At 37.4% G+C, this 72,089-nt stretch overlaps 2 protein-coding genes across 3 annotated transcripts in view; both read right to left on the bottom strand.

Moving 5' to 3' along the window:
- Nucleotides 1–19,756: 19,756 nt before the first annotated feature.
- crispld2 (cysteine-rich secretory protein LCCL domain containing 2) lies at nt 19,757–54,026 on the bottom strand. The gene is given in 15 exon segments (NM_001032328.1): nt 19,757–22,532; nt 24,781–24,914; nt 27,728–27,803; nt 28,294–28,366; nt 29,113–29,156; nt 29,243–29,373; nt 29,955–30,021; nt 31,985–32,045; nt 34,049–34,183; nt 36,219–36,319; nt 36,972–37,087; nt 37,406–37,538; nt 37,687–37,805; nt 45,318–45,633; nt 53,909–54,026. Coding segments are annotated over 14 exon segments (1,488 nt in total). The 5' UTR covers nt 45,561–45,633; nt 53,909–54,026; the 3' UTR covers nt 19,757–22,477.
- A 16,119-nt stretch (nt 54,027–70,145) lies between these two features.
- The window catches only part of usp10 (ubiquitin specific peptidase 10), a 32,011-nt gene continuing 30,067 nt past the window's right edge, over nt 70,146–72,089 (bottom strand). The window contains exons 13-14 of one of the 2 annotated variants that reach the window (XM_012960855.3): nt 72,079–72,089; nt 70,146–71,643 (exon numbers count right to left, since the gene is read on the bottom strand). The exon at nt 72,079–72,089 is cut by the window's right edge and continues 55 nt beyond it. In XM_012960855.3, coding sequence (XP_012816309.2) covers nt 71,456–71,643; nt 72,079–72,089 — 199 coding nt within the window. In that variant the 3' untranslated portion in view covers nt 70,146–71,455. 2 annotated transcript variants of the gene reach the window in all.

The following is a 72,089-nucleotide window of genomic DNA, read 5'->3' on the forward strand; positions in this document are numbered from 1 at the left end:
AGTGCTGCAGGAAACATTAGACAGTATAAAAAAAATATTGAATTCTTTTAAGTGAGATACAAGGGTACTGAAGTTAGCTCCAGTTAATGTTAATCTTCCACAATTATTTGATGTCTGGTTTTGACATTCTTGAATTGTGGTGCCTTACTCAAAAAGGGTAGGATGGCTCTTGGAGGAGAAGTAAGGGATATTAGAATATACAGTATTTCAGATCATAATAATATAGGGTTGTGCCATACAAATATAATTGCCTTCACTAAGAATACAAGTGTAAGCTCAAATGCTACTATGCAAAATTGATCCTACATCGATGCTGAGACATACTTGCATGCATACTGTACATGCTCCTTTACAACCTGCACCAATGCACCCTATCACTCTGCTCTGGTGAATTAAGCACCACTACACAAGTGTCAATGGTAATTGCAGGGTATTCTTAGGGTTTCCTTGCAAAGGAACATTACATTTATTCAGTGCAATAAGATTTCTTTTTAACATAGTCCTGTTTAAAACCCAGAAGTTAAAGGCCACTGCAAGCGCTTTAAATAACAGCCAAGTTATTAGGTTACAGCTAGCAGGGAGGTCCATATTATAAAATGCCTGTTAATACTTAAAAAATATTTCAGATAGCAATGCTATGTCATGTAGAGAGAAGTTACTCTTCATATAAAATGCTAAAAGACTTAGTATAAGTGATCCAGAATGTGCCTACAAATAATGAGGTCCAAGCACTAACAATTACCAAAGAAACAAGGTGAATCAATAACAGCTGTTTTTCATTGAATGCACTTATCCCCAGTTGGAGGGGGTGTGTTTATAGACATGCCAGTTTCATTGTGTAAAGATAAAATACTTATTCATTTTTACAAGCAAAAATGTTTAAATGTATGTCAATGTGTTCAGCCATCACAAAATCAGTCAAAATAATTTGGTAAAAGAAGGCTATGTGCAAGGAATGGCATACTGCCGCTGGGCAAACCTTTGTACAGAAAACAGGTCCATGCAAAGAAAGCAGCTGTTTGTTATAAATAGATCAACCTCCATATATATATACAGTATATATTCTTTTTATATATATATATATATATATATACCATCCAACTGAGCCACACTCCCGAATTGTAAAACATAGCTTTTATTAAAGCATGGTTAAAAATATGCCAGCAAAGTCCAAAACAGTAAAAAAGTCAATACTTATCAATCCAATGCGCCACATAAACGCGACATTTCGGGGGCATCCCACCCCCTTTCTCAAGCGTGTCTCGTGGCAATCACAAACAGTGATACGCATGCACATCAGTTCCTTGTATAGCTCAGAAGCGGAAGTGACGCGGCGGGTAACTATGGAGACGGTGTACACAATCAGTGTCCACCATATTCACGGAAGCCGACATGTCAATCACGCTATCAATGTTTGACTCGGCAGAATAACATTGATAGCGTCCTCCCCAGTGTCACATCGTTATCGCTCAGTCCCACAGTTCTCGCAATTCAGCCAGTACAGATACGCCAGGGCAGCCTGAGGCAAGGAACAGCAGCATTTTGGCGCCAATTTGCGTTTGTACTCACACTGTGTTAGTCTCCCTGACGAAAGTTCCAGTAAGGAACTGACACGTTGGATCAATAAAAAAACTTGCAAGGAAACCTTTTGTCACTATTGACTTTTTTGAGCTATTATCATGTAAAGTCCTGTGAGTGCCGGCATTTTTGTTGCATTTATATATATATATCCCTGTTTATTATATTAAAAAATATACAAAATACAATGTTTTACTTTTAAAAAATAAAAAAGATTAAATAACTGATGTATACTACCTTTAAAATGCCTGGTATGCATATGTGGAATCTAATATTCTGTTCATATTTCTGTTGAGGTACTATTGTATGTATAGTGAATAAAGTATACCCTATTATAAAATATAGGGATATTATAAGTCATCAAGGAGTTCCATGACCATATAAAAGCACAAGGCCGAAGGCCCCATGGAACTCCGAGGTGACATCTAATATCCTCATATTTTACACCAGGGGGTACTTTTTACATCACTAAGTTGTGATTATAATCACAAAACTGTGACCAAACTGTATATTATAAGGATATTATTATTTAATAATATATGTAATTTTATAATAATATAGATATTTTTAATAATATATATATATAATTATCATAGGTTTGTATAGAAAGCAAAAGTATGCTGTCCTGTCGTTATAATATTGTTGCCAAAGCGTTTAAATAATGAATGAATCTACTTAAGATGTATTTTGTATTATTGTATTATAATATAGATAGTGAGTCTATTATCCAGAACTCTCGGGACATGATGTTTTCCAGATAAGGGATCTTTCTGTAATTTGGATCACCATACCTTAGCTCTACTAAAATAACAATTTAAACATTATATAAACCCAATAGAATTGTTTTGCCTCCAATAAGGATTAATTATATCTTAGTTGGGATCAAGTACAATGTACTGTTTTATTATGACAAAGAAAAAGGTTAAGTATTTGCTGACAGTGCAGTCAATTACGCAGGCTTCCTTACCTTAGCTCTTTTCCCCCACCCCCGGTACCTCAGAGACAATAATGACGTCCAGGATGGGATATAACAGGCCACAGCTTTATTAACAGAAAATATGTAAATATATAAATACAAAATAATTTATAAAATGATCAACATTTTAACAATAACCATCCATGTTATGCCCATTGGAATGCTTGCCCACTCCAAACCACCAACCATGGCTGCTTGCCATGCCAGCCACCTTCTGCAGCAGCTTCAGGTGGGCAAGTGAGAGCAGGCAACCAGAATCCACTACTCTCCTGGGACCCTTGTCCGAGAAGGTTACCATCCACCTTTTGACACCCATGTTGCCAAAACTGGGGCTTAGCCCCCACCTTCCAGCAAGCATTCCTACCGCAAGCTGTGACAGCATAAACGAACCCCTCCCCAACCCAATCCACCTTGCTTGTATTCAAGGGTGGGTGGGACAATGCTCCTTGACTCTCCACAAGGTGATAGTACTGCCTCTTTCTCTGCTGTTAGTTTCCTTATCCTGGTCTCTCCTCTTACTTACAAGCCCTCCTTCCCCCCAGTCTTAGCCTCTATTAATTAACCTCTTCCACTCCCCCTGCCGTTCCTAGCACTGTCAAGGCTCCTGCTACCTTATAGGTATGGAGCACCCTTCTAATGGAGTCTATGGGAGGTGATCTTTCTGTAATTCAGAGCTTTATGGATAATGGGTTTCTGGATAACGGATCCCATACCAGTATATGGGATATGAAGACTTCTACAGAGTTAGGTTCATTGGTCACATAATTTACGTTAAGATCACCTTTCTAGGATTTTTTGTTTTACTATATATTTATGTTTAAATAGTGCTCAGTGTTTTTGGAGACTTCAGAGGGCCCGCCTTTTGCCCTGGAATTCATTTCCTGAATATTGACGTTTACTGCTGTAGCACCAGTGATGTTTTTATCTCTTGAATTAGATTTATGAAGATATATTTGACCATTGAGAAGCTAGCAGCTGGCTAAGTTGTTTACATTGTAATTTATATATTTTAAAATGTAGAAAGAGTATGAATCTTACACTGGTTCCCTGGAACATCTGGTGGCATCTTTTCTGTTAGGATGTGTAGCATTATTCACTGCACAGGTCAGTAATGTATCTGGCAATGTTTAAAAGGATGAAAAGTCTCTGTATATTTGCTAAAATCTGAAGAGTCTGCCATATGATTTTGTGTTCATGATATGCATAAATAGGAGATGAAAAGTTAAGTAGGATTTACAACATATGTTGTATACATAAGACTCTTATCTACATTTAGGTCTTTAGCTCCCAGCATACAATAAACCTGTGTGGTATGGCAAAATAATGGTTTTGGCTCTATGGGAAATAGCATTCCTGTATTTTAAAGCTTTCTTTATATGTTCATCCAGATGACAGACCCAACACCTGGATTAGATGTGGTATTAAACTATCTAAAGAAAGGTTTTTTCTCTAGCCCTTTATAAAAACGGTAAATAGGCTGATAGAAGTAGGTCTCTCTGGTTGTGGTGTAGAGCCCATAAATTCAAAATATGGTGTTTTATTACTATCTACATGAAAGAAAGTGTTTTATGTCATGCAAGACCATGATGATATAGGTATGAGATCAGTTAAAACAATCCTATTATGTTTATTTAATGTTAACAGTACAGAAACATTCCTTAACCAGAAACTCCCAGTCCTGAGCATTCTAGATTACAGGTCCCATACCTATATCCTAATATCCACACATAAGAAAGTCACGTTACATATAGATATACTGTATATGATTTTAAATGTAAACTTATAGATTGAAATGCGGTACCTGTATTTATCATCTGCATCTATAATTTTATTCAATGTACTCTAAGTTTTCTATATAAATTATTATTCTGATTTGCAGAACACTCAACTATAATTGAGATTATCCTTACTCTTTTTTAATTCCCAAAAAATCTTATTTCTGTTAAACATGAATTGGTGTGTTTTCCCTGGAGCCATGCCTCCCACAGTGCACAGCTTCAATAGGCTGAGTTTTATTTGGAAATAGATAATGCTATTCATAAAAATTATCCAGCGATGTTCTGGAATACTTCCAGTGCTGTCCTGAGGGGACAGATAATCTCAGAATTTCCATTCCATAGCAAACAACCAGAAAAGCAATATAAAGTCATCTACACATCACTAAGCAAGAGCTATGCAATATGTAAACAATATTGTACATCTTCATATAAAGGGGTTTAAACCAAAGTTTCCCAGTAACTGTATGATAATCCTCTGTTCATCTTGGCCCTATAATATTTCAAGCATATATATATACAGTATACAGAAGATGTAGCTTTCGAAACAGAGGGATTCAGCTTCATAAAAAAATGTTGTGGTAGAAATAAAAAACACATTTTATTCCTTAGATCTCTGGTTGAGTAACTACTCTACTATTGGTCAGAGAGGATAACGTGGTTGGCAATAAATTTTTTAAGACTTGAGGTTGCGAGGCTCTTAATGTTACCTAATGGATTTTGCTACTATGATGTACTGTATGGTCAAAACAGTGATCTCTTTACACATGTATTATCTAATAACACAGCTTCACTATTAGGTAACACCGCATTACCTGTGTCTAAACACTTTGTGAATGCAGGATACATGGATAGGGGTCTTAGGTATATGATTTTGGAGTGTGTACCCACTTCTAGACAGTGGGGGAGACCAAGAAATGCTGCTTCAAAAATGGGGTATGGTGAATTCATCAGTTGAACAAACTGGCACCTAATTAATTGAGAAAAGATTATGATTTATAGTTTTCCATTGGAATATCATTAATGGTTTCTCATAATTTTGTTTCTTTGTCTATTTTAGCTTTGAGGGTGGCATCAAATACTAATATGGAATTCTAATGGGTATTTTGTACTTGGAATTGTTTGGACTAAAAAGGGGTTTAATGATATGGGTTCTATGGAGGATGATGTCATGTCCTTTTTGTAAATTACTATTTCACCATTTGAAATACCTACACCTGTATATGCTGAGTAGATGTTTTAGATTAGAGGAACGGAGCTTCCATTTGAAGCAGCGTAGGAGTTTTTTCACAGTGAGGGCAGTGAGGTTGGGGAATGCCCTTCATAGTGATGTTGTAATGGCAGATTCTGTTAATGCCTTTAAGAGGGGCATGGATGAGTTCTTGAACAAGCATAGTATACAAGGCTATTGTAATACTAATATTTACAGTTAGTATTAATGTTTGTATACATAGTTTATATATGTGAGTGTATAGATAGGTAAGTATAGGTTTGTGTGTGCTGGGTTTACTTGGAAGGGTTAAACATTAAAGGTCAGGGTAGGACTGGGGGGTACAGGGCCCAACAGGGCTGTCGCCCCAGAGGCCCTGCAGGTGCCCCTGCCGGCCGCATCCCCCTAACCCCCCGCAGGGTCCCCCGCTGAGCCTACCTTACTCCCAGCAGGGGCCCTGCTGAGCCTCCCTAACCCCCCGCAGGGTCCCCCACCCAACGTCCTCCCCTGAGCGCACATAAGTTTAACGCGTCAGGGGAGAAGCAGTCGGTAAGGGTTGAGTCTGGCCCTCCAGGGCCCATTAGGGCCGGGGCCCACAGGGTTTTTTCCCAGTGTCTCAACAGCCCAGTCCGACCCTGTTAAAGGTGCCAAACAAAATAAAGAAATTCCATATCTGATGATCCTGACTATTAAGCTCTGCTGATATTTCAAATGCTGGCATCTCACTAGCTGGTAAAAGTCCTATTTTCAAAGCTCTGCCATTTATTATAAAAGATCTACAAGGCCTATAATTAGGCCTATAGACCTAATTTTAAAGAATTGTGCAATGATCCTGCCACAACATGGACTACCCTTAGATAAGTCCACTTCACTGTAAAAGAGTTATTAGACCACACAAAGTTATTTTGAGCATCATAAAAGTACTACCAATGTTTCCTAGAAAACCTCCAGCAACAAAGGTATAGTATATATATATAATGGAATGCAAAAGTTTGGGCCCTTGCCAAATGATATATATATATATATAGATACAAGTGAAAAGTAGGAAACAACATTCAATTTTATTTCACCAACCTTATAACACAGGAGCAAAGAAAATAGTAATTGTAGCATGTTTAAAAGTTTCCACACCCTTCCACTTTTGCAGTGATAAGCACTGCTTTGCAAGGTCTCTGGCCATAAATACCTCATTTGGCTTTAATAGCAACTTGAGCTGTCACATGCTGACAATTGCAGAGCTTAATAAAATCTCTGACACCACAAAACCTGGGCTGTCACTCAGTAAGCATGGATTTGATAATGAAGCTAATTGATGCCTACACCAGGGGGATGCTATTAAAAGATTGTAAAATGCTTCGAACTTACAATGTCCTCTGTCCATAATGTCATCAAGAAATGGCAGTTAAGGGGAAATGTGGAAGCCAAGACAAAATTTTTTTTTTTAAAGAGAACTACTTGTATACTGGCCAGAAAGGTGAACTCTCATATGACTGCAAAGGACCTGCAGAAAGGTTTGGCTCACATAGGAGTGGTTTTGCTCTGTTCCACAGTGTAGCTTTACTAGCATAAACATCATCTGCAAGAAAGAGTCATCAGAAGGAAACCTTAACAGTGACCTCATCACAAATGTCATTAGGTATGCAAGACAGCATAGGCATTTTGGAAACGGTTGCTATGAACTGATGAAGTAAAAATGTAACTCTTTAGCTACAATTATCCATGGTTTGTTTAGAGAAAAAAGGATTTGCTGATAAAAACATCTTGCCAGCTCTTAAACATGGTAATGGATTCATTACGCTTTGGGGTTGTATGGCAGCCAGCGACACAGAAAATGGAAGAATGGATTCAAATAAATATCAGCAAATTTTGGATGCCAATGTGAAACAGTCAGCCAAGAAGCTTGAACTGAAAAGAAGATGACTATTTAAAAAACAATAATCCTTAATAAACCTCAAAAGCCACCTTGAGCTACTTGAAGAAAAATAAGTTAAAGATTTTGGAATTTCCCTGACTTAAACATCATTGAACATTTGTGGGTAAATCTTAAAAATGCAAGATGTGCCAAAGATCTCTGAATTACATGTGACCTACAAGAAAGTGTTGGCAAAAATCCCTACACTATATAATTCTAGCTATCTGCATTCTACTTTGGGTACTTTTCGTAGAAATATCCATTTAGGTCCAGTTTTTTGCTTTTCATCTACAGGTCGAAGCATAAACATTGTGGCAGAATGAGGAGCAATAGTGGGAAAAAAGCATATAGGGGAGAGGAGAACCTCTTCTTTGTGTATAATAATATGAATTAAGTTCTTTATCATTTCAGCTCATGGCTGGCATTATGAGAGATTCACTTACAGTGGGAAATCTTCTGACAGACTTTTATTTGTAGCTTGGCAGCTCAATGGGTTAAAATATTTATTTTCATGGCAGGGTGCCTTCTAATATGGGAAAATATTTGAGGACCCTGAATATTTACAGCACTGGAAAAATGTTGCTCTATGAAGTTTACTCTCCCAGGGGGAAGTTAGAGCAATGCATAAAAGATTCTTCTCCAAGATAATTACACTATTTAAGCACAATAGAGAGGTGAAGCTATTCTGAGCCAAATATATCAATCTGAATATCACCCATTAAATTCCTCATGATTGATCTTTTAGCCTTTGGCCAGCCAATAAGAACTGTGTAACAAAGACTTGTTTAAGCAGATAGGATTAGAGGAGCAATGAGTCCATAAATACAACCTGACAAGTATATTCAGTTAAAGCATTTTCCAGGAAATCTATGTAGATTCTGTAGGCCAGTCTGCCTCTTTCTCATGCATTTTTCTCCTTTCAGAATTAAATAGGAGAGTTAATGAGCTGGCAGCCAATTTATGAGTTGCTTTTGGAGGTAACCAGGCACTGGACAAAGCAGCTTCTGGCAAATGTCCCTTTGGTTAAATGGTCATGATGGCTGTTCCCAAGTGTAAGGTTTAATTGTACCCTGTACATAATCTAAGGTTTGTAATGTATTACTTACATTTTTTGCTTATTGAAAGTTCTTTTTTATGTATGTGTAAGATATTTAAAATCCATATGCTGGTATCTGTTATGCAAAATACCTGGGGCTTTGGCTCTTATTTGCCTCTTGATAAAATATTATAAGCTCCACTGGGGCAAGGAATGATATACAGTTTTTGTAAAGCACTATGGACTATGTTGGCACTATATAAATAAAGGATAGTAATAAAAGTTTGTTTCTTGAATTTGGAGCACCATGTCTAAATTTTACTAAACACATTAAATTACAATTTAGTACATTTAATAAATTTTACTAAACACGTTAAATGACACAATAAGAGATTAAAAAAAATAAATAAACACTGATGTATACTTGGTTGTTCTTATCAAGAAAACATTGCAAAATGCAGATCATACAAGAATGAATTACACATTTCGTGATTTAATTCTCCAACATGGAGAATGTTATTGCCAGTTTTGCCGGTATCCATCATTCTGGATAGTGGGTTTACAGATCAAAGCTCCCATACTTGTTTCCCTTCCCTAGAAAAAAAAATGTTTGTAAGTTGTTGTAAGTTAATGCTACAGGGTACAATAAATCCCTAGCTTCTAGACACTATCAGTGTGGCACTCACTGGGATCATTTACTTATGCAAGTGGAATCTGGGATACAATTTGCCATGTTTTTTACTGACAGGGGAGTGTTTTTTCATAATTATGGGGTCACAGGAGAAGATGTGCCTGATCCTAGGGCACATTCACTTACCCAGACGAAGTGTGCAAAGTGCAATGTTGAGCACAATAGCCATGTATTTCCCCACAATGCCCTGTTTTCTGGAATCATTGTGGATATGCAAACAGAAGAGTCTCTTGACAATTGTGCTGAGCCTACTTCAGTTGTGTCTGATTTGCTAAAATGGATGCAACTGTGCATGTGCATTGTTGCAAATCAGGTTCTGTTGCACTGAATATTTTCTACCTTGCATCATTTTTGGTGCTCGGCTTGCCAATGACATTTGTGCCCAATTCTGCAGGCATAAGTGGGCTGCTCCTATTGACTCAGGGTACTCAGGGAACCCTAGAACTACTGGTCAGAAGGTGGCAGTAGATCTAGGGTTCTCCTGCATCAATAGGTGCAACAGTGCCTGTTTCCGGACTTGAAGCAGGAAGGACTGAGTGGCTCCAAGTGTAACTGAATGGAAGTACACAGTGTGCATTTTGACACAAGTAAGTTTAATGAAAGTGGTTTTAGGCATAACTCACTGCAGGGATAAGTTGCCCACTGTGCTTGTGGACATGCTTGCGGGACATAAGAGCATCGAATGCAAGTACGCAAAAGTGCAAGGAGTGACTTTTAACTAATGAATGGTGCACATTAGTTTAGGGGGAAGTTATGCAGGAGCCTTCTTATTGGAAAGGCATCCTCATAGGCAAACTTTGATTTCTGCTGGATCTGTCAAAAAGTCTTTATAAACTCCTTTACTCAAAAACTGTTGCAATTGTAAATTGTTTAGAAAATCACTTTATATATGTTTAATTTTCAGAGAGGCACTTATTAAAGGCAAACTAAGCTCTGGCAATTTTTCTTTCTCTTTGTGTATAAATAATAGCTTTTTATCATTTCTAGCAGCTGGTCAACTCCAGAATGTGGAATGGCACAATAGTGTTTCTAGCAGCTGGTCAATGCTACAGCGTGGGTTAGACCGAGCGCTGGCGATTTCTTTCTGTGTTTTGTGTTCAAATTGTAGCCAAATATTGCTTCTAGCTGCTATGTAGCCTTTAAACTAATGAACTACTTTCATGTGTATGTTAATGAGCTGGGGCTTAAAAGCTCCCTGCTTTCTCACTAGAGCCTTTAAGCCAGTGTTCCCCAACCAGTGGCTCGTGAGCAACATGTTGCTCTCCGACTCCTTGGATGTTGCTTCCAGTGGCCTCAAAGCAGGTGCTTATTTTTGAATTTTTGGTAAGGAGATCCGTTTTGGTGCCATAAAAACCCAGTATAATGCCAACCAGACTCTTCTATAGGCTGCCAGTTCACATAGGGGCTATTAAGTAGCCAATTATAGCTCTTAGTGTCACCCCAGGAACATTTTTCATGCTTGTGTTGCTCCCCAACACTTTTTCCATTTGAATGTGGCTCATGGGTATAAAAAGTTGGGGATCCCTGCTTTAAGCTAAAGGTAGGTGCAACAGGGTCTTACTACTCAGTCACATTGTTTGCTGGGGGACTTTATTTTAATTTCATCACAGACTCAATGTCAATAGGCAGTGTAGGACTCACGTACAATGAGGGGCCTTGACGTGGCACGTCAGCTTACATATTTTGGCCAAAGTGTGGTACTAACACCTCATTTTTTGTAAAAATTACCTTTAAAGGCAAACTAAGCACTGCAATTTTTCTTTCTCTTTTTATTAAGGTGATACTGACACTAAAAAACATTAATGTACATAAAAAGTTCCCTATAGGTCACGCTGATCATTTTTTGTTGATAACATCTGCTTTTGTAAGTCATTGTTACTTGAAGGTCCTAAACCTGACTGTTTTGCCAACCTGACTGTCAATTCTCAACCTGCCAGTTATAGCTTCTAATGCTAACGGACTCCTGCTCTACAAATATGGCAGCCCCCTTATAGGGGAACATGGGGGATCAGATAGGGAATATAAAAGCATTGGGCAAATACTTTTATGGCAAAAATATATATAGAATTGATATACAATGTTATGATAGATATAAAAAAGGTTTAATTTCTGGTGCCAGTATCTCTTTAAACATTTAAGTTTGTTTCTTACACTTGGGGGAAGATTGATCAAAATCTGAGTTTAGAGCTTAATAAATAAAAACTCATCCACGTTCTATTGATTCCTATGGGACTTTTAGAAGCGTATTTATCAACGGGTGAATGTTAGAGTTCACTTTTTACAAACATACTTCTAAAATTCTCATAGGAATGAATAGACTGAGGGTGAGTTTCTATATATTAAATCTGCCCCTCTGTGTGCATTGGCCATGCACAATCTTTTATCTGACCATAAAACTGAAGGTGACGGGAATCATGAGAGTAAAAACTCAAGTAAAACAGTAGCTTTCTATGAGGTGTGTGGAATGTATGTAACATGATTACTGTTTCTTGTACAGTTCCAGTATTTATATTTATTTTCACAGTGAGATGTTATAGAGAATAACTGAAAGTCTTTCAGGGGATTTGAATGCATTACTGTCATATTGCCCCTCATCATTACTGTTATAAAATGCACTCATAGGGGCTGATTTACTTACCCACGAACGGGTCGAATGGAGTCCGATTGCGTTTTTTTCGTAATGATCGGTACTTTGCGATTTTTTCGTATGTTTTGCGATTTTTTCGGATTCTTTACGAATTTTTCGGATCCAATACGATTTTTGCGTAAAAACGCGAGTTTTCCTATCCATTACGAAAGTTGCGTAAAAAGTTGCGCATTTTGCGTAGCGTTAAAACTTACGCGAAAAGTTGCGCATTTTTCGCGTAAGTTTTAACGCTACGCAAAATGCGCAACTTTTTACGCAACTTTCGTAATGGATACGAAAAACTCGCGTTTTTACGCAAAAATCGTATTGGATCCGAAAAATTCGTACAGAATCCGAAAAAATCGCAAAACATACGAAAAAGTCGCAAAATATTCGTTTTCAAGTCGGAACTTTTCCAATTCGGGTCGGATTCGTGGGTTAGTAAATCAGCCCCATACTGTTGTGGATATTTAATAAAATTCACAGTCAGGTTTTATTATTTGCTTAGAATATTTAATGATTTATTAGTGCACTCGTTCAACCAACATTTTCTTAAAGTGCAAACTATTCAGTCACATGGTGCTAACAATTGGACTCTCCATATCACTGACGTGCTAGAATCAGGCAATAAGATATGGAAATTGCTTCCTGTCACATAATCTGACTGTCCTGTGCTATATGCTGCTGAGGATGGGAGACTTCAAATAACCTTAGCAACCAGGGAGTAATTTGAATGAGAGACTGATATATTTATAGCAGAGGAAAAATTAACAATAACAATACCATTGGCTGCTGGGGTCAGTGACCCCCATTTGAAACTTGGAAAGAGGCAGAAGAGGAGGGCAAATAATTAAAAACTTCACACAAAAAATAATGAAGACCAATTGAAAAGTTGCTTAGCACTGGCCATATTATAACAGATTAAAAGTTAATTTAAATATAAACCACAAGTGACTCTATCAAGGGTTACCAAATGAGGAAACCTCTGCAAATCTCCCTCTTATAAAGAGTTGGGAGTCTCTAATAGATATTGGGTTCCAGCCTTGAAACCTGCTTCCATTCACCTGTAGGGACCAGTGCAGATTTCATTCTCTGCCTCCCAAAATGCCTTATTAAAGGATACAATGAAAGGGGCTACAAAGGAGTAAGTCATCTGGGTCCATAACTGCTGTACCGAACCTTTGGGGATCAGAGGAAGATAAAAGTGTTTCGCAAATGAATACATAAGGTACATAAACATTAGTGAATAATGAAACAGCTGTACATCAGATTGTATAGAATTTAAATATTGTGCTCCTTTCAATGTATTGTGTGTAGTTGTGTGGGTGTATGTGTGGGTGTTTGTGTTAGACCCTTGATGTTGTTACTTATATGAGCACACAAAATCCTTTTCACCCATCTGTGCTGAACAGCAAACAAATCAATTAACTATATAATATAAGCAGGAACAAATGCTTACAATTGTAAAACTATTACAACACACCAGTTCTCAACATAACAGAATAAAAAAGTTGGCACCAGTTCACTGATTTCTTTGATCCCTACATGTTGATATATTTCGAAGTCTTTCTTAGGAACCCTCGGTCTTCAGGCATTTCCTTAACACCATGGAAAGACTACATATAAAATATGCTCAGAAGATTTATTAAGCAATATTTTGCCGTAAGACACCATCTGGCACGGAAGCAAGCCCTTGCACTCTGCACATAAAACAAAAGTTGAAATTGTGAATTGAACCCAGTGTTACAAAATAACTGAAATAGATCACAATGACAAAAAATGGGTACATAGCAACAAAAAAATTAGAAGAATACTATAAAATGCAGATTAACCAGGCAGATTGAGGGAGATTTATTTCTTTGGATATCATAATTAAAAATCTAAAATAATTTGGCATAATAATCCACATATACCATGCAGTATGAGAAATAATCCATCCTCTACATGTGAAAAGTGCACAGCAGGGGAGGTATTTGTTTTATATAGGCACCAATGGTGTGTCTGAAGATGGACACTTTTGCCTAAATCTGGCAACAGAGCTGAGAGGGGTGGGGTTACCCCTCTTTTCCACAACTGTCACATTTGAAAACTGTTCTTTGAAGGTCTGGTGCCAAGGGCAGCACGGGAACTTAATATAGCCCTGGAGAAATAACTTTGCCCCACAGAAAGTTCTCTAAAAGCTATGATCCAGCCAGTGAGTCAAAGTAGGAGAAGAAGGAAGTTACGTCAGACCAAGCTAAAATGGCAGCTGCTATCTTAAACAAACAGAGAGAGTTTACAGGGCTGTTTACTCAGGTATGGTAAAGCATTGTGCAGAATAAATATGGTGTGTGTTACAATTCTTAATGAAGAATATTATATTCCAAAATACATTTTTTTTAAAGCCCTCTATGAGATTTTCCTACTAGAGACTAAACTGGTAATGGAAAAGAATAGCACTACCTTCAAATAGGTCTGAAAAATGCCAAATGCCTAATTAAAATTCTAAATGTAATAAACTATCTACAGAACCTTATTACATTGCAAAATGCTATTTTTAATTCTTGTTTTTGCTAAAGTTTATTCCATAAAACTTATTTTATTACATACCCCCCATAGATTGAATTGCTTCTGTAAAATGTTCCTATGTCTTGTTTTGTTGTGCTTAAGTCTGCTGTGTCAAACAAGCACTTTAAGCAGTATCATGGATAGTTAAATATACTGCAAGCTGCCTGCCAAAATGACAGTGTCCCTGTAGTTTTCTGCTGTTTTTGTTAAGAACATAGGCAATATATACATTTAGCACAACACATGATCTTTGTAATCGGGGCTTCTCTGGCCATGATGTACTGGGGAGATCTAGGAGGCAGAAGAAAAAAACATAGAAATATAAATGGCTAGGTTGTTTTGAAGAGCAAATAACCAAACAAGAGTCAAATAGTTCCATAACGCAATGAGGTTGAGAACACAATTGGGTCTTTACATACTAATGCCATAACCCCTTTCCCATAAGACTGCATGGCTAAATGCAAAAGAGAATCAAGTTTTCCATTATCCAAACTGTGTGTTCAGCAGGATTAAGACTGGCTTCAAAGCCTTCTGCAGGCTGGACCTGTAAATGATGCTTTAGACCTATAAATGCCCAAGTGGGCTGAGGTAATAGCAGGTTGGAGAGCCACTGTATGCACAGAGCACACATCCTTACTGCCCTGCCAGTGTTCTCTCAGCGCTGTCTATGCACAAATGTTTTTATTAGAACTCACACTGCGTCTCTTTCCTACTACTTGGAAGATATCCCAGTGTCAAACAGAAGCCATCTGTGCAGGTGAAAAGGAGCTTCTACTTCTGGGAAAGACACCATTACCTGCCCTATTATTACAAAGTTTGCACTTGGTCTAGAAATCCATAAAATCCATAGCAACCAAATAGCTTTAGTCATCTGATTAATTAATGTGGGTTATTACTCATGCAAAATTGGAGACTTCATGGCATTTACCCTTAGGCTCTGTAAAACTGGTTTTATTTGTACTGTTTTTTTATTGATCTTACATTATAAATGCTCTGTTAGTTCACCTTATGAATTGCACACTAATGCAGTTTCTGCTGGTAAAGGCCTCTGCTTGGCATTACAAACATTTGCATTCATTTTGGCTACAGTGTCCACATTTGTAAATAATTCACAAATTACAAAAACAAATTGCACGCTGTTAAGAACTTAGTATAGGTGTCCTCTTGTCTGTTTATAGATTACATATATTTACACATATGTACGGTAAAAACCTAAAGAAGTAGGGCAGAAATGTTATACATTATGTTTTGGGGTTTTGTACCAGCCCAAGGCATTTACAGCCATTAAGCAGGGAAGATCTGTGCCTCCAAAGGTGCCATCAGTAGTTCCGCTGATAAATCCTGGATCATTGCTGCTATTGAGATGCTGAAACTTTAGGCTGGTGCAGTATATAAAATATGGCATTTTTAGCCATCTTCAATTTTAGTGTGTAGTTCTCCTTTATTGAACAAGCAGTAAGGCAGGTTATATATAGGCATTAAGGTTAAACTTGATGAGCGTGTGTCTTTTTATAACCTAACTTACTATGTTAGTAACTTAAGCAGCTTAAATAGGAAGGTGGAAACACAGGACTTTTTTTTTAAATCTGAGCCTTAGTCTGCCCTACTGCAACTGCATCTGAATGCTTACTGATGCTGCTCATCAGTACTAATTATCTTCATTTGCTACAGAAATTAATGAAAAATGTCCTGCAGTCTTCACATCCCCCAAATTGAAGCAATGGAGACAGCAATGTCACTGTAAGACTCCAAGAAACAGTTGCTTCCAATCAATGTAGACCAGTGGTTTTGTTGTACTAAAATAAAATATAAAAACATTTTTAAGACCAGAAAGAAAATGTGGGGGATAGACTATAACATCTTAGTTCATAACAACATCAGAATAGATTCTAGAGCAATCTTAGATGGAAAGTAGTGATGTGACTTTTCTGACGCAAATGCAATTTTTTTCCCGCAACCCGCTTCTTTTTTTATGCAAATATTTTGCGGTGGTGAAATACTGAATTTCGCAGCAAGTCCACGCCTGGAGAAAAAATTTGCTCATCACTAATGAAAGGTGTTACAGACCTCATGCCAACTAGATATCCAGTATTAGTTTTTAATTAATAAACAGTTTAGAAATTAGAACCAGAGGGACCTATTCACAGATTTGTATGGCTGCTGTGCAAACATTAGCTTGGAAGTCAACCACGTCAAGCGTCCAATGGCTGAAACTAAAGCTAGACAAATTATGATCATGGAGAACTCCGAGTGCTTCTTCTAAACACATTAAACCTTTTTTCAAAAGTTAGTTTTTTTCTTTTAAACTCAAGCTCCCATGACTCTTCTCTCCCACCCATTTACCTTCAACAGAAACAAGTAGATTTGTATATATGAATATCACAGCACCCCAACCATCATCTGTTGTTTTCTGTTTTACATTTTATGGCTGACAATACTACATCATACTACATTATAATACATCATGCTACTGCTCCTGTAGCAGTGTTATTTAACCAAGGTTTGACTATAGATTATCATTTCCCAACTTATTAACAAGGGTAGGGGCTCTAATTCAGAAATCCTGAGAGAATGGATCCTTAAAGAAACATTACTCCTTAAATTCTTTCCTATCAGTCTTTATAAAATAGAATGAGAGGGCACTGCCAGAAAACCCTTAGACCTTAGGCCCACTCTCCCCTTCTCTGTTCACTCACTTTCTTTAATCTCTTAATTACTTTTTTACATACTGTCCATACTGTACTATCCTTTTTTCCATTTCTTCAGTTTCTTCTCATATAGAATTGAGTAATGGCTATGGTATAGGCATATAGGTAAATGGTTGGGTGAGCAGGAGGGCCCACTGACACCTGGGCCCACTGGGAGTTTTCCTGGTATCTTGGTGGGCCAGTCCGACACTGAACCTGATCCTGACTTTCACTCCTACAGTAAGCTTTTATAGAATCTTTTCTGACACTTACTGCTCTTAAAGAGAAGCACCTCCACTTCAGACATAATGACCTATGGCATGACATAACATGGGCAGGCGCTTGAAGGATATTTACTGGAGAACCCTTCTCTTATTCTTTTTATAACAGTGCGCAGAATCTTTGCAACTATGAGAAATAAATAATAAATAGTTTCATAATTTAGGTGCTTTTTTTACAGCTATGACAGGTCCCTTTTTTAATGTCTAATATGGAAATATTTTATTAATCTGCAATTGTAGTACTGATCACTAAGGATATGAGTATGTTGCCAGGAAGTACATTTGCTAGCTGCTAACCATATTCTGCTTTATTTTTCACAGCCACTCACTTCTTGGCATCCCCTAGTAAACACTAACAATGCCTGACACAGTCACATAACTATGAGTTACCCATAAATCAGTTATTGCACTAAATATTAGGACTGACTTTCATCTTCACATTGGAAGACAGAGCAGTGACTGTGTATTTGTTTTAATTCGTTCTGCTGGGGTTCCCTGATTCACTCGTTAATTTTAATGTATAAGACATGACTGACTTTCAAAATAAAAACAAGTTTTAATTTCACTCTGTAAATAATAATTGCCTGTTTTTTTAACTAGGGCATATTCCCTTTTTAAATGGAAAGCAGATGATTTCTTTGTTACACGAAACAGAATTTGTACAATAGTAGACTTGCTGCATACAAATTTGGTTCCATTTGTGCAAAAGCAAATATTTTGCTGATTCCTTTGGGCCTCTGGACCTGGTGCAATTGTTGTACCTATTATTTTATAACCCAAAAAGGGTCAGGTAAACTATCATTTTGTTTTCCATAGTTTTAACCAATTTGTTGTTGTTTATGTTTCCTCAATTCTCATAACGCCTCTCTATAAAGACACAAGGTCAGGAAGGGAATGCAACGCTTTAATACCAGATGTGGAATTATATTGGGCAAGGAGAGTATTTAAGTCTGACATCTCTTTCATGTCCCTAAAGACACACTCTTTTTCCAGATTGTCTGTTTACAAAAATGCAGATCTCTTTCATGTCCCTAAAGACACACTCTTTTTCCAGATTGTCTATTTACAAATATGCATTAAAATCTTGCTGTGTTATCTAGAACGACAAACAGATCGTTTTAATGTTGTCAAACATCATCCACATGTCCCCAGATTAGAAGAAAGCTCAAGTACTGTTTCCCACACTAATGTCTTAATCCATTTGCGAATTATTGGATTAAAGCTGGTCAACATGCAGGAAATTCCATGTCTGCAAAGAATGTCTCTATTTAAAGGGGATCTAAACCAAAACAAAATAAATGGGATCTAAACCTAAAAAAAATAATGTATGCTTCTCCATGCGCTTTTGCAATTTACATTCATTTTCTATTTTAAGCCAAGCCTGTCTAGCTGCAATAAGCTGTTTAAAGTTGGGAATATGTCTGAAACCACTTAAAATAGTAAATTCATGTAAATTGCAACGGCACTCAGAGCACCACTCTGTAAATGTTTATACCAATCATTTTTTTTTATTTAGATCACCAAGCCTCTAGCAGACTTCTGACATTGTCATTAATGACATTTGTGACAGTCTGTCCCTTCATTTTTCAGTCAATACCATTACAAATGCCAAGACCTTAACCAGTTTCTCCATTGTTCGTCTGGATTTAATAATCCCACCATTATTAACAAAACATAACAAAAGCAGAAATGATCTATTCGTGGGAGGATTTATTTTTTAATTGCAGTGGGCTTGGGACATTTGGGCACTATATTCTGCTTTAGTCTCCTTAATTTGAAATGATTAAGGTACCTCTTATAAAGGGGCCTTTATACACCTATGATGACTTTTGCATTCAGAATGACTGGTGGTTGCCACGAGTGCTGATGTTTGATATTTTAACTTTGAAGGATTTCATTTGGATATTAGTGCACAGATCACAAATAGCATTTGATACACATGCATCTTTGAAGCATGCATAAGGAGGTGAAAAAAAGATTTATATTAAATCTAAATAGTTAAGGCTATAATTATTTCGGCCAGCAGGTGGCATTAACCCTTAAGGTTGGCCTATAGGGACGTTGCCACTACAGGAGCTTATAAAAGGAAGTGTCTTAGCTGAAGTCTTCCTGTTTTTGGTCTAAGGACTTCTGATGCCGGTACAGGCAACTGGGCCAGTCCAAAGGAAAACTGGGCTGCATTTAACTAGTACTAGGGTGAGTAGGAGTTCAGTGTACTACAATCACCTTAGGGGTAATTAGGTAGCTGTTTTGTAGCTAAAAGGCACATGGAAGAAATCAACATAAAAGAAGGCATAATAATTCTGATCTGCATTTGTTTCATATTTTCTATGGACTAGGCTGATTTGGCTGCAAACAAAATCCCATTTCTAGGAAATCATATGCCAGAGACAGTCATAAATTTGCACAATTGTTTCTTTAAAGGAACCAGAGAGAATTTCTTTGAAATCATCTTTATTTTGCCATTGTTGACACAAAGCTACATATACTTCAGTCATACAATGTATGATATATTAGAACTAAAGATTCATGCAAAGAAAAATATACATTTTTGACACATTTAATAGACAAAGCAAACATCTAAAAACAGAAACTTCAGGCTGAGGTAGCCAACATGATTGCTGATACAACAGAGCGTGGCATTTGCAATAAACTGAAGGCTAATTGTAAGATTTGTATGGCAGGACTTCAATATCATGGAGAGGGAGGGCAGTTCATGTTTCACTGCTTGTTTCTAAAAGGGAAATCAAAACATAGACTGCTTTCTGTGCAGCTAATTTATATCCTAACTTTAACATAGGTGCAAGAGCAAAAACCCAAATTAGTGGCCATGCCATAGAATGGTTGTCCAAGGAATAGAAGGCTTAGGTTGGGCTAGTTTAAACCACTGAGATTTAGGGTAATGTAATAACAGGAGCAAAATGTGCTCCATGTCTATTATTTTATAGGGATGCACTGAATCCAGGATTCAGCCCGGGATTAGACAAAGATTCTGCCTTTTTCAGCAGGATTTGGATTATGCCAAATCCAAGCATCAGGCTGAACCGAATCCAAGTCCTGAAAATCACGTGACTTTTGGTTACATGAACATGAAAGTAAAATAAATAATGGATTGGGTGCATCCCTAATATTTAAGAAGCCAAGCACAGAGGAGTATTTACTAGTCAAAACAGATCTGATTGGCTATGGGTTTCTAGACCTGAGTTATAAGAGATTATATATAAGAAATGAAGGAGTTAATTAATGAAGAACAGGGCAAATAAAAAAAATCATACATTATACCTTTTTACTATTATATAGTATACTGGCAGCATTTTTATAATTTTCTTGAACAGGGGTGTGAAGAATCCCTATATGAGCAGTCCATGCCCTGTAAACACAGCAACTCATGGTGACTCTGGGAAATAACTACCATGGTATTCCTTACAGTATGTCAGTTATTAAGCATCTGCAATTAATTGTTCAGTTTAAGGAACTGGTAACAGTATTTATTTTTATTTCCTTATGGATAACATCTTACTATTGACTAGAAACTACAGCCATTTATTTCCTATTTGTTAATCTTCCCACATATACTCTGTACTACAGTTCAACAGTGAATATAATTTGTACAGTACCAATCAGCTTCAAAAATGATGTTTAATGAATATATTAATATTAAACATTAAACAATAAACTTGGCCTTTACTTCCTGTAGAGTTTCTATAGAGAGCACAACAAATTGTAACAACTGCCTGGGTCTCACAGAGCTGCAAATGAAAGTAGGAAGAACAAAACATAGCAGGTAAAACATATCTAGATAGAGATAAGAGGGCAAGAAGGCAACATTAAACATTAATATTTGGTTAATGCATTAATTAGTAAATGTTACCAAACTGTGGCCAATTAGTTTTTCTTGAAGTGCAACTTTCAGCACACATTGATAGAAGCATTTTGTTTTGAAGAACAGGCTATAGCTTTATATAAATACAACATAGTTGGTCTCCTCAAAGTCCCTTTTACCACCCTGCCATTAACGTAGAAAGTATATTTCTTACATGTTACCAACAGTCTAGTGATGTCACCAAACGGACCTGACCATGTCTAGCAGCCAATAGCAGCCAACTATATCTGTGTATTTAATGCTATCTGTAAATTGGTTTCTGTGGTTTATTAGACTTGGTGCAAACTTTGTGACATTGCTTACATATCCAGTTGTTGGCCAATGCCTTTTATACACACAGCAAATACTGAATGGGTAGAAGTTGCTGATAAATTAAAGCATCAATGCTTTTTAAAAGTAAATATTATATATTTTTAATCTATTTAAACAAGCCTTCAGTTTGCTGATCACAATGAAAAAGTGTATTTTTTCACTAGCAATGCGCTTTGTTTATTGTGCGAATTATTTACATTTATTTGTTAAATTTTGCATGCCCCCCTTCTGTATGCCAAACAAACACTAATGTACAAAAATATATAAACAAAGGTAAGTTAAAAATGAAACCCCTAAATATTAAAATATAGATATTACTGATAAACCAGCTCAGCTGTATATTTTTAAACTGTTCAAAATAATAATAATAATAATAATAATAACAATAGTAACAATTAAAAAAAGTACAAAACTTTAAAAAAAAGTCATTTATATACAAAATTGGAAAAAAAAGAGTCCAGCAGAAATATCAACATTTCTTTTAACAAAGAAAATCTTAGTGTTTTGCCAACAAAACAATCTGGAATTGCATGAGAATAATTGCCCATATTACTTAATAGTGTTTTGGAAGGAACGCAGACCCATGTTATTACATAATACTGCTGATTTATGAGTAGGAAATGTTCCTGCCTGCATTTGGCTGTATGCACTAGCCAGCAGTCTTGTCCCACTTTTAGTTAACATGGCGTTAAATGACACCTTTTTACTTGCCAATGCCTGAGGGCATAAATAACAATAGAGTTTTTTTTCTGATAAAAGCAAAAATGGCTGAAAAAGTCTGAATAGTCTGTGTCCCTAAAAGTTTCTCTAGTGGACATAAGAATCCATGGTGAAGAGGAAAAGAGTTGTTGCTGGTGGTTCTCTGTTCCATGAAGAGCCTGAATTTTCAGACATGTATTACTCATGGTTTCTTTCTATCCTTCTGAGACGTTATGTTCAACTGATATTATTCAACCCCATTTGTTACTGCTTTACTGCAAAGATCCGGAAAGCTTGACCTTCCTTGTGGTTTTGGATGCTGTAATAAGAAGGCAGGTAAAACATTAGTGTTAATTATGCTCTGTATGCCACTTATTCTCCTAGCTTACCAGACAAACCAAGAAGAAAATTCCCTAACCTATAATAAGTTTGCTGTCTTACTTTAAAGGGTAGCTAATGTCCCAAAAAGGTTTAGGATGGGCAGGCATTGAGTATGCTTATAAAACATTTTAGAAGACCAAAGGGTAATAAGAATGGGCAGTGGCTGCAACACTAGAGGATCGCCAACCATCTTTAGTAAATATTGAGCAACAGGGATAGCTCAGAGGCACTGATTTCAGATTGACCTATTTTAATAATTTTTGTTTATGTATCTCTTATGCTCTTTATTTGTGTCAAAATTCAGTGCTTAGTATATGATATATGTAGTTTTACTCCAGGTTTGCCTCCAGGAATGTTCTCTATTCTTACTGGTTGCTTAGATTCTAGCCATGCCAATAGTAACATCCTAACATACTTCTACCAACTAGGACACATTACAGGATAACTAAAGCCATCAAATAAATTATTCTTGCTAATGAACCTACTAAATGGAACGAATTTACAGGTTTTACATCAACAGAATAGTTTTGGCCCACTTGTGTACCTCTCCAACCTTTCCACCATTAGAACCTTGCAAAAAGGGTAGAGTTATTCATAGAAAGTTACTAGGCAAAGTCTAGATCAGTGATCCCCAACCAGTGGCTCTGGAACATGTTGCTCACCAACCCCATAGATGTTGCTCCCAGTGGCCTTAAAGGAGGTCCTGTAAGTTGTTAATCTACATAGGGGTTACCAAATAGCCAATCACAACCCATATTTGGCGCCCCGAAAAATATTTTTGTGTGCTTGTGTTGCTCCCCACCTCTTTTTACATTTGAATGTTTACAAGTAAAGAAGGTTGGGGTCCTCTGGTCTAGATGCTCAGAGAACTGATTACAAAGAGTTTGTTTTCAGCTGAGAGGTGCACCTGCACTATTTATTAGAATATGTAATGTTAAAAGTTTGTGTTACAAAATACGTTACGTAAAGTTGAGGTATAAGAGCGTGCAAAATCTTTGTCAATCTTAAACAAATTTTAAAATCCACACATCAAAGGCAATTCAATCTCGTTGCAAAATAGATTTGTTCATTACTAAAACCATTGAAGTAAACTGAATAACACAGATAAATGGGTAGGGATTCAAAAACCACAAAGCTTGCATAATACTGTGTGCTCCAACCAAGACTCATTAACCAAGAAAGAATGAAGATCAGTACACGAAAAATATCTTGTTCTGATTATTTTTGGATGCTACTTCTTGTAAACAGCGAATTAAAAGTTGCACAGATGATCAATAGCAAAGCTACAAAAGAACAAAAGTGCACTTGGATGATCCCCATACTTTGAAATAATATTCATAGTGGTAGGAGAAAGCTATCCAGCTTTGGGACACAGTAACTCCCAGCAACAAAACAATCTACTTGCCTTACCTTAAGCAAACTTTGCTTTTCATTTTGCAAAATCCATTTAAACATTATCCTATTTAGTATGCATAATAAATATTATTCTTTCTTTATTTTTTTTTGTTTTGTTTTTTACTTTTAGGACAAAAACATTTTTCTAAAGGCTTTTTGCTCAGTGCCCAAACCTGTAAACCTATTTCAGCTCCACTGAAATGTCCAGTAAGGTGGAAAATCTGCTTTGCAATGTATTCAGTTTTGTATTTTCCTCATTTGCAGAAGGTTTAATGATATGGACACATTCCTATCGAAATAACTGCAATCTTGTCAGCATCACATTGAACAGGCCACCCGCAGCATAAGTGTTTTTGTGAACGGTCACAACATGATACCTTTGCCCCCTGCCCTGACAAGCCAGCATCATTTGCCCCTTCCCACACTCCAAGACATGTCTCAGGACTGTATGTTACAATAGACTGGGACCATCATAATACTTTTATGATCACACTGCCCCAACCAACTTCCTATCCCCTGGTACTGATAACCAGCATCAGCTACAGGTATATGTAAGTCACAAATAAAACAAAAAAATAAAATGTCCAAATGTCCCTATTTATGTTGGACATCACAAATGGGGATAGGCTTAAATAGAAAGTGGTCAGGGTTTGGACTGATCAAGGGTATGGCTGGGAGTAACTGGGCTGAACATGGGTTGATAAAGGATTAAGTATGACAATTTTTAAGCAGATAATATTCACTGATGTTCTCACCAGCACCAGAGAAACCCTAGTGTTAGAATCTTGTACCTGTCTGATTGGATCCCATTTTTGTTGGAGCCAAAATAATGTTTTTTCTTTTCCACTGGCATGACATCAACATAGCCTCCTTCTCCATCTTTGATCACTCCAGCATGCACAGCTGTTTTACAGATACTGGAGCTCTGAAAGAAATGAAAAATGTAATTAGTTGTGTTCATTAATTAAATTACTTAGAGGAGGAAGTGGCTAGAAAAACATGTTAATGGGGGAAGACACTGCCTTGTGGTATGTTAAATATTATGGTTCAGTAAATTGTTCATATATGATTTGCTGTGAAGTTGTGCACTAATAAACACTTCAAGTGAGCTTTGCAATTTATTTGATATATTGTCAAAAACTCATAGATTCCCTAGCAATTTAAACACATATCTGTTTACATGTATGTCAGACACAACTGTAAGAAAATGTCATGTAACAGTGTAAAAGCTATCATGTAAAGTTGTGCTTATATCTAATAGCAAGAGAAAACTTTTGCTAAGCAGCTGTGACATTTTTGAATATGCTACCAATAGAATAAGCTTCTGACAATGTGATAAGAAAATATGAAGCATGTAAACACCATAATCCACATTTCATTTCGGAAACGTGTTCATAAGACTTAAAATCCTTTTCAAATTTATTTTCCGCCCTTTCACATATATGTTGGCACCCTCTGAACTTTTGATTGGCTGCGAGTATAGTATCCCTACATGGACTGAATGAGACGAGAAAGCTTTATTAGGAAGATTGAGTCTAATAACCAGATATCTAAATTTGGCCACTGAACTCTGTGTGCTGGGAATAGTTTAGCAGTATTTTTCCTGTACTGTTCAAAGACAAAGTTCTCACTATTTTGTGGAATGGAATAAGGTGACCCAATTACATTATTTTTAGGGAATTTAATATGATTTTCTCAAGGATTTCTAGCTTGCAACTCAGTGTGCTCCTTAAGTAAAACCATTATTTTGTCCCATCTTGTCTCTCCTTTTCTATTTTACCTCTACATTTAACATACCAGTACTTGTTCCCATATCTCTCTGTCCACACTAGAGAATTTTCTCCTAGTAAATGTCTACTCAGTCCTACTGATAATCTGATGTGATCAGAAGTCTAGGTCTTGCAAATATACAGTGACTCCAAACAGGAATATTCTGGAGAGTACTACAGCAACTAACTTTATTTCCCTTAAGAATATACAACATCAAGTTGTTGTTCAGAACCACATGTCTGTAAATCTACAGTATAAATACAACTGCAGTCTTATGACCCCTCAGATTCCAATTTCACAATAGTCACATTTATTGGCCAGGGAAAACACACATCATATGACGAAAAGAAAGGGAAAAGCAGAAACATGGACCACATGTTCACACTACAACATTTTGAACCTGGCAGATGAGATTTGCAGAATTCCTTTCAAAGTTAAAAAAAAAAAATAGTTGGGAAACCACAACAAAGGAAAGGGTTGATGGGGATTTATTACATGTTATTTTGAAGTTTTACAGAAATGTTAGGGACACCGCACTCTACTGAAAAACAACACAAAATATGGTTGTTCTTTACATTTGGTCATCTGATGGAGTTGGTCAGCACAGGGTTGAATATCTGTTAAGTTGGAGGTGATAGTGTCAAGCAAATCAAGACAAGTTTGACAAGTTTACTTTGAAAAGAAAAATAATTTTTTAGCTAAATGGACCAGAAAATATTGTCTGCTGTGTCTAGCTTCTAGCCTTTAACTTTCCAGTGTATGTCACTTTTGCCAGAGCTTGCCCAGCACTTCCATCTAATGCACCTACCACTCTTAGGGAGTGATTTATCAACATTCAAAATTATTTTTGCACTAAAATTCAAGTTATGGTTCAAAAACTCAAATGTCTGTTATTAATAAAGTGTAAAAAACCTGAAAACTCGAATGTAAAAATTCAGCAGCTTAAAGCTTGCGAGTTCATGTAGAAGTCAATGGGACTTATAAACTTGAAAGTTCAAGTTATTTGAGGTTATCTTTATTCAAACAAGTTTACCATATTAATAAATAAGCAAACATTTGAGTTTTTTAAAATGCCAGTTTAATCAAATCTGAAAGAAACTCAAAAATTGATAAATAAGCCCATTAATGTATTTCTCGAATATTTGTTCATTATTCTATTAATACCTTTAAGAGTGGCTTGGATGATTTCTTGAATAAGTATAATATTTTGGTAGTAAAATGGCAAAATGCCTTTCCTTCTCCTTTAAGATCTACAGCTAGTATAGATATTGGTATACACACACACACACACATATATATATATTAGTATAGATAGGTAGAGTGTGTGTATATATATATATATGCACTAGGGTTTGTTTGGAGGGGTTGAACTTGAAGTACTTTGGTCTTTTTCAACCCAACTTAATTATGTTACTAGGTTTCCTAGGATAATAGAAGATATTTCTACTAATTCATTTCTGAGCATTTCTCTACAGTGTGTATAACATATAGGGGCAGATCTATTATGCTGTGTAAAAAACGAAATTTGCCACACATCGCCAGATTTGCTGTGTTAAAAATGGCGTAAAATTGGTGTAATTTTTTTCTTCCGCCAGAACTTACATAAAATAATGACATAAATCTAGTGAACTTCTCCATTTATTTTACACAGCTTTTTACACCAGTTTTTTAGCAAATTTTATTTTGCACCTAGTAATAAATAGGCCCCATGGCTGAAAGGCAAAGCAGCTTGATTCAATTATTACAAGTGCTGTCATGTGTATTTGGATCCCCCTTCACTTATACCATAAACACATCATTAAACAGTAACCATCCTTTGCTCTTAAACCCTCATCTCCCAGTCATCAAATACCAAGGAAAACTGACTTCTGTGTAAAAAATTCACACAAAAGTTATACTGCTAAGGCCTGGGCATACATACATTGGGTGTTTCATAAAACTAAAGATTCGTAAAATAAAACTACTTACATCTGCATAAATATTTGTGCCAATTACCGGTGCCCAATATGAAGGCTCATTCTTACAGTGCGCTGGACAGTTAAATCTAAAAAAACAATATGAACATGTTATTTCCAATGGCTTCTGCCTGCCAATAAATGAAAAAAACACTGCTCTCCAGCGCTTCTGGAAATTCACTGTTATTCTAATATAATCACACATGCTGTTGCGTAAGAGGTGAAGGAAGCCAAGAGCTTAAATCTTCCTCTAGTGCAGAAAAGCAAGTATCAGAAAATGCTAAAGACCTGCTCATTTTTAAGCCTCGCAATGATCAAAAAGGCAATAGGGTTCTTTGGGCCGTCTGACACTTTGCCACATAACACTGTGATGTGGGCAAAGCCTGTTTTAATAAATGAAACTCATGCCTTTTCTTGTATAGTAGGCTCAGATGCCATTCTGTGCTGGTGACTCTATAGGACGTAAACATGCTCAAACCTCAAAACCAACCAACCAAGAGAATTTGTTAATTATTTCCCATCCTTTATCCCACCCTAAAAAGTTTAATTCCATATACAGTAGGTACTGCAGGCACTTACCTAGGGCAATGTGTTGCTGGCTTTACAAACTGACATATTTCAGCTACTGTTGTGTAACAGTCAATGGTCTGAGCTAGGGGTAAAATTAAAGATTGGATTAATTCACATTTTGCAGTGTCAATTATCAAGGTTTAAGAAGTAATTTTTAAAAACATTGTTCAAATAAATCCAGTAATCAAATGAAATACCACAAAATAGTTTGGCTGACTGGTTTGGAGCTGTGGACATTTTGTTGCAACCTAGAATAGGGCTTAGACAGTTAGAGGCCTGTGGGCAAGATGGCCAAGTGATTGCTATTACCCCAAGTCTGCCCATAGGTTCCTCTGTTTTCTTTATGTAACATCATCAATTTATTGGTATGTGGCACTTGAGTATGAGATATAGTGCCTAATTGATCTGGTACATAGGAAATGATAGACAACATGTTGCTAGACCAGAGAACCCCCAAATAGTAAGTTTCAGTCAGCTTAATATAAAATGCATGAATGAGTAAAGGGTAAGGGTATCATTTATGTAGAGCTTTCCTCCTGTGGGACTCAAAGCACTTTACAGCAAGCCAGGCAGCCATTATAGGTGCAGTAAATATGCTGGGACATTGGAATATGAAGCTATGTATTATTTTAACAATGCAGCATATCCAGAATTAGGTTCAGGAACAGGCTGAATCCCAACACTTGTTAGAGGATTTAGAATCTTGAATGGCTGGCTCAGTAATTTAGAGAGAATTCCTTATTGAAACCCATAATTATGGATTTGGTGTAGCCACATTATCTCCGATGTTTTGTTGGACATACTATACTTTATTGGTCTCACACCTACCTGAAACTTTTGAAACCATGAAAGAATTTGCTGGCTTGAATTTACTGCAAAAAAAGAGAGAAAAGCAATAAAGGTAAGACGAATAAAAGACCAACATTATGTAAAATGCAAACATAAGGAGCAAGCTTACCTAATTGATTCAACACTGTTTCTAGTGGACTTCACAAAGAACTGAAGCCTCCCTTTTCTTGTTATATCCACCAGGCCTCCACTGTTATCAATTACCCCATAATGAATAGCTGCACGGCATATGCTTGACATCTGCAAGAATCCAAATATTTTTCTATATGTTATTAAAAAAGAATTTTAAAAAAAGATGTTTGGCCTTTAGGCAAATAGCACCCTATAATATATAGCACAATGGGCTTTCCCCAGTTAAAAAGTGCAGTGCCCTCTTCATTTACCACCAACTGGAAACAGATCCAAAACTGGCTACAATATCTTGCCTTCTTGGGCATACATAGAGCTTATATGAAAAAAGAAATACACTTTACTGTAATTTATATGGTGTTTATACAGTAAGTTAATACCAAGTTACGCGCAGCTGTACAAATCAAATATCCCCAATCCAGGACACTAAAAGGTGAGGGGACTACCAGAAATTGGGTGAATTTTAGGGTGATCATATGCCCAAGGCATAAATGGACAGAGTCTTGCTGGTAACAGACATGGCTTTTTCCTAATTTTCGAATACAGAGTGAACAACTTTAAACTTTGAACTTTAGCATCAGCAGAGACCATTAATATTTCATCAGTATTCCCATATATATGATGTGTTATAAATAGGAGAGGAAGAGAGAATGTGCCTTTCTAGCATAAGGTGCTTTGTGCATTATACTTACGCTATCATAAAAAAGGGTCCCAAACACTTTAGCTTTACTATTTATACAACCAGGAGGACACTTATATCTGAAAAGGAAACAGATCATAAATATAAAAGGTCATGCAATTACACAACATCCCTTTAAATGATCAGCCTTTCTGTTGTTTACTTTTATACTTCTGCTGCATAAATGAGTAGACTTTTGACAAAGATAAGAACATATAGTTCAAGCTGAGCAAGAAACCCTGCTATAAATTAAAAAATATCTGCATTAAATAACTACAAAACACACTATTTAAGGTTGTTCTAAAAGAAGTTTTAAAAATCTAAATTGCCTGATGTAAGTGTCCCTTTAAAACATGGACCACAGAATTCCATCAATATTTTTACCACAGCTATAATAATAAAAATGTCAAGTTTAAAATAGAGATGAAGGCATTTCTTTGCTTCACAAAGGTAACTATTTATCTGACAGAGAACATGTTGATAGAAACAAGGCTGGGGAACAGGCAGCAGAAGCTGGGAACATAAACTGTCCTTTTTGAAGTATTGATCCACTTAGAATTCTAGCTTGTAACTAATGTAACTAATACTTTCTGTTTATTTTAACATCTCAGCAATGGACTGCTGAGCATAGAGAATGACTCACGAGGACAATAAACGTACTATGCACAACTTGCTTCTAGAAGGTAATCCATATATTAGTCATAAGTCAGTATTGAGGCATCAATGACTAAACCGTACCCTCGTTTTGGCTTGACTGTGCTTTGTTATGTCACCATGGAAATGCTCCGCAGAAAAGTGCTTACAGGCTCTATTAATCTTTTATGTGTTTAATACAAATGAAATGAGGTGAAAGGTACGCTTTGCTTTCCGGGAAGACAAAATATTTTACAACAGGACTTTGCTTTCAATCTTGTCTTAAAAAAAAGTTAATGAAAATGGAAGGCAAACATACAATGTGCCTGATTTTAAATGCAGACTATAAAATAACTTGGTAGGATTTTAAAATGGCATATGATGTTTTTTGGCAGGTCAATAGAAACTTGTCATACTGTTATTATGATAGGCTTTTTCACAGTTTAATGGATAAATGTATGTTAAGACTGTCTTAGATTTTTATGAGAGATTTTCCCTGACATTCTTGACTTTTCACAATTTTTCCTAAAAGTCTGAAAGATTTTTCATGCTGTGGACAGATTTGGGACCTATTAAAAAAATAATTGAAATATTAAATAAACCCAATAGGATTGTTGTGCCTCCAAAAAGCATTCATTATTTATTAGCTGGGATCAAGTACAAGGCATTGTTTTATTATTACAGAAAAAAAGAAAATTATTTTTAAAAATGTGAATTACGTGCTTAAAATGCAGTCTATGGGAGATGGCCTTCCCGTAATTTGGAGCTTTCTGGATAATAGATTTCTGCATAAGGGATCCTATACTTGTACAAGTCCACTGGATATTAGGGATGCACTGAATCCAGTTTTTCAGATTCTGCCGAAACCCCAAACCCAAGCCTACCAAACCGAATTCCAAAACTTTTTTCATTTCCATGTTTAAGTGACAAAAAGACACATGATTTTTAGGATTCGGATTTGGTTCGGCCAGGACCGTGGTTTACGGCTGGATTTGCAGTAATAAGTCAAATGAACTAGTGAAACATTTGCAAGAAAGTTGATATTTTCTCTGTAAGTTTAAGAATAGGTTTCATTGTCACGTAAATACCAGTGACAAATGCTTTGAGTAAAAAATGTAGCAAAATACCAGAAGGTTAAGGAAAAGTTAGTATATGCGATAAAATGTAAACTGCTGGGAAATGGTAAGGAACACAATTTGGCCAATAAAAAAATCTCTGCCTGATGTTTTAATTTCTCACATAACAGAATTGCACGGATCATTCCTCTCTAGGCTTCTTTGTTTCTGTTTTACATGGCTACGACTCAGCTAGGCACATTCAAATTCTCTTGCCAACAGTGTAAATATAGAATTAAGGGAAATGCCCTGAGGGAGTATCACTTAAACAGGCTTCCTAAATAGTTAGGGGTACCTGTTACAGGTGGATCCTTTGCAACTGTCCCTCATTTTCGTTGCACATTTGATGACTTGAGCTGGGAAAGGAAATGAGACATTAGAATGAGAGGGGGGATAAAAATCAACATTTGCATTAACAGCCTCACCATTCAGGGAATTTCTGGAGCAAGAAAATAGTGTAATTATGTCAAGGGGAAATAACCGGCTTATTATTATAGCTCTACACATACTTTTAAAATATATTTTCTTGTGATACATTAAATGTACTTTTTTTCTTGGTATATTTGACATAAATTGTGAATTCTTATTCTTATATATATATATAAATAAAAATAAAAGGAATATATTTATTAGACAACTCCCCAGTGAAAATTGCACTGATCCTGGGGGGAATATTTTCCTTTCCCTTTGCAGTACAGCATCAGTATACTGGTAGGCTAGAGTAAACCTTATAAAGGAATGGGTCTGATTGGTGTATCCTCCTGAATATACAACTAACCCCTGTGACACACCCCTATCCTCTGCAGGAGCCTTCTGAGGAAAGAGAGTGAATCCTTTTTCCCAAAAAGTGACTGCTGCATGCAAAGGGGAACTAGAACAGTTCCTTTCTTCTCTATAAATTTTATTTTGAAATGGTGGTGACAACACTATTGGCTGATTTAGGTCAATGTCAATGAGAAAAACCTATATCTTGGTATTTATCATGAAAGATAGTGCTTACACTATGAGAACTTACAACCTAGGTTCCCTATCATGTTCACACAACACCCACACTAAGGTCAATTTAATCAAGAGCCATAAACCTAACTGTATGTTTTTGAAGTGTGGGAAGAAACCTTTATAGACAAAACACAGCAAACTCTTAAGGGCTCTGGCACACGGGGAGATTGTGTGTGGAGGAAAATGCCATCCCACCAGCGATTTACATTTTTGCCGGTGGGATGGCATTTCGGGGAGATTAGTCGCGGAGATTTGTTGTGGCCAACTAATCTCCCGTGTGCCAGAGCCCTAAGAGTTGAACTCCAGTCCCAAGTACTACAAGGAAGCAATGCTAAACGCTGAGGCATTGTGCCACTTTGTTGAATACTGAGAGTATTAAAACATTTTTAATGTTATACTTCTTTTTTAAATGTTATACCTCTTTTTTAAATGTTATACAAATTCTCATTTCCAATTTCCTGATGCTAAGCAACACATTTGTTCCTGAATACCCTTGTTCATTACTTAAGGGGCAGTCTACCCCCTTGTTTAACATGAGTTCAATGAAAAGGGATAGTGCTGAATATACATTTTGCCTCTTGCCAAACAGGTAAATGGGGAAACTGAAATGACTCCATATTTGGTCCTTTTGGGGTAGATATTTAGAATGCAGCCCCCAACCTTCACTACTTGTTGTGACTGTTTTGTGAGCAGGACTATACAAGGGGATTATTTGTACTCTGGTCATCTAATTATCATTAAAAGGACCCAACACGGAGTAGCTTCAGTTTCCCCAGTTGCCCTGTTTGGCTCAAAAAGGTACAAAAGCCATATATTTTTCATGATTAGAAAAAGCTTAGGCAAGAGGTAAAGAAAAAGTGGACTTCACACTCTGCTTTGCTTTTAGTAATGAGCCCTAAAGCATTTAGTTATAGTCTGGTTATACATTATAAAAATATCCATCACTGTGCATGCTGAAAGCTCAAGGTCCTGAGATAATCATTGTAGAAAAAGGAAAGATACATTTAAATGTCTGGTATTTTCTGGTAAATGTTTATATGTTTAAGTCCACTTTCATTTTCTACTAATGGGGTAATGTCAATATATTACTCCCCTTCATCCCCTGATAATGCCAGATATGATATATGTGGATACATGTTTTTATCCATGCTCTAAATGAGTACAGCACTCTCCTTAACTTAATATTAACACCAGAACTGACCCTGTTTTTAGCTCATACTAGAGATACTGCACTGTTACTGTTCTTTCTAATGTACAAGACACAAGGCTTTCCTGTTCCAGATGTGAAATACAGAGTATTTTCAAACTGACAGAGTATGTGAACAGATGCTAGAAACCTACAGGGTATATGTGTGCTTACTCATTAAGTTTTCTGTGGACGTTTGTGTGGTTTTTGGCACTGCTTTGGGTTTGTCGATCTTTTCATGGACCCAAACGGGTGGTTCTTCGACTTCATTAGTCTCATCTGTTTTCTCTCTTCCATAATGTTTATCACCTTGTCATATAGGAAAAAGTGGGTTATTAGCACGACTCACACAATGTAACTCCATCAGATGTACATTTTTTAATATAAAAGGTTCATTTTGTCTCTAACAGAAATAACATGCAAATATCTTCAACCTTCATGTAGTCTTAAAGAGATACTGACACCAGAAATTAAACCTTTTCTTATATCTACATTACATTGTCTTTGAATGCTATTTATCATTTCACCATTTGTGAGGTACTTTTACTTTCCCTATCTGGTCCCCCAAGTTCCTCTATGAGGGGCTGCTATAGTTGTACAGCAGTAGTCCCTTAGCATTAGAAGCTATAACTGACAGGTTGAGATGGGTCAGGTTGGCAAAACAGTCAGGTTTAGGAACTCTGAGTAACAGTTACTTACAAAAGCAGCCCTATCGGTGAAAAATGATCAACATGACCCATAGGTAATTTTTAATGTACATTAATATTTTGTCAATATCACTTTAAGCAGAGATATGCATGTTTTCATAAAGGGTTATCTTAATTATTATTCTTGCATTAACCCAAGTTTAATCTAAACCATCAAAAACAAGATAGACCTCCATATATGCTGTACAACTACATTTTTATCTTATTATATTTTAACATTGATGTTTCTGTGTTGCAGGGTAAAAAGTTCCAAGGCGTCAGCTTAATGAATATTCCAGAGAAAGTCATAACATCTGTAATGCTCACATAATCACAGATGATGCTGCTCTGTGTCTGGATCAAACCCTGCATTACCAATTTTTTATTATGCTCACAGATTTTATTATTACAATAAAAAGAGTTCGCTAGTCAACATGGACTATCCAATAAGGTGTTAAATATTTGGTTGCCCTGCACCCCCTCTGCATTGGAGCAGTCATTCAGAGAAGGGTTTTTTTTTAGAGCTAACCACTTTTACAGCTGATTAAACAATTTTCTTACATACCTGCAAGAAAATACTCTTTAAACTTGATTAGTTGCCATAAAATACTATTGACAACTGTTCCAAAGTTCAGTGACACAGAAATAACTGCAGTTTATTCACACCTTTCCGCTTCCAGATAATGCAAAGAGGAAGAGTGATTGAGGGATTCAGGCTTCCCTGAAATCATTAGGACATGCTGTAATTTTCACTTAAACAGCAGCACTCATTTGTCTGCTGAAACTACTAGTGCTTTACTGTATTAAAGGGCAAAAGTGCTGATTTACAGCAGGCTATATAAAGCATTTATTAACCCAAGTGATAAGCAAGTACTAATATACTCACTGTTGCAGGTTTGTTAATGTAGTTCCCTTTTGGGAACTAGAGTGCCAACTTGACTGCCTGAAATAATGAGGAATGTAGTTCCCAGCAATTTAGCATAGATGAAGATCTGAACACCTATCATTATTGCTTCTATCTTAGTACAATGTGGCCTAGGGTACCATCAGAATTATCAAGTAATAAAAATAAATCTTAATTATGTGGAGTAAAAAGTCAGTTCTTGACAGGGCACAATACTGCTGCATATAAGGACCCGACACATGAGTGAGCATCAGGGATACTCAATAGCCCCATATTTTTGCACTTTCAATATACTTTGGGCATATTTTTGCTCAGTGCAACATGCACAGTACAACATGCATCAAAATCCCAGAAGCGCAAGTACTCTGTGGATGGCCCTAGGGGGCACACCACAGTTTATGGTTCCCTACAATTTCATTTTAGTATCTTTTACTTTAAATCATGAACCTTTTTTGTCATTATTTGGCATCATGGGACTATATGGAAACATGCTGTATTGGTTTCAAGAAGCTCCCACAGAATCTGAGGGATTTCACAGGATCGTTTCTGCAGTGGAATTATTGGACATTACAGCCATATTAAAGCAATGTAAATGGAAGTTCTCTGTGACCTCCCCTGCAAGTTTTAAAATGAAAGCAAAGATATTATTGGATGTTATGGATAAGTGCCCTTGTGCAGTTTACCACTTATATTAATTACATAGCTCACATATAAACTGAATTTATTAGAAGCCTGATTTTGCCATCAATATTACCTTTGTAACAGAGATTGTTCTGACAGTTGCCACCGTAGCTAGGTGGGCATTCTGAGCATGGCCTCCCATTCTTGTAAGGAGCTTCACCGATCCAGTTACCCCTGAAAAAAAAGCACATCATGAACATCTGTCAAACGTTCTCTGTGCTCCTGTTCTCTCAGCCCTAGAATGGAAGGCAAGATGGTTATGAATGCTCTCACTGTGTATGTGTGATGACAGATTACAGTGATGATAGGAAAAAGCTGGGATTTGCCTGTGTGAAGGAATAGTAGGAGCTTTGAAGCAAAAAATGCAACTAATCCGATGAAAACGGCAGCAAAAGTAACATTTGCATTTAAATATATATGATTTAGGTTTGGTGTCTGGATTTATTTCCTTTTTAGGAAGAAATATCCTTATCTTTGGCTGGTTATTAAACAGATATTAATATGGATTTGAAAATTATCAAAACCTTCATATTCATTGAGTACAGTACATGTTCTATCCTGGATAAGTAAACAGGCTGAATACAAGTTGAATATAAAGAGCCTCCAAGCTTTCCACCAAGCAAGCTATAGCATAGACACTGTGGCTGGAGGGTCTGCCTTACGCGAGGGAGTGGTGCAATAAACTGGAGCCAAGTTAAGTACTTTACAAATAACATTGCCACTATCCATTTAAAAATGACACAGTTGTGCTCTTTGGAAAGGTACTCCATGTGAAAGCACAAGCAAACAATATGCCCTTTAAGGGGCATTCTGTCCTGTTCCTTACTTTGGAGAGTAGTTGCAGACAAGGTATACAGCGTTCTCCCAAATATCTCCCCAGACATTCATCCTTTTGCATACATTCACAGCACAGCCAACTTTGGTGGTTGTGGCCCACACAATCTGTAAAGCAAAAACAAAAAAAAAACCTGTTATTTTTTTTAAACCATCATTAGTATTAAAAATATATGGCATCATGGCCATTGCTTCTAGTTTTACCAGGTCTTGCATAAAGGTTTATGTTGTCTTTTGGACTTGCTTTATCTGCCTTCAGTCTTTAATTTTCTAAGATCATGTCTTTTTCTTGGTGCCTAACTCACTAGGAAAAAGGTTAGCGTGTGGCTCACTAGACTGAACAGGGAGCTTTTTATATATTATTGTCTTCGTTGTGTGTTCTCTGTTATTAATGCACATATAATCAACCAAAGACATTTTCTTTACCTGTGTATAGTGAGTGCACATAGGTCCAGAGCAGCGTTCAGGGCAATAGGGATTACATTCATGGGGGTATGGGTATGTATAGTCCTTAACTTCATCATACCAGGACTGGACATGATATGCAGGTTGTCGATATCTGAATTCAGAGAAAATGTACAATATTTTATTGTCATAAGTTTTATTTCCCACAAATACATTAAGACGTCACACTGTAAAAAGAACAATCGGCAAATGGCAATATATGGATAGCCAGCAGTGAGTTAAAATAAAAATATAATTCTCACCTGCCCCAATGTACTGCAAGGTTTTGTCCAATTGACATGAGTAAGGCAGTAGGCCCATGCTCCCAGATACACTCCTCTGCCCAGGCCTCAGCAGATTTCTCCAGCTCATCATCCCAGGTCTGTACAGGAAAAGGAGATAATTGGCTTAATTAGCTACTGTATTATCATATATTTATCTAATGCTGTGTGGATCAGAAAATGCACTATGCCATGATAGGTATTATTCAGAACTCTCAAATATGGTGACGGAAAAGTGATCCTTCCAGGATGCATTGTAAATGAGCCAAAGGGTTGGTTAGCAGGTTTAGGGCCTGGAGGCAGATTAATACATGTTACCCACAGAGATGGAACTTTAATTCATGATTACTCATCTAATTTCCATTAAATTGGGTAAGTGAGATCACATGTATAATTTACATTTTTATTTCTTCAGGAATTTTCTGTTCCTGCTGGGAGTGAGTCAGTGAAAGTTCTCACAATATGTGAAATTAATATAAATAGCACAAAATAGTGTTTCCTTATTGTGAGTCAAATACAATTCCATTGAGGGAGATACAAGAAGAGGGTTAACTAAATGGGATACAAAAATCTTTACGACACTCATGGGAACATGCCTCTGGGAGCAAGCATTTTTGCTTGTTGTACTTCCTCTGGGTACATAGATCAGTAGCTGTTAAGGCTGACTTCATAGAGCATCATAGCTGGTGCTGCAATGGTGCCAAAAACAGTTGAGAAAACAGAATGTGCCAATGAATCAGATCAGCATAAAAAACTTTTTTTCTGAGAAAGTACAAACCTTGCATTGGCATGGCTACTGGGAATTGATAGCAAGGGAAATAGCATTAAATCTATCCAAGGGGTCATGCCGAGAGAAATAAGCCAAGGTCAACTGCAGAGTGCATTAAGCGACAGTAGTCAAAAATGGGCCAGCTCAACAGAATAAATGACCTGCTCTCTCATGTGGTAGATGGGGGCCAAAAACAGTTATCCCCCAATGTCCTATTAGGAGATGTTACTCTTAATTGGTCTTAACCCCTAATAGCAGTTTACAACCTCTGCACCTTCTACTCCTGACTGTATCATTTACATTGCTGATTGTACCTAAATGATGTCCTTAATCTTCTAATTCAGAGGAATCAGAACAAAGAATAAATATATGTACATGTATTGTTTTAGCAAGAATTTTATATCACTGCAGTGTATTCTAGAATATTTATTCAACAAAGGAAGCAGCCTGCAGACAGCACACTCTTGTCTGAGCAAATTATTGCTGGCTGATCTTTCCTCTCTATATAAGAGAATGTATTCTGTGCACATCTGGATGTACCAGCAGCTGCCAAGAATGTAAACCACTGTCCAAATCATACAACTCAAACAACACTGCTCCAATATCAACCCCATTCTCTTTATAATATTAATGAAATCAACATACAATGTCCATTTTCTTGCTGGCTGATTGTATAGTCGTTTTAATAGTACAGGTATAGGACCTGTTATCCAGAATGCTCGGGACCAAGGGTATTCTGGATAAGGGGTCTTTCTGTAATTTGGATCTCCATACCTTAAGTCTGCTAAAAAATCAACAAAACATTAATTAAACCCAATAGGATTGTTTTGCATCCAATAAGGATTGATTATATCTTAGTTGGGATCAAGTACAAGGTACTGTTTTATTATTACAGAGAAAAAGGAAATCAGTTTTAAAATTCTGAATTATTTGATTAAAATGGAGTCTATGGGAGATGGGCTTTCCGTAATTCGGAGCTTTCTGGATAACGGGTTTCCGGATAAGGGGTCCGATACCTGTACTATTATGTATAGCAATCTGCCAAAACAATAAAAGTGTAAAACCTGACCATTGACTTCATTGGCCATTCATTTTGTGCATTGGCTCTGGAAGGCACTATTATTCAGTTTTATGCCTAATTTCTCTACCTCTAAAATGGTTTTTGCTGTGCCCTTTACAGAGATTATTTAATATTGCAGGACAGTTATTGCTACTGCTTCTATGAAACCAAATGATCTAAACCAAGTACAAGTTAGAAGATTATGAAACTGTAAACTGATAAAGGCTTTTGTGCATTATTAGGGATGGCAGGATGTAAAATGGCTGTGGACTGGGTATAATTTTGCACTGCTGTATGAGATAACAAATACAATGAATGCTTTGCCAAAGGTTGGTACTTCTGTGAAATAAGGTTTTTAAGTGCTACAAGCCAGGCTGTAATGGTCAAAAATGGTTTATTTTGCTCTTGTGGCTGTAAATTACCTTTATAAATGTAATTTACATTTATACAAATGGATATTATTAATGTTATTTGAATTCCTTGTTTTAGGGTGTATTTTTGGTCTGCGGCAGTTAGATAGTGTTTAACCAAGCTGATGTATGCTGCTTTTCCTGATTGAAATAGAAAATTATTATTATTCCATGGAAAAACTTTGACCAGGCTCATCGCCCATGCAGTCAGCTGCACTTTCATGGAAAACATGCTGCACATGGCAGAAGCCAATGCTGTCAGTTGGTTACCACTTAAAAACTCCCATAAGCAGGGAGTAGGGAGAATCAGAGGTCTGTATGTGAGTAAGGAAGAAAATAAGTCATAACAGGATTCTGGGAAGAAATTCCTTAAGGCTCCTAGAAAAGTCCCATTTACATGGGTTTATCCTATAGGCTAAAGCTCACCCACTGGGTTTGAAGCTGAAGCCAGGATAATAGCTGATCAGATTCCCAACTACAGACCAGTTTCGCCCTTTTTGGGGCTCATCAGTTTAGCGCAGGGTTTTCTGATCAGCTTAGGTAGAGCCAGGAGTGGGGATTCACAAACAAGCTAAAAGGATTGAGGAGACCGCCTCATACGTATGCAAATAAATAATAGGATTCTGGGAAGAAATTCCTTAAGGCTCCTAGAAAAGTCCCATTTACATGAAGACACACGTGGCTAGTTAGTCATGGCTACTAAATGCCAGAAAATACCCCACTATAGAGAATTGCCTCTGCTAAAACCCTAAGAGTGAAGACACATGGAGCTACTAGTAGCAGCTACTTGTCACAGCTACAAAAATAGACAATGCTGATCATTTACTGATAATTGTCTTTACACTATTCTATATGGCAGGGTATTTTCTGGCGTTTAGTAGCTGTGACAAGTAACTGCTACTAAGTAGCTTCATAAGTCTTTACTTTAAGTTTTGGGAGCAGCTTGGATTTATTTATTTGAGTGATACTAATTCTTTTATTCTTTTTCTGATAAGATGTTATGGTTGGAAGATATTAGTAAGCACTTCTAAAAAGGGGATAGATGTATAGCTTCCTAACAGCAAAATACTATGACTGGACGTTACAAAATGATAAATGATAAAATGCATGATGGTAGTCTGACCTGTTGTTAGATAAAATAAAAAAAATATAGATGTTTCTGCTTAAATTCTGTGTTTCGTTATCTCTCTATGAAAATTGCTAATTCAGTATGATAATAGGCATTGGAGGGGAACATTTGTATTTTTACCATTCCCTAATCTCCCATGTCAATAGCTGCGTTAAACATCTTTTCTCTTGAGCCGGAACCAAAATAAACTTTCTAAAATTACTAGATAAATTTTACCACATTTAGAAGTCAGCCCCTAATCTAGGGTATTCCATTAAAGGAGTAATATAAATAAGTACTTTGATATTTAAACAACTAACAAGCTTCTCAAGTATATGGTAACTGTTTATATTGGCAGGGAAAGTGTAACAAGCAGAGTGATTTCAATTTATTGCAGATTCCAAATATGTATCTGGTGGGACCTGGGCAGCGGAGCATCTACACAACTCACACTCTCCTAAAATGCTCTTTTTTATGAAGTCACTTGAGGTCACTTACTGTAGGACCATGAAATCACAACCCCAGGCTGTGCTTGTAGATGGCAATGATTCTGGAGATTCTGCCAACTCTCCTTCTCTCTGTACTTTTCCATAATCCCAGAATGAAGTTCTTTCTTGAAACTATTCTGCTCTGCGGGCAAACATGTTACCTGCAATACGCAGCCTTTTAGCAGCAGCTTTAACACCTTCTTTTCACTACTGGCTATACTGTTTATAACTTTGTTTAAACATGTAATTGATTAATTGTAAAGTACTTCATTGCTGAAAAATTCTAACATGCCCTGGCATGTATATCTTAGTCCCAGCCCCAAATAGGAATCTCATGATGATATGATGGACAATGGCTACTAAATCTGGCAGTGCAAAAGTAAGCAATGATCCAGCCTTGGGAACAGCCTTACTTTACTTGTATCTGTATCACATTCAGCTTTTGTATCAATAATATTATTAAGTAATAGCTGACCTCCAACTGAACAACCCAAAGCTTTCTCCCTTAGCCAGTAATGTATCCCTCAGCCATCTAATGTAAGTAACCATGTCTCATTCATTTTTGGCATCACTCTGGGCAAAGATTATCATAATGTAAGGAGATAGCAAGAATAATTAAGAGCCAGGGGCATATTAAGAAGAAACCCCCACTGAACTGCAGCAGAAAGCGGCAGCTTGAAGGAGGCATTAGCAGAATACATTTTACAGGTCAGACCCAAGACTCTATATTGTCAAGCCACCACGATGAAACCTGCTTATCATAGCCAACACCCACTGGAAACATGACTGGGATGTGCAACGTTACAGGTATCCATAATCATTACTGTAAATATAATTAAAATTAGATGCTACAGAAAAACTTGAAACTAGAAAGATATGCTTTGACCACCCCATTTACTGAGTGTAGGGCACCTATACATCCACAAGCTCCTGCTTCTAAATAGCAGTATGGTGTTAAAGTGGATGTTCTTCATTTCCAAAGTTCTACTAAAGTGTTAGGACTTTGCAGAAGACATACTTCCCTAAATACGTTGTTGTATCTAAAATGGATGTTTAAGTTGGTGCTTAACCTAAGGAGCCTTTGGTCTATCCCCTCTGGAAAAGGGGTTCATCAATCGGTTCCTCTAAAATGTAAATGCAGAGATCGCCAGCTGGTACCAACCTTCTGTAAGGACAGTGCAGCTTGAAGCATTACTGTAGATGCCCAGTCCCAATATCACTGCCCAGCAGTCAGTCAGACTCCCCTGTGCTAGAGAATGAGCACAGCCCAGGCTTGTGTATTAGCACATAACGCAGTGCTGTCCTTTGCAGATGATTTTTACCTGCTGCCAATCTCTGCCATTTTAACCTCCCATATATATAGATCTTCTATAAATTCCGTTCCAGTGCTCCACAATGGGCATGGATTGTGTCTCTTGGAGATTTACTAGTATTTTGTAATTTACCTTCAGTTTACCTTCGTTTTTTTCAAGTTTGCAATTTGGGTCTTGGGGCTCCTTGACCCGTCAGCCAAAAAACTATTGCTCTGTGAGGCTACAATTGTATTGTTATAGTTACTTTTTATTGCTAAAGTTGCTTTTCAGGCCCTCTTCTATTCAACTTCCAGTCTCTGAATCAAACCACTGAATAGTTGCTAGATAAATTGCACCCTAGCAACCACATAGATGCTGAAATTCCACACTGGAAAGCTACGTAACAAATCAATAAAAACAAAAAAAAAATATTCAGTACCCCCCAATTACCTGGTTTGCAAAAATATCAAAAATGCTGTTCAGCCACATTATTCTAGCTCCCCCCCAACATAGTATGATGCAAATGTATGATGTGTTCATCTGGTTCTGTAGTCTTCATTATGCTATAAGCATTTGTACTGTGCATCCCTAATACAAATTATGTATGTGTGTATGCGCATGAGTGTGAATTTTTAATTTACTTACATAAGTCACAAATTTTAGCATGTATCCAATTTGCCAATGCAATTCCTATTCATCTAGTATAAGACATTTCCAAATGCAAAATCATGCAAGCAGGCTGAATTGGCATTTTTAACATAACTGATCAGCAATATTATTAATATGAATACATAGAACACTGGCTATATTCATTTCAAGTAGAACATTTTTAGCCATTTTTTCTTAGCATAATTTTAAACCCTTTCATTTTGACAAAATCCCCTATAAAACCACGAGAAAGGCACATTCAGCAAAGTCAAATATAAAACATTACCCATCAAGCCTCCAAGTAAACAGAAGTGAACAGCAGTTTTATATCCCGGGCCAACCCAAATATTCTCTGCTTTCTTGTTCCGTCTGTGAGTTCTTCCTCACAATCTGGCCCCATTCTAAACTTTCTCTAGTAGCCAGGCAAAGCTAGACTCCAGTTACGAGAATAGCTCCTGTTTAGCATAAGAGAGAAGAGTCCCTTTCACTAGATCTGTGCTGACAAAGACAAGATGCTATACAGAACTGTACAGCAGCTGTTTCAGAAAGAAATCAGACCTTTTCATAGAATTGAGTGATTTTCAAAGAATCTTTAAAATACATACCAGACTGTGAGAAGACATCCTGAGCTACAAAATAGGAGCAAGAGGTAAAGGTACCCATGTTTCAATTAATGGAGCCCATTTCTGCCTTCCCATTGGCCAGAAAGACAATAATAAGGGGTAATTTGCATGTCTCCACCCATAATGCCTGAAGTTAAGCCCAAGGTCTCTCATTTTGGTTTAAAGCAGCGCTGTGCCTTTAGCATGAGGATTTCATAAAAAAGCTTTTTAGTGCATTTCATGCATTACAAAGGACTCAATTTGGCCCTTCTCGTTCTGCTGCACTGATTTTTGTCAAGTCAAAACTGAAGTGAATCTTATCTGCTTTGCTGCAGGGTATGAAAGGTAAACAACTGTGTATACAAAAATATGTATTAAATAAAGGGCAATTAGCTAACTATGATTTATGGAGCTTTTGGTGAGAAACATGCGTAGCAGATGAAAACATAGCCGCTGATAGATGTTAACATACTCCTATACTTTCATGAGAATACATCCTGGCCTTTACCACTACAACATCCCTTGAATCCTATCAGTTCTGGTATATTTGACTAAGTGGGAATGGCCAAAGTAGATCTGATGGTGTCTGTGTAGATCATTCCATGAACTTTGTTGGTCTTTTGACTGAAAATGGTGGGTATGAGGTTGCAATGGCTTAGAATTACTTTACTGAACTATGTTGGAAATATGGCTGAATACCTGATACAGGAAGAGTGTTTAAAACCTTGCACTGCCCTTGATACATCTGAACATAATGGCAGGGAGCATTGGCACTTAATGTGTAAGGAGCAGCTTTAGATGGAAGTATCACCTCATTTCTCTCAATAACTGATTAAGGGCTATGACACTTGGTGCTACTTGTCACAGCTACAAAAGGCCAGAAAATACCCTGCCATAGACAATACTGAGAAATGTCTCTGCTAAAACACACAAAGAGACAATTATCAGTATTGTATTTTTTGTAGCTGCAACAAGTATGCCATTGCCCTTATACCTTCCTTTAAATAAAATAACAAAAAATTGCCTGTGAAATATAGATTTCTAATCTGAGCTACTTGTATTACATTACTCAGTAAAACCTGTGTATTATTAAAAATAAAATCTGTACCCCTAGGGGAAAATAATAGGTGGTGTATTATGCCTTTAAAGTAGGGGAGTATTACTCCTTTAATAAAGTAGGGGGTATATTACTCCTTTAATAAAGTCCATGTTTATAGCAGCTTTGTAAAGACTCACCATGTACTCCATATTAGAAGCAGAAGGATGGACCTGGCCTCTTAGTTTGTTATGGAGTTGTATTATCTCTTCCTTGTCTGTCCTTAAAATTGCTCTTCTGGTTCTAGAATGTGGGGTTGTATCTTTATATTTATTGAGAAGATTTTCCAAAAAAGTTGAATTTGGTGCAAAGATGCAGTAACACTGTTCCTTCAGAAGAAAGAAGAGTCCAAGAGACAGAATCCAGTTCATGGCTGAACTCATAGTGAATATGGTTTGCTGTTTCTATGCGTCTGATGTAGAGTCAGTGTTCTTTGGGGATTCCACTGTACAAATGCTGTTAACAAAATAAAAATATCAGTGCATTTATTCACATAATTGGATGTCCAAATAGTGGGACTAATATAATAAAAATCTGCACCAGTTGTGTTAACCCTTGACAGCCAATCAGCATGTGTCACTAGTAAATATATGCTGGCTCCCCATAGATTAAAGTCTCAGATCCAGTACAATGGGATGGATTCTGAGTTCTATGAATTTGCCTGACAAAACAGTCCGTGCATTTCTCACAATACTGAAGTTTTCAAGGCTCAGTGGCACATTCCTATGACAATTCTACAGCCAAGGTCTGTTTTACACAGAGACTGAACACAAACAAAAGACTACTGTAGAGACAATGAAAAAGAAAGCAAAATAAAAAGTAAGCAATAATATTTAACCTTCCCTTTGGAGACCAAAAGATTTTAATTCACTAACAATGTTATGCATGAGCTTTTACCTAGTTTTTTTACACTGTAGGGCTATGAAGGAAGCCATTTTTTTTGTCGCTTCTACAGGCACAATTTTCTCCAAAGAAGCACACTTAAGAAACCCAAGACATTATACACACTAGAGATTTGTATTGCTACCATCTGATTTGTTCAGAAGACCAGGACTGGCTTCAACATTTGTAGCTTAGGTTATTTTCATTGCAATATCACTCCTCCCTAACTAGTGTGGTAACCCATGACCCCAAATCCTGGTGCCCCCTCTGTGTATAATAGTCCTATATGTAATAAAATGCACTATGTTTCCTCAGGTGCAGTAACCTACAGCAACCAATAAGATGCTTTTAAACAGGTGGCTAATAAATATTTTTCTCTAATTGGTTGCTATTGGTGACCAGACTAGTGGCAAACGTTACACCTAATATTACATTATCCCATTATATATATATACCTGTATATATATATATATATATATATATATATATATATATATGTATATAAATAAATATATATATATATATATATATATATATATATATATATATATAAAAAAAAAGATAAAAGGTTATTGACACAGTATTTTTGCTACAGGTGCAGGGTGTTGCCCACTAAAGATTTCCTTCCTGGGCCTATTATGGTCCTAGTAAAATCAAATGTAGTGGCTGGATCACAAACATATATTAACAATAATTCCACATCATGGTATTTCTCATGTAACAGACTGATCAGCAAAACAATGACCAACTACTCTGCAGGTATACCATGTTTACCATTCACTCCCAATAGTCAAACCAGTACTTCAATATAGGTCCGATAGAACTAATGCAACTGCTATTTGACAAAGACAGAAAACCATACTGGCAGACATGCCAATCAGCATGATTATGGGGCCTCTGGAATACAGTGGGAGGCATGCATCTATATTAATCCAATTGGGGTCTATTCATTTCAATGTAATGCAATTTGCATTAGCAACAGAGTGCCCCCTCCTTTAACATTGACCATGCAATTTAATTGCCGATTAGCGTTGCATTCTCCACTGCCATTAAATGGGTTAAACAGAAGTATATTGAAATAAATAATAGTTTTCAAAATCTGTCCTTTTGTTTTAGTGTGCCTCTTACTCTGCAATCCAAAACTTGCAGAGGTTTGTGGAATGCACGACAGCTACATAAAAAATACCCAGTTCATGTGAACGCTCAAAACCGCATATGACGCACAGAGATGTTCTGCAACCAATGCTTTGATATGAGAAAGCCAGAGGTAAAGCTGTAGCCAGATACTTCCCTTGTTACTCATCTGTGGGAGAATCTGTGACGGAGAAGGTATTACTAAGGTCTGTGCTTCCCTCTGCTCTCTCTTACTAACTCTATTGTACCTGTGAATAGCTAGGGAGAGAAAAGCATTACTAGTTCTGAGAGCCATTCAATCCATTATATTTATGACTTGTTTTAATTGCTTGCTGATTCATGTCTGAAACACTTTTGTATCCAAATGTAAATTGAAAAAGGTTTAGGTATCCTGTCAGGATAAAGGGACTTGTTGTTCAATAATAGCTTGAGACACACCAGGGCAGTATAATCTTAACTGACTCAGATAACCAGGGTCTCTATTAGAAGCTAAAAGTAAAGTTTACTACAGAAAAACAACTTCTACCTATAAAAGAAAAACATTGGTAATGGCATTATCTTCAACAAATGCTGCATAAAGGCATAAAGGAAACTTCCCTGTGCACCCAGTGTTCTGTGGGCCCCCCTGCTCACCCAGCTATTTGGGCCAAGAGAAGAGATTAGGACAATCAAGAAGGAGAGTGACCTGTGGTTTAAAATTTTCTGATGGGTCCCTAGTACCCCAGTCCAACACCTGAAGAAGGCAACCTGTGGGCTCCAGGATGAGGCAGGAATCTGCAGGGCACTGCATAACAGCATTATAAAAATGCAATAAAAACGCATTGTAAATAATTGAATTCTGTGCCATGGTACATGAACTCTTAAATTCTTCAGTACTTTATTGAGCAACAGAATTGGTGATATGCCTTCAGAAATAAAACCTTATAAATCTGAACTAGCAACAATTGTTGGCTCACTCAGCTGCTGAGAGAGATGTCCAGCTGCTATTTATCTTTTTCTCAGGCATAATAAGCTGCAGATTTTTTTTTCCCAGAAGCCTAATACCAGAAATGTTAAAAATGGACCCATGGAACATTCCAAAAGAGCCTTCTTTAAATGGTGCAATAATAGGGAGACACAGTTATATATAATGATGATGAATAATATTACATATGAAACACCCTAACAGAAATGTACATATTTGATTCATAGCTAGCTGAGAATAGTATTTTTGCTTTGCATTTTTCAGAAAACTGGTTTCTTTTCCACAGATGTAGGTACATGTATGTTATCCAAAATGCTTGGGACCTGGGTTTTCTGGATAAGGGGTCTTTCCATAATTTAGATCTCTAGTCCTTAAGTCTACTAAAAAATCATTTAAATATTAAATAAACCCAATGGGATTGTTCTGCCTCCAGGATTAATTATTTCTTAGTTAGGATCAATTACTGTTTTATCATTACAGAAAAAAAGCAAATGATTTTTAATATTTCAATTATTTGACTAAATTAGAGTTTGTAGGAGATGGCCTTTGCGTAATTTGAAGCTTTCTGGATAACGGGTTCCAGGTAATGGATCCCATACCTGGAGCAGATATTACTCCAGGGAATAATGTACAGGTACCCCCTGTTGTAAAATATAAGACAGGGGAGATTGTGGAGCTCAGATGTGACAGATAATATCTTCATATTTACAGAAAAATACAATATTTATAATACACTAGTATAAACAACACACATCCAATTTCTGCTTTTCTCTTTGGATTGTTGGGAAAAAATGCAGAGAAGATGTTAAAAGTCCACAAAGAACACCCTGGCCAGAACCAAAACCCAAGACCCCAGTTCTGCAAGTAAGCTACTATGCTGAGACATATTGTTTTACATCAGTCAGAGCACATCAGTGCATTATTATAAGAGATAAAAGAAGAGAGTCTATTTGGTATAAATCTTTTATCACTTAATGAATGTAGAAAGCGTCATGGAAAATAAGAGTACATGTGTTTTTATATTAGGACAACTTGTATGATCAGTTCTTACAGTTCCTATATAAGTTAGGTCTTTGTTGTATGCTCTGTCCCAGGCTTCCTCGTGTTGTGGTTCATAAAAGATACTGCTGGATACTGTACTTGCTGTGGTTTTTGGAACACAATGTTAGCAGATGTGCTCTTGGAATGCTAGCTGGCAAACAGAGAATCACTTTAAGAAGAATATATTTCACCAAGCAATAGCTTTCAATTATGGTCTTTATCAAAAACACAGACCTTGCTATTATTGCATCCATATAAACCCTGCCAAACCATGTTAGCCAGCCTTGCAACATATAGATCTTTTTAAAATACCAAATTATATAACAGCTAATGATATCCATATTTTTTTTCTTACAGCTAATTAAGGATTTTCTAGTTCAATATGCCTCAGGTCAACATCTGAAAAATATCAATCTGTATTAATAAGGATGAAGAAATGGTATTGAAAAAACACTTTAAAGTTACATACCATTTTTGTGAGTTAATAATTGAAACTAATGGAGTTAAAATGGAATAGTAACTTTTTCCTTGCCTCATTTGGCAACGTGCTCTTAGTTAGTGTTGGCCTGGGCAACACTGATTATGTGCAGCTCATATAAAGTAGGTTCTTCCATCTTGTGGCCCTTTTGCTGTAGTAGTAAAACTCCCAGTTGCCACCGAATGATTTAGGTTGTCCATGTGGGCTAAACTTTGTACTTCACAGCTACAGCTAAACAGCTGCAGGTAGATGAACACTTGTATATAGTGTGGACATCTTGCCCTGTTACAGGTGTTACCCCCACCTTTTCAATTTTCAACTTCTGCTGTAAAGTGCCCTACTAGGTGGAGAGCCCATGGCACTGCCCTAAAGATGCCTTGTAACTTGCCCATCTGACTTTTCTGTGATGTAGAACCTTTAGGCACATGGGGGATATTTTTGGCTAAAATTAACAATGCCACCTACCATATCACTTTTAATTGAATGGAAGGTGGCAGTAAGGGATTTGGCCTTTTTTCCATTGGTTGTCTATATCCACTGTGCCATCCGCCCTAAAGGTTTACAGTCTCTATTAATGATTAATATTAATATTTTAATATTTAAAATTTTCATTTATAAACACTGGGCAAATTTGCCCATGGGAAGTAACCCATAGCAACCAATCAGTGCTTTGCTTTTTTCAGCCACCTGCAGGTTGAAGAATGAAAATACACATTTGATTGGTTGCCATGGGTTACTGCACAGGTGCAAATTTTCCTGATGTTTATAAATGAGCCCCAGACATGTAAATGATATTAGATAAAGGTCTGCACTTAAAGAGGTCTTTATCGGTCGCATGAAAGATCGTACAATCAGCCACTAACCTTCAGGGCTGAAACGTCAGATAAGGAGGTAGAAACAATAGGATTTCTACCTCCTTCTGCCGATTCAGCCCTGAAGGCAGATTTTGCTCAGGCGCCTTCTATGGCGCCCGATCAAACTCTTTTAACCTGGCCGATCGGTGAGCCGACCAATATCAGCAGCCTTCTGCAATATCGGTCGACTCGCCGACTTGCCATACACGCACCGAATATCGTATAAAACGGGGTTTCGTACGATATTATAGGTGCGTGTATGGCCAGCTTAACTTAAAGAGCTCTCAAGACTTTTGTTAAGTGGAGACTAACATTTGTCCTGGCTGGACAAGCTTCACTTAATGATCAAATTAAGGAATATTGGCCTAGAACATAATATTTGTAATTGGATAGAGAACTGGCTGAAGGATAGAGTACAAGAGTGGTGGTAAATGGATCATTTTCTAATTGGACCAGTGTGGTTAGTGGAGTACCGCAGGGGTCAGTCCTTGGTCCTTTGCTTTTTAACTTGTTTATTAATGACCTGGAGGTGGGTATAGACAGTACTGTTTCTATTTTTGCTGATGACACTAAATTGTGCAAAACTATAAGTTCCATGCAGGATGCTGCCGCTTTGCAGAGCGATTTGACAAAATTGGAAAACTGGGCAGCAAACTGGAAAATGAGGTTTAATGTTGATAAGTGCAAAGTTATGCATTTTGGTAGAAATAATATAAACGTGACCTATCTACTGAATGGTAGTGTGTTGGGGGCATCCTTAATGGAGAAGGATCTAGGGGTTTTTGTAGATCACAAGTTGTCTAATTCCAGGCAGTGTCATTCTGTGGCTACTAAAACAAATAAAGTGCTGTCTTGTATAAAAAAGGGCATTGACTCAAGGGATGAGAACATAATTTTGCCCCTTTATAGGTCCCTGGTAAGGCCTCACCTTGAGTATGCAGTGCAGTTTTGGGCTCCAGTCCTTAAGAGGGATATTAATGAGCTGGAGAGAGTGCAGAGACGTGCAACTAAACTGGTAAAGGGGATGGAAGATTTAAGCTATGAGGTGAGACTGTCGAGGTTGAGGTTGTTTTCTCTGGAAAAGAGGCGCTTGCGAGGGGACATGATTACTCTGTACAAGTACATTAGAGGGGATTATAGGCAGTTGGGGGATGTTCTTTTTTCCCATAAAAACAATCAACGCACCAGAGGTCACCCCTTTAGATTAGAGGAACGGAGCTTCCATTTGAAGCAGCGTAGGTGGTTTTTCACGGTGAGGGCAGTGAGGTTGGGGAATGCCCTTCCTAGAGATGTGGTAATGGCAGACTCTGTTAATGCCTTTAAGAGGGGCCTAGATGAGTTCTTGAGCAATCAGAATATCCAAGGCTATTGTGATACTAATATCTACAGTTAGTACTAGTGGTTGTATTTATAGTTTATGTATGTGAGTGTATAGATTGGTAGGTGTGGGTTAGGTGTGCTGGGTTTACTTGGATGGGTTGAACTTGATGGACTCTGGTCTTTTTTCAACCCTATGTAACTATGTAACTTGACATGAGAATTCAACCTACATTCCAGCACCTCTAGTAAACTATATCAAACTATAGTTGCTATGTAGGATTCCTCAAGCAAGAAAATCAGTATGGCAGCATATTACACTAAAAAAATCAGAATGCTCTTAACCACAGTATGTTAAACCCTCATAAAAGCACCATTTATTGTGTGTCAAACTCTGACGCAGTGGCTCCCTTACTCCTGCAGCTGCAATAAAAATCTGGGTTCCTGAGTAGCCCCTGTATGGGGTGCACCATATACTAATCTCTCACTCTGCTTCATAAGAAGGCAAAGAATTAATTAAAAACAGGGTTGTCAGGATCCCTTTATAAAACAAATGGCAGTCTATGCTGCAAGCTACACAAACCACTGATGAATCAAGCAAGTTCAGAAAAGTTTTCTGGTGATCAAACAAGCAGTAGCAGTTGCTACAATGTTGGATTATGCTGGCTGCTCTTGTACTAGGTGCAATGTTGCGACAAACAGTACATTATCTTAATTGTCAAAGCCACTGTCTACTACTGAGAGTCAGTAGAACTGTATGGGAAGTGTAGAACAAACATGTTAAAAGAAGAAAAAAAATGTCCCACTAGAATTCCTTAAAGGACCAATAGCATAAACTGAAAACATATGCATATTTTTTCCATTTACATCCTAGACTACAAATAAACTATTTATAGGCAACAAATGTCCTTTTTTACATGAGAAATGCTTTCATTCTATAAATGTAAAGCACAATGAATGGCACAATAAATGAATTGGCTGTGTAAAGGTGTGCCCTATTGCCCTATTCAACTTAACTGGCTGCCCCCACAGTCATAAAGCAGCTTATTACTTATATTTCTATTAGGTATATTTCAGTTTCTGAAGCAAACACATATTGTACCAGTGAAATATAACAGGACATTTAAATGCCCAGGAAACCCTTTTACTTTTTGCTATAATGATTATCTTCAAAAGTATTAAAAATTATAGTATTATTATGTAATAAAATACACTAAGTTTGCCCAGGAGCAGTAACCCATAGCAACCAATCAGCAGGTAACATTTACTGGTCACCTGTTTAAAAGCAAACATCTTATTGGTTGCTATTGGTTACTGCTCCTGGGCTAACTTTGTGCCTTTTATTACTTATGGGGAATATTATCCATCCTCCCTATGGAACAATATAAAATAACAAAAATGCTTTCTCTGGATAGATGATGAATTAATAATGCCAAACCCACAGCCTCTAAACTGTAAAGAACTACAGCTATCAGAAGGGCTGCTGGGAATAGCAGTCCAGAAAGACAAGACGTCCGCAAGGGAATGCATAAGAAAATCAATGGCTTATTTGCCATTTGGGGGCAGTGATTGCTGTCTATGCTAGGATAGAGAATACTTGTGGTTTATGCACAAATCAAAAGCATTACATTAAAATGGTTATTTAATTAAGCAATAAGTCTATTTTTTGTCAGAAACATAAATCCAACCCATGAACACAGTGGCCACAGTGAACAGAGATGCAACTGTTCTCAAAGAGGCATATTTATTGCACAGCTCTCTGTTCATTTGCATAGGATTTGTATGGGCATGGTTATCACCCTTTGATAAATATGCCCCTAAAATCCTATACAAGCGACTTGCTGAGCTATAGAGTTCCCCTCTGGTGAACTGTGATGAACTTTGTTTTCACTTTTTGATTATATATGCCTCAGAATCTTGAAAATGAGTACAGCACATACAGCTCACTAGCTGCCCCGGGGATTTTCCATATGTTTTGTTTGTTTATCCTGAAATATCAAAGCAGATTTGATTCAAAGAAACATTATTCTTGCAATACCCCCCCCCCCCACCAGTTCTTACCTTGGCAGATGCCCCTGGGTAAGCTGCAGTCCTATTGGCACAGATAATGTACTAGGTTCATAAAGGGAGCTCTGTCCAGGAGCAGGATCTCAGCTGCTTCTTCTGACCAGGTTGCCTGTGGGCTTCTCACTATTTATACTTTGTTAGAAGAGGAGAAGACATAACGTTTGATCATATCCTGGAAGTCAGTTTTCTTGGCAAAGTTCCTTTTCACTGACGAAAGAAAAAGAGTGTCATCAAATATCTCCTCTTCCAGGCATCAAGATAGCATCAGCTCCTAGGAAATATTGCTTCACTGCAGAGGGAGCTGGATACTAATTAGAAAAACATGATGAGATAGTGCCCTGAGATGCTTCCTCGTGCTGTGCTATGGGCAGCAGTATATACTGTAAGGGCACACGAAACTCACAGCCGCACTACCCCTGCTCAATCCAACATGTGCACTTTGTCCCTGCGAGTTCTCTCTGCTCTTGCTGCACAGTACTCTGACAAGGGAATGCATTATATATGGAATGTGTAATCTTATCCTAACAGCCCTCAGACAGGGGAAACGCAAAAAATCAGCTCATTCGTCCACTACCACTGAAAGATTAAAGGGACAGGATAGCTGTGATGCACACAACTACCTTATAGCTGCTTGTAGCTACTTTATAGCTTACTGTCCTCAAGTGTTAAAGGGGAAGGTCACCCATACTTTACCATAAATAACTTCTACTGTTTTTTATAAATTATTTTGTAGGTTAGTTTTTATTAGCCTTCCTATTCTGTTTTTTTCAGCCTGCAATTGAATATGCTGTCTATTGCCTGGGTCACTGACCTTGGCAACCAGAAATCAGATTCTCCTCTTCATTTTCCAAGCATGGGAGATTCAGAGCAAAAAATATAAATAATTTAAAAAATGCAAAAAAAATAAAACAGTAAATAAACAATAAAGCCAGTTGCATATTGTCTTTTTATTGATAAGTTTATTTAAATTAGGACAAACAACTCTTTTAAAGTCAAGATAGACATATGCCAGTTTGGGTTTCCAGTACCACAACCACTGTACGCAACCATTACGTGTATGTATGTAAGGAAAATAATATACAGTACTATGCTTTAAGCAGCTTCTTTCCAATGGCGTCTAGAAGGCTAAATCACTCTGGTCTCCTCCATCCCCAAATTTACTAAATAACCCAGACAGTTTGCTGCTCATTATGCAATAAATATATTTAGAAATGATTTGCCCTAGAGTTTCTAAAGCATGCAGCAGATTATGAGGAAATAGTAGATATTATGTTCATAATAAACAGAATACCTTCATGTATCCTTATGTTTAGCTTGTCTGCTTGCACAGTGCTGCTCCAAAAGCTAGTCTCTGTGAATCCCTGCCAGCCCAGGTAGGTGTAACAAGATATGACGCTAGCTAAGTTAACTGTGTCTAGTATTCCAGTCCAGGGAATGAGCTTCTGGGCAGCTCCTCTACTATTATGGGGTGCATTAATGGAGCCTCACATAATGGACCCTAGAGAACAACAATTATAGGTATGAATGGTGGGGGTAACAGGTATATCACAGTAATATGAATAAATAGAGTAAGTTGGTGAAGGTAAGTATTACTCAACCTGTGGGGCCTTCTGCTCATGTTAAAGTACAATACCCAGCAGCCACTGACAACCAAAGGTTCTATCAAAACCAAGATCAATCCTGTGTTTTAGAATGTTTTCTTTTCCATGATTTAAAGGTAATATGTTGGAGTCGTAATTACCATATATTTTCTCATCTTTCTCATGTTACAGCTGAACTCACAGCATCTTTACCCTGCAGCTCAAACTGTTGCTAATGGTTTGACTCTATGTAGGAGCATGTCAGCCAATTAAAATTAAACAGGCTAATGAGGCTACAGTATTGCTGCAGGGAGGGGTTTGATTGAAATCAGGTTTTTTTTTCTCTGACTGATTTAAAAATAAGTTGAATTAAATATATGTGTTCTCCCCTCTGAATTAGCAAAAAATAAATTTAGCAACATTTTAATGTTAATCTTTACTTTAACTTTTCCTTTTCTTTAAGTATTTCACCATAATATATAAACACCAGTAGGGGGCAGCATCTGATTACTGTGGATTTTAAAGTAGCATGACTGTTTGAATCCATGCCTCATGCTTGTCTGGAAGGCAATTTCATCAAAGATAGATCATTCACAGCCACTAGTAGAACACATTTATTAAAAAGCTATATTAAAAACATATTTATATTAAGTAAAAGTATAGTTTTTCAGTACCTACAGTTAATATTAGTAAGGTCTAGCTCTCGGAATTCTCTAAATAACAGCTAACTATAAGGAGGATGCTTATTACATATATATATATAGAACCAAGAAATGCCCCCCCCCTCCTTTAAGCAAAACAGGGATTGTTTGTCCATATAATGCAACATACTTCAAGCTGGCTAACTACATCAAAGTCATCCCCAGTCTGGCCAGTCTTACATTCACTTTTATCTGATTCATTAAGAATTCTACTGTTTTAATATACATTTACCAAAGGGACTGAGTTTTACCTGCAAGGTTAAAACCCCCAAATGGTTGCCCTTTTATTGGCTCCACTGGGATCACCTGACTGTAGCTGGGAAGGGTGGGAGCTACAACGCGGAGCTAGCCAATAACATTGGTTAGTCACCAAGCTAATAGGTGCAGAAGAAGCATTTGGCAGGTATCATTTGTGGCATATTCTCTAGTTTTCTGCTGTCATTCTTCATACCATTATTACAATAAGATAACTATATTTCAACAGCTTTCATAGCTTGTTAAATATCTACCAATAACCTCTCTTTTGGCACCAAGCCCAGATCCTCAATGTCTCTGGAGAACTTTAATTTGGAACAAGTATTGGGTGAAAGATTATTTGGAAAGGTGAGTTGCTGTGTCTCTCATAAAAACTTATTACACGAATAAAGCATATGCACTAATCTTACTGTCTCATTCCAGGTGTGGCATGAGCAACCACATGTATGTCAACTCTGTAAACTCAATCAGAGGCACCAAATATCAGTACCATGAACCTTTCTTGCTTCTTTAGAGAAAGTATAAGGACAATAAGGGGGAGATTTACTAATCCACGAATGGACCGAAAGTGTCCGCATGCGTTTTTTTTTCACTTTTTGCAACTTTTTAGTCGCCGTCGCAAATTTGTCGTATATTTTTCCGCAACTTTTTCCTCGCCATCGCGAAATAATCATATTGTCACGCCGAGTACGGAAGTTTCGAATTCATTCAAGCTTTGGTATCGGGACTTTCCTTGGGCCAGGTTGGAGCTGCACAGTGCCATTTTTTCCAATGGAAGGCTTCCAAAATAATGCAAAGTCGGGAAGGTTTTTCCGCCATTCACGATCGTTCAATACGAAACAGTCGCGACGCCGATGAGAAGTCACGCAAAATACGAAAAATCGCGACGGCGACGAAATAGTCGCAAAATTTTCGTTTCCAATCTGATTTTTTCCCTTTCGGGATTCGGATTCGTGGATTAGTAAATCTCCCCCTTAGTGTATAAGGGACTCTTTGTGTATAAGATCCCCTATGCAGGCATTATGTAATGACAGTTTTATACTCTTCCCACAGTATTTTTAAAGAGAAGTTGATCCTTCAGAAACTTACCAGTGCACCCATTCCTGTCTTTTTTTAAATGCCACATTCCAAAGTGAAAATCACCTCTTTTTATTTATGACATATCTTCCTGGAAAGGATTTTTGCTATCTGCTAGAGCATCAAGGAGTATTTAAAGAATCAAAAGTAAGTAAGATAGGATTAGGATTCAGGATTGATCTTTGAAAAATATTACAGTAGGGATGTGCAAGTTTGGGGTTTCTGTCTGGCAAAGATCCCTGGCACACTGGCAATCACATTCACATACAGCTAGACTGTGTAGTTAATACACAGTGTCGCTTAATATGCAAGTTACATAAGGTTCTAGGCAAGTCACTGAAGTTTTTATGTGTTATGTAGATTGCCGTTATGTGGCAGGACCCCCCTTCAGATCAAAATTCGACTAGACCTGGAACAACAGTCTCTCTTGTTTTCCCCTATTAGTGGCCCTGTATCCATCAGATATTGTCAGATGGTATTGATGGTGACATGAGTATTTAGCTGCTTGCAGTTTAATGGGAAGCGTAGACAGCACCTTTAATAAATGAGACCAGACAAACTTATTGGTGGGGATAAAAGGCCGCAGCAGCTTTATTGATTAAAATGTATATTCACAAAGAATATAACCAGTTAATCGTTACCGTATCAACCCTCTATTGAACCAGCCAGCCCCTGATAAAATACACACAGCAGGCCGCCTTGACACTATGAAAGTTTCCCTCCAAACCAGATACAATAACCTACTGCTGCGACAATACCCTTTTTTTTAACAAACTGAAAATGCTAGTATGGGTGGGCGGGTTGGACACCTCTCCGTCTCTTCACCATGCTGTCCCACGCCGAATGCCAGCTATACTTTAGGAATTCTGCTTATATACCCCTACTTTTCCCGGGCTTCCACCGTTGCTAACCAGCTGACCCCCCTAACTACCAATCACTTAACTGCAAATAGCGTGCCCTTGACACAAGCTCCCCCTACCCTAACCTACACGAAACTGTAAACTTAACATTAACCCTTTGCTGGCTGTCACTTTCCCATGATCCTGCAGGCTTATGGCCCCCAGGTTCCATTCTTTCAGGTTTCATTGTACTCCATGGGAAGCATCCAATGTAATTTTATTTGTGTTTTAATAATTGCTGCCCATATTTTTTTAAATAAAAATACAAGTTTAAATCTGGGCAACTCAGATAGATCCACTTGTGTTTTCTTCATACCTGCTATAAAAAGACTCTCCTTGTTTTAAGCGGTGGATAACTGTGTTTATACATGGAGCAAAAGTGTATGCTGCCTGATTGCTTCATCTGCTCAGACAGTTCTCAAGAGACTACATTATTAATAGTACCCACAGAAGTCACAAATGCAGGGTGTTTGCTTTCTTTCTTTCTGCTTTCTTCTATAAAAAATGCAAAAAATGCAAATATGCACAGGAATTTTCTGTAAAAAAAACTGGCCACAAACCAATTGTTGTAAATTATGACTTCTCTTAGCCCCCTGCCAGCTGAGCATATGGTCGCTTTCTTCTAGACCATGCCTTCATACTTTTCCTTTTATGGAGCATCATATGGAAGATAACCTATACTTATAAATAGGAAATATTTTCCCAGTAACCAATCTCTAAACCTGAAATACCAGAGGGGTCTAGGTAATTAACAGGTGTTTTGCCCTCTGGAACTCGTATAAACAGAAATTAAATGAAGGTTCTAATTATAGTAGAGAACTTTGAAACAAATGAATTTATAGCTGATAAAAACAAACCTTTACTGCCAACAAAGAGAACATCCAGCGTGCATAAACCCTGGAATATGAAACCTGTCTGTAGTGGGGCCTCTGTGCCTTGTACATATACAATTGCAAATATCCACCAAAACGTAAAGTATTTCACAAATGCTCTAATTTTAAATTACAAATCCTATACTATTTTTCTATTTCAAAACACTGAAACTAATGTTATCTAATGTTTATGTTTTATGTTGAAAAAAATGTATGCTGGTGGCAGAAGTATTTGTCTGTACATTTTGTACAACCACCTTTTGCAGCAATAACATCAAATCTTTAGGGTGAGTATGTGTAAGTTTTGCACACACTGATTCAGAGTGCAAATGTGCTCCAGGCTATAGACAGATAAAGGACATTATAGGCAGATGGGGGATGTTCTTTTTTCCCATAAAACAATCAACGCACCAGAGGCCACCCCTTTAGATTAGAGGAACGGAGCTTCCATTTGAAGCAGTGTAGGAGTTCTTTCACGGTGAGGGCAGTGAGGTTGTGAAATGCCCTTCCTAGTGATGTGGTAATGGCAGATTCTGTTAATGCCTTTAAGAGAGGCTCGGATGATTAATTGAACAAGCATAGTATCCAAGGTTATTCTAATACTAAAATCTAAAGTTAGAATAGATATTGGAGTATATATAGTTAATTTAAGTGAGTGTATAGAAAGGGCAGTTTGCTTGGAGGGGTTGAACTTGATGGACTTTGGTCTTTTTTCAACCCAACTTAACTTAAAGGAACAGTAACACCAAAAAATGAAAGTGTATAAAAGTAACTAAAATATAATGTGCTGCTGCCCTGCACTGGTAAAAGTGGTGTGTTTACTTCAGTAAGTCTACTATAATTTATATAAATTAGCTGCTATGTAGCCATGGAGGCAGCCATTCAAAGGAGAAAAGGCACAGGCACATAGCAGATAACACACCATTGTATTCTCCAGAACGTATCTGTTATCTGCTATGTAACCTGTGCCTTTTCTCCTTTTTTCCAGCTTGAATGGCTGCCCCCGTGGCTACACAGCAGCTTATTATATAAATTATAGTAGTGTTACTGTAGCAAACACCACAGAGCAAAAGCATAAAAATGAAACTGTTCTTACTGCTCATAGGCTACAACTGAGAAATGCTGACCTTTTTTGGCTCCTTCGAGGCTCTTAAACACAAAATAGAGCTGACACTTTGTGGAAGAGATGTGTGAACTGATATTAGCTGCTTCAACCAAAAGTTGGAAAGAATCAACTTAAATAATGTAAGTCCAGCATCACTGATATAACAGTAAGTTTAAAATAAATTACAGAAAACCAAATATTACTTAATAGAGCCAAATCCAACAGCAGTAAAACACAACAAGCTTTATCTGTAAGGGCTCTGGCACACGGGGAGATTAGTCGCCCGCGACAAAACTCCCTGTTCGCGGGCGACACGCGGCGGCGCGATTTCGCGCATATCGCCGAAAAAGCCTTGCGAGGCAACTTCAGCGATTTGCGCGCTGCCGCGTGTGCCATCCCACCGGCGACTTACATTTTCGCCGGTGGGATGGCAGGTGAAGGCAACTCGGGGAGATTAGTCGCCCGCGAACAGGGAGTTTTGTCGCGGGCGACTAATCTCCCCGTGTGACAGAGCCCTTAGGCAGAGAAATGCAACAAAATCTGTCACATTCGGGCAAAATTTTATCTACTTTATTTAACAGTCAGATTTGATAGGTTGCTCCCTTAGATTAAGGTCACATGGGGTGTATTGTCAGCCTGCGGATAAGCGGAAGCTGACAATATGTCCCTACACTTAAAAAAACTTTCCTTTGTGCCTGCACCAGGAAGCACTGAATCTGCCTGGGTACAGACACACACAGCCAATATCCGCCAACAAACGCCAAGCCTTATGTTAGTTGTCGGATATCGGCTGCATGTGCCTGCACCCAGGCAGATTCAATACTTCCAGGTTCAGGCACAACGAAAAGATTTTTTAAGTGTAGGGGCATATTGTCAGCTTGCACTTATCCGCAGGCTGACAATACGGCCCATGTGACCTTGCCCTTAGAATCCTTGCCCTTAGAGTACTCCCTGGACAAAACAGTTCCAAGTAATTCCTCCTTATCAGACACAGACAGATTTGTAGGGCCCAAGGTAGCTGAAAGCTCACAACTTGTTCAAAAACAAGTGATTACAAGTAGAATATAATAATAAACACTACTAACCTTTCACGAAGGCATAAGAAAAAAAACACTTGAAATCACTGTGATTTTTCTTTTCTGAGAATTTTTAAAGCCGTATAATGTTCCTAATAAATATGATTACAGGTATAGTAACACCAAAAAAATGTAAGTGTTTTATTGCATTAATGTAATGTAATGTTGCCCTGCACTGGTACAACTTGTGTGTATGCCTCAGAAAGACTACTATACGTTATATAAATAAGCTGCTGTGTAGCCATGGGGTAGCCATTCAAGTTGAAATAGGGCAAAAAGGTACAAGTTTACAGGGCAGATAGCAAATAAGCTGTAGAAATGAATTAGTTTAGTTTAGGCTAGTGGAACATAGGGCTCTTTCTCTGCCTGTGTAGGTGGAAAAAAACCCATTGTGCTTCCATTTGATTCTTCTTACAAGTGCACTGACAGACATTTTTAGTTTAGATTACTTGTCTTTGGTTTCAGTTCTGGCTTTTGGAAACCATTTACACAAAAAGACTATACCTGCCATAATCATGCCCACTTTCCAGGGATCCTCATCTGATTGATCATTATTGAAGGTAACTGTGGATCTGTGCCATAAATAAACAGTGCAAGAGTAACAGAAAAAAGTTCAGTGTCCCACCCACTGATTCTAAGGAGTGCATTGCTCCTCTCATTTTCATCCACCTAAAGAAGCTGTAGTGAGGCAGAAAGGAAGAAAAATGGGGTAGTCACAGCAATCGACATTCTGGCAGCAATGTAAAATACACATAGGGAATGTATAAACATGAGTAGGAGTGAAGGAGGGATGGTGGTAGGGACATCAGGTTTAGGAACAAAACTGTAAATCTTACCCACACAATGCAGTGCTGCATGGCAATTAGCAAGAACAATAAACACATTTGTCCAGGATGCGCTCCAAATTAACATTACAGTATTTATTGTATGGTGGGGTTAGAGTAGCAAAGAATGGAAGATGAACATTAAGTAAAAAAGAGATGAAAGGAGCTTCTGCACAGGTGGAAAGATGTAGGAAAGAAAGGAAATAATGGCACTGATGGCAGGTGGTAGGAGAAGTAACATGGAAAGGATTCACAGTTGGCTAAATTGGTAAAGGGTACAGAGGGAGTGAAAGAAGAAAAGAGGAAAACAAACATTAAACAAGGTAAAAGATAAAAGGGGAGGACAGAGAGAGAAGAAAAGTTGTAAAAAAATATAGGTTAACAGAAAAAAGGGTTCCAAAAAACAGTGAAAGGCAGGGAAATAAACTTGTGTTTATTGGAAAAGAAATAAACTGGAGAATGGCAAAAACTGGCAGAATCAAAGATGTGAGCTACATAGAATCTAAGTACTCATAAAAGTAAAAGGGAAGCTTGTATCATAAAAATATGGAGAAATCATTTTAGCAGAAACAAATTCGGTATTAAGCCCTCTGGCCATCTATGTAAATAAAATCATACAACCCCTGGTTCAATATACTAGATCCTATGTGAAATCATTTACTTAGTATTTAGGACACAATAGAGTTACCAGAACATGATGTGATTTTTGTCAGTTTGGATGTTTCTAGCCTATACCTCCATTAATAGGGCTACCCAGGCATAAGAATGGAGGCAGGGGAGCTTTGACAGGGTTAGGCAGGCTTAGGAAGGAGAGGGTTAACTGGTAGAGCAGTGATCCCCAACCAGTGTCTCGTGAGCAACATGTTGCTCCCCAACCCTTTGGATGTTGATCTCAGTGGCCTTAAAGCAGGTGCTTATTTTTGAATTTCTGTTTAGGAGGCAAGCTTCAATTGCACAAACACCCAGTGTAATTGCCAAACAGAGCCTTCTGTAGGTTGCCAGTCAACACAGGGTCTACCAAATAGCCAATTATAGCTCTCATTGGCACCTCTAGGAACATTTTTCATGCGTGTGTTGCTCTCCAAAACTTTTTCCATTTGAATGTGGCTCACGGTTATAAAAGGTTGGGGATCCCTGTAGTAGAGTGAGGCTGGGGGGAGAGGAGTCAGTGAGCAAGGATGGAGCAGGAGAAACCTCACTTTGTTTCCAGCAGCCGTGGAAGCAGCATAAGGAGTAAAGAGATACTATCCGTAGTTAATGGTGGGTATATAGTTGCAGTTCAGTTGATGAGGAAATGCTTGTAGGAGTGGAGAATGGGGGCAGTATTCCACCCCCATTTTGTAGAGTTGGTTGTTACCTCCCTGATTGTGGTCCCAAGAGGTAAGGGTTTGAGTGAGGCTTACTCGCCTTTACTTGCCCATCCGAGTGCAGCAGCACGGGAAAGGCTTGTATGGCGGGGGGGGGGGCTATTCACTCGGTAGAGTACTATGGGCAAGCATTCTAGCTGAGTAATTATTTTGTAATAGTTCTTGCATTGTTAATAAATCTGCGGCCTTTTCAATTCACCCAGGTGCCTCAGTGTTGGTATTTATAACTAAAAGGGAGGGCCTAATAAATGGTAATGACAACGGTGGCCTTGATGTTATAACTCAGCACAAAAAAACATTTTTATTGACTTCCTGGAGATCATTTTATACAGAATTATTTCCCTTTTGGAGATACAACTTACATGGCATATATAGAAGAACATATGGTCTATAAACATCTCCTGTACGAGGCCCATTGCTGGTTAAATTTACGCTACATAGATGTCCTGCTGCTTCTATGGGATGGCACTTCAGAGACACCATATTTATAGACTTCCTAAATAACATGGAGGATTCTATCAGATTCACATCTACATATGACATTATGAGCATAAGTTTCCTTGATGTGAATATTAGGATAGGATAGGAGGGGGCTGAAAATAGAAACCGATCTATGTAGGAAAACTACTGATAAAAATAGCCTGCTACATTTTGATGGTTTCCACCGGCACACCCTAAAATGCTCCCTTCCACAAACACAATTCTTACAGGTCAAAAGAATTTTATCCCATACACATAAATACAAGGAAAGGAGAAATGGTAACTGTTTTAAAGAGAGAGAGTACCCTAATCATTTTTTGGACAAGGGTCTAACATTGAGTTAGAACAAGAGTTGAGAGTAGCTGTTATGTTCCTTCAAAAACAGTAAAGAGGATGACAACAGGTTGGTCTTTAATTTGAGATGCAGTGGCTCAATAGATTGGATACCATCTGGCCACAAGGGCTCAATAGTATGTAGTCCCGTTTTGGTGGTTTGGGGTGTAATTCCCCATTATTTGTTTTTAAAGGGGTAGTTCACTTCAAATTTCCTTTGAGAATGTTATAGAATGGCCAGTTCTTAGCAACTTTTTTTCATTTTTTATTTGTTATATTTTCTAAATTATTAACCTTTTCTTCCAACTCTTTCAAGCTTTCAATTGGGGGTCACTGGCCCCAGAAGCCAATAAGCTATTGCTGTGTGAGGCTACAATTTTATTATTATTATTTCATTTTATTACTTTTTCTTCTATTCACTCCCTCTCCTATTCATATTCCAATGTCCCACTCACATCACTGATTGGATGCCAGGGTAATTTGGACCCTAGCAACCAGGTGCTAAAACTCCAAACTGGAGAGCTGCTGAACAAAAAGCGAAATAATTAAAAAACCACACATAATAAAAAATGTAGACCAATTGTAAATTGTTTTAGAATATCACTCTCTACATCATACTAAAAGTTAATTTAAAGGGGAGCAACCCCTTTAACACTGTCTTCCTTTACTTCTAAAGGAAACTGATCTACAATGAACACCATGAGTATCGGTGCCTATTGGTACATACAATGGAGTGTCTCAGGCACAGTGCTGAGTGCTGTATGTTACATTGCTACAATGGGATGTCTCAGGTATAACTAGATCATTTCATTGTTTCTGTATGCTTTTGGATAAGTAGTGATTTAACATTATAATTGTGCCAATGTTCTTTCACTTTATGTTACATTATAATGAATTTTATTGTGAACCACCTATTATATTTATGGGCAATGTTATAGCTTTATGGTTATGGACTAACTGTAACTCCATGAAAGACTTGTGTGAACTTGTTTGGCAGCTGGATTTCAGCACATAAAAATGGTAACACACACTCGCTGCCTGGGAGCGCACACTTATGGGGGTAATAGCACTTGCCACTGAATGCCATTGAGACAAGCCAGATGGATCAACTAAGAATGAGCATTGAAATTATTTTAAAAATAAATCCAAAAATAGATGGTATGGCGAGGCAGCACTACCCAAACATCTAGGCCCAACACTGCTGTAACCTGCCATTATTATGTTTTTTACCACCCGACCCTTTTTTGCAGCTGACAGTTTATATAAATTAAACAAATTACACATAATAAAGTACCCCCAGTTTTGAGAAAAAGCTTTGTAAATATATGCTTCTCTGTCAGCTCCTCCAAGTTAGGAGACTCAAAGGTCATCTACTACTTTTCTACTCCAGCCAGAACCATCCTGCATAGGGTATCCTCTGTCCTTCTGCTGTATCCATTTGCTCAGGTTTAGAGGGTCAAAGCAGCTGTACAGTGACATATTTAGCAGAAGTCCTGCCATTGCTGTTAGTGATATAACGCAATACTTGCAAAAAGGAACTGCTCAAAACACCTCTTACACTAATTATAGCAGTGGATTTTAGACTTTGCAGGTCCAGGCTTCCTCAGTAAGATATTTAAAATATTGTCAACACGGTCACCCTGCTAATGTGCTGCTACAGCTAACTCTAGCTCCTAAAAGGATGTACACTGAATAGAAAAAGGCCTACACACCCCTGCAAAATGGCAGGTTTTTTGTTTAATAAAAATAAAAGAGATAGATCCCATCAGGGATTCCACCTTTATTGCAAAACAATTTTATTGTTTAATAAAAATAAGAGATAGATCCCATCAGGGATTCCACCTTTATTGCAAAATTGCAATCTATACAAAGGTGTTGAAAACAAATCAGAAACAGTTTAGTGAAAAAAAGAAATCCTAAAAAAACCTGGTTGCATTAGTGTGCAAACCCCTAAACTAATACTAATTGTTTGAAACACCTTTTGATTTTATCACAGCACTGTCTTTTTAGGTAATAATGTATCAGTTTGGTACATATGGACTTGCCAATTTTTGTCCACTCATCCTTGCAAAAATGTTCTAGATCTGTCAAATTGTGGAGCATCTCCTGTGTTCAGTTCTCTTCAGGTCACCACAAAGATTTTAATCCGATTAAGGTCTGGGCTCTGGCTGGGCCATTCCAGAACATTGGCCGCCATTGCTTTGTTAATTTAGATGTATGTTTGGTTCATTGTCATGCTGAAAGTTGTAATTCATCTTCAGCTTCCTAGCAGATGCTTAAAGGTTTTGTGACAAAATAGACTGATACCTGGAGCTATTCATGATTCCATCCACCTTGACTAAAACACCAGTTCAGCAGCCCCAAAGCATGATGCTGCTGCCTCCACCATGCATCACTGTGGATATGTTCTTGTGATGATGCAGTGTTATTTTTGCACCAAATATACCTCTTGGAATTATAGCCAAATAGTTCAACCATAATACATTTTTCCACATGGTTGTGGGAGTATACCTTTTTGCAACATTTAGGTGGGCACAGATGTTTTTCTTTGGGAGTAAAGGCTTTTGTCTAGCTACCCCACCCCACAACCCAATAAAATAATGTACAACAAATGGCAATTTTATTAACTGTCCTCAGAAAAAGTTAACGCCTGCCAAATTTGAATAGTGTAATTAGATATCATTCAATGCTCCTGGTTTTGTGTGCAAGACTATAAAAAGGGGCAGGGAATAATTATGATCAGCGTTAAATACCTAACAATAATATATTCCTATCATATGAGATGTCATGTGGATACCCATATTTAGGCTGGAGTATTTAGCCCATCTGGACATAATTTAATTCTAAATCCTTTTTTCCATGTGCTCAGCTGTCAGTACTGCTGCAAGCAAATGTTTCACAGCACAAGAACTCATCGTGCCTGTTTGTAACATTACAAGCGATTGGGAAATACATACGTTTCAACATGTTGTTCAGTTATTTGGACAATTATTGCTTAAGTAATATATGGCAGTGGTGAGGCATTATCATGTCTTAAAATGGCACAAGAGGAGATATTGTTGCAAAGTAACCTCCCCTGATTAGAAATAACACTACTCTGGGTGCATTGTTTTCACACAACTTTGTAAAAAGTTGGAAACAGATCACTGGAAAATATTAATATTGGAACCTGAAAAATACATTGACAAGTTCATTCAAAATAAAAGCTTAACATATAAAATAATCTATTCCATGTTGTAAAAGTGTAACTTTCCTTTTAATTCAAACTCAATTTATTAATCAAGCTTTAGATTCATGACTTTAAGAGGTAGGTAAAATCCATTATCTTGGTTCAGTATTAAAGTCATTACATGAAGTGATGCCAAAATTACACTGCTCTCAAGTGCACCCAATGTAGGCTCTGTCAAAACCTGCCATCAACTGTTTCCCTGTTTTTGATAAACCAAATCTTTCATCTTCAAACAACTCTCTCTCCCCAGGGAAGTGACTGAGTGCTTTACAAAAGAAACATTTCCAGATACATCAAGCACACATATCTTTAGCAGCACCCTCCAATGGAATACCTCATTCAAGCCACAAAATAAGCCAAGCTCTGAAGTAAAAGTCATGGAAGTTTTCCTAGATTGGTCACTTAATCAGGACTGCTGGTGGCTAAGTACTCTAACAAGAACACTTGTTTTAAAGCAAGCACATTTTTTAATATATTTGAATTTTTTTTAGAACTCTTAAAACATTTAACCCACTGCTGCAGTCACCACCTTACCTATGCTTGGCTCAAGGATGCATGGATATGAAATCCAGATGGAAAAACAAAAAAAAACTCTATTCAGTCTTGTTTGAGGAACAAAAAAAGGGGGTTGCTATTAATCATTGCTAAATCCCTTTATCTTAGTAGTAAGCAAAGTTTTTAGTTATCCATAGGTTCAGAATAATTGCAGAGGGTGCTCCTCCTCTTTCCAACCATAGCCTGTCCCTTTTTAGTCACCAAGTGCTGAGATAGGCAAGTAGATCATCCCTCAGAAATATAGGTCCCAAAGGGTAAGAGGCCACTTCTAAAAGGCAATCCAGTCATACCAAGGGGAGTTTTTAGAAGAGTGCTGCAAAATCAGACTCTAATTAAAGAGACAGTGACTTAGAAGCCCTCCATCAAAGTATGGGTGGTCACCAATGGGACCAAATGTCAATTACATGAAGGCTCTGATGTCTGAATGGTCCACCAGCTGTCTCTGTAAAGGGTAATACCTTTAGGGCAGATACTTGGACTTTAAAGGAGCTTGGGTTTTGAATTCTGAGTCCTTGTAAAAATTCCATAAGAATGTCGGAACTGCAGGTATTGGGCTTTCAATTGCTAGTGCATTCAGTGCATGCAGAGTGAGATGCCTTAGGAAGCTTCTAGTTTTTTGTTACTGTGGAAGTTTGTTCTACATCTCAAAGGTCCCCTCATATAAGGATTGTTCTTCTAGGATGGCTCCGCACATTTTCTTTGGAGGGAGGAGGGCTGAGCATTAATAAAATCACTTATAAAAAATAAAGTTTCTAAATCACAGAAGAGGCTAAATTTTCAGTGGGTGGAGGGATGTCAGATCATTCATTAGTCATTTATTTCTTGTTAAGGTTTGGGTTCAGCTTAAGAATATGAGATGACCCCTGAAGTTCTTGCTCTTGTAGCAGTCTCCGACATAGCAGATCTATTGGGAGTAGTTTGCTTAATTGGATCTATGATTTCTATTGAAGAATCTTCAGGCGCAAAAGTCTCAGGGTCCATATTAGGACACAGAGAAGTTGAAGAACTAAATAAAAATGAGAGGGCAGCAGGGAGCAGAAGTTGCCTGTCTAGTGGAGTGCTGGAGGAACATATATTGCACACATAAAATCCTTAGTGTGGCCTGTTTCCTTAGGTGAATACTTTAGTTTGGCTCTTTAGGGTTTAATAGGTAGATGGGGGAGAGTGAGTTTTTTTCCTTAAAAATGTAATGGAAAAACCATTTTTATATGGCTTAACAAAGCAGCAGGTGGCTTCGAAATGTTGCCAGTCTTTTCTAAAAAAAAAAAAGTCCTTTTAAACTTCACAGTGCACAAAGCTTTATATTATATATAAATAAAATCATACCGTTTCTCCTTACATTTAGGCTCTTTTCATTTCTACAGCACAAGCACCTCATTTCAGCTACTTCCTAGTCTAGCATGACACTCCGCCCACTTTTCTGAGATTTCCTTTCTGACTGTGAAGATAATCTAACAGGTGCCTACCGCACATGCCTGATTAATTTTACTGGAGCAGATGCAGCAAGCATGCACAGTAGACACCTCTTTTAACCATCTTCACTGTAAACAAAATGAGCACTTAAAGGGGGAGGAGCTTCCGGCTAGACCAGGAAGTAGCTTAAAATGCTGCAGTTGTGTGGCTGTAATTTAAAAAGGGCATGAGACTGAAAGCAGGGAGAAATGTTGTTCCTTTTACCTTGTAGAGGTATAGCTGTGCCTTCTAATTGGAATATTGGAGCGCTTGGAGTGACCATGAGCTCTATATAGATTTCATTTAATGCTACAGTACTTACATTTGGTTGTTGTTAATGCCACCGTTCATGGCACAGGACACCGTTAAAGATACCTGTGTTGGCTTAACAAAACGAAAGACTACATTTTTAATAATGAAGAAGCAATTTTAACCAACTGATTTTTATTGATGGGCGACAACTTTATACTGCTAAATATCACTAAACTGTGTACAATTAGGATTTCAACATTAGAGGAGTGCAAGACAGCAAATTTGAACAAAGCAGAATATTATACCGCTCTTTCCTCTTCAGCCCACTGAACTGTAATTTTGTATTCTGGATCTGGTGTACAATAAAGCATAATTGCAGTTTGAATTTAAAAGCAGTAAAGTTACAATCACCCATCTATAATGTCTAACCTTTAAACTGCATTTTGTCTGTTATTTATTTTAAAGCCCTCTGCAGTAGGAACACCAATTCATTTGTTTCAGTCTTAATCCAGCGGCAGAGGTTAAAACAAATACCTCACATTAAAGCACAGTTTTATTGTAATTATTCCTATGAGGCTCCCAGCAACATTGAATAAGCCTTTATTATTATTTTTGTTAAGCAAGAAACCCTTCAGAAAATTGCAGGCTTTATTGTCTTTATTTTTTAATCAATGATCTGAAAAGCGGAGGGTGCAGGGGGCTGCAAAGGGAATGGCTAGTAGGAAACAAGTGAAATCTGAAGCAAAGTGAATTTTTTTTTTTTTTTCACAGAAATGTATAATATATGCTGGTGCAATGGATCCTTGTCTAGGCCAGATGATGTGGAGACAATGACAATTCTCTCAGCCTAGACCACAAACTTAAGAAATTAAAAGAAAAAAAAAAAAAAAAAAAAGTTTGTTTTGCATCACGCGCCCATACTGATTACCCAAAAGGAGTTGCTCTGGAAACTATGAGGCAGTCAACAGCTTAAAAAAAAGAAAAAAAAAAGCATTTTTTATGCAAAATATATTGATATAACAGACCTACTTCAGATTTTCCTGAAATTACCACAGCCTCTGCATATTCAATCCATGGCCCTTCTACTGCCATTACAGCACAAAGCAGAGCAATGCTATGCAATTTTCCCTGAAAATTAGGGATTATCTTATTAGCAGTAACAAATACTTCCTTAGACTGATTTAGTTATTCATATAAATGATTTAAGCTTTGCAGGTCACTTGGCCTTGTTAACCCCAGACAGAAGGCAAAGCAGCAGGATTGGCTGCACAGACCCGTCTGCTATCCAGTGGGTTAGCAAAGTGATTTTGGTCTAAAGTTACCCGCCTATTCTAAAATTTAAGGAGAGAAGAGGGAGGAAAAAAAAGGGAATAGGTACACATGAAAAAGAGCACAGGATAAAAAGGGTAAGTGAAAAAGTGTGTTGTGTTCTATGAAGCAGGAAATTGCGCAGATGCGCGCACACACACAGCATGGAGAGAGCTTCACAGCAGATCTACACGGCGGTAATACAGGAGGTAAGCTGTGCGCTCCACAGTCTGTTTCACCACCTGGTACTGGTTTATCACTTTGACAGTCTGGTCATCTATACGTAGCCAGCCATTAAGACCAATCTGGAAGACATCTGTAGTGTAATGGCCACCAGTTGCACTGTTTCCGTGGTGATAAACAACTGCAGAAAATGGAAAAGGATATAATTTAAGTATAATGGATCACAATTTTTAGCACATAATTAATAAAAAAAAAATAACCCATTAGCAAAGCTGTAAGAGGCAATGTTAAGTGATACAGCACTAGAGACTATAATGTGATATTAAGCCAAGTTCTTGGCTTCATTTAGGTCATGTGCAAAAATATACCATTACACTAAATAAAAACAGTCCTATTGGTGAGTTGCATGACATGGGTTGGAGACAATACCTTCATCACCTTTCAACAAACTGATTTTGTTGAAAGTCTCTATTTCACTAATTTCCCCTGCATCTCCATGCTTTCTCAGTTACCATGATCTCCCAACCTGCATACTATATACAATACAATACTGCCAGGAATAATTTATGTTAATATTCAGTTGTTTTTCAACAAAAAAATATAAAATTATATTTACCTGCAAAGAGC

This window comes from Xenopus tropicalis, chromosome 4, assembly GCF_000004195.4.
Source record: "Xenopus tropicalis strain Nigerian chromosome 4, UCB_Xtro_10.0, whole genome shotgun sequence".
Classification (NCBI taxonomy): Eukaryota; Metazoa; Chordata; class Amphibia; order Anura; family Pipidae; genus Xenopus; species Xenopus tropicalis.